The sequence below is a fragment of the Panicum virgatum genome, chromosome 2K (genome assembly GCF_016808335.1).
Source record: "Panicum virgatum strain AP13 chromosome 2K, P.virgatum_v5, whole genome shotgun sequence".
Classification (NCBI taxonomy): domain Eukaryota; kingdom Viridiplantae; phylum Streptophyta; class Magnoliopsida; order Poales; family Poaceae; genus Panicum; species Panicum virgatum.
The window spans coordinates 11,258,161-11,327,340 of NC_053137.1; the positions used below are offsets into that span (position 1 = coordinate 11,258,161).

Here is a 69,180-nt window from a genome sequence, read left to right on the forward strand (position 1 = left end):
GAGATTAAATCTCAGATTGATCCCCAATTTCTTGTGTGAACCCATCAATGTATGCTGCAGTGGTGAGAGTGGTACGTATACAACGTAACCAATCTTACGCAAATAGGAAATCTTCATGGATCTCCACGTACTAAATGCATATAGGGGATATGCAGTTAATTATAAGTTAGGAGTGTGTAAATCTACCTGACTGCAACACGAAGTTGGTAATAGTATTTTACTAATAATGGTCCTGCTATGACATAATGTCATACATCTAGATTCCAATTTATCTTTTTGGATATGTAACTAAACCTATGTTATACCAAACAATCATCATTGAAGGTACAAAAGTTTAGTAGTGTTTAGGATAATGCTCATAACAAAAGGCATTATCTCCCAAATGCATGGCTGAGTGTGTAAACTTTAGACACTCTAGATCATCTCATAGATATATCTATACAACCATGAAATGTCTGAACTGTCCATACAATCTTTGTATCGGACCCATACATATTCTTTTGAATATGATCAAGAATCTAATAGAGTCAACCTAATTTTAAGATAAGAGGATCTTATAATCCATATCCCTGTGGTACTTACAGTATCCATACTTTGGGGAAACCAGGACCAAAAGAATTACCAATAATTTTTCATGCATCCCTATGGATGGCCAGTTGATCATTCCAAATCTTGAATGGATCAACAATGTGAAAAATTCTTATACGCAACATATTGTACGGGAATGGTTGTATGCATAATACAACCAAAATGAGATCCATCTCATTACTTATATGCCATATCCAAAATTATCTTTTTGTGTTTTCCTAAACACATGTGGATATCTCTATACTTTAGTAAAATATGAGTTGAATTAGGACATAATTAAATGTCCTCAATTATTTACTCATATCCTTAGGAAGAATGATAGTGGAAAAGAGTCGACCAAACTATCATTGCATCGCATCAGCGATAGCCAAAAATATTCCCTTTTCTTGTCACAAGAACCAAGAATATTTTGCTTCCGTAATTATAGAGTTTGTGGTACAAATTATCCACTAGGCACAAATATCATTCCACATTGGAATGATTCCCGTACAATCTATATATGACAAAATTCAATGAAATTCTCATCTAATATATAGAAATCCATAAATATTGTCAAGTATCAAATTCATAATATGGTACGTACAATACTTATGCGTTGACAATAAGTATTACAACATATTTGATGTATAACGAACAACTCTAGATTGAGGTTCATGAAATTTTTCTTAGTCAATGGGATAAAACCAATGCTATTGTCCACTGTCCATGTGGGATAATGATACCATCTAGAGCGAGTTCATCAAACTCCTCTAAAGTCAATATCCACAACTAGTGACAACCCATTGATGTAATGAGTTTATACCTAAGGTAAACTCAAAATCACTATGGTGATGTTGTAAACTTCAATGCAAAATTTAGGGAATCCATATCTTCACTTTGTTTTGGATAGTTGGAGGTAATCAACAAAACTTTAAACCTCACAACAATTAGAGGTAGTTACAAGGTGTGTAGACCTCATAGACAATCATTATTAATATGGTACACACATAGCGGATAATCTCTATGTCTGAAATATAGAGTAGATCACTCAGTAGTAGGCAAATAAATTGCTGCTACAGGCACGGTCTCTGGGCTGAATAATTCAATATGAATTAAGCGCAGCCAATGCCTAGGTCTCCATTACTTGTGTTGGGATTCCAAATGTATCCAAGATATGGATATAACAATTTTGCATAAACCATCATAAATTAAGAAATTCTTAATTAAAAGAAACAATCTTTGTTAGAATACAATTTATGGAAAATTACCAGATTAACAAGATTAGCAAACTATTCTGCCATATCGATACTATTTAAGTCAGAGACAAAAATAGATAATTTTAATTAGCCTCGCTAGCGAAAATGGTTTGGCTGTCATTTTGCCTTTCTAGATTGGGCCAATACGAGTCTAAATATTCTACTGATGTAGAATAGTAAGTGCCAAAATAAAATATATAAAAAAAATAATGGCACGTGGTTAGATTGTTTGACAAAAATTTGCACAACAAATCTAGGATCGGATGATCACAAGATGCTTCAAAATAAATATAGCATCCATATTATATTTGTGCCAAATACCAAAGGTATTGTCAACAATCCAAAAACTTAAATAGAATACGCAGAATAGATATTATTCTAAATATATTCTAAACATATGATTAAAATAAAGTCTCTGGACATTTTTTATTATAAACGAAAAGAGAGGCCGGAGGCCTCAGGCTGGGGCATCGTTCTGTTGGGCCACGTGAGTGCGTGGTGGCCCATTTCGGACCGTGCTGCTCGGTCAATTGGCGGTGGGGCGACGCCTGTATCGTCGTACCTCTTCGTTCCCCCAAACACCGCCGCCGCTCGCCCCAACCGGCGTTGCCGGTCTCGCCATCCGTCGTCAGGATGCGGCGGCGCTGTGCGCTGCGCCTGCTGTGCCTGCGCCGCTTCTCCCAGGGGCCGCTGCCGCCTGCCTTAGCGCCGCCGTAACCTTGCCCCTGTGCGGGTGCGCCGCCGCCTCCGCGCAACGCCGCCGTCGTTGCCCCTACGCCTCGCCGCGAAGCGCCGCTGGAGGGCTCCGCGCCGAGCGCTTGCGATGCCGGAGGGCGCCACTGGCGCCATGGCCGGTGCAGGAGGAGGATTGGGCGCCGAGGACGCCGTCACCGTGCGCCCTTTGCCCGATGGGCCGCCGGAAGTCCGGCCGTGGAGGAGATGCAGCGAGGGCTGCCGGCGTTCGGGGGGGTCAGATGGACGGTGGCCGTGGGCCACCGCGCCGCTGACGGCGGCTGGATTGGCACGGATGCGCGTACTTCGTTCAAGAACGATGGTGCGTCTCTCCTTTGATTTGCAAAGAAATGTAGATGAACGGAGTCTAGTCTTACTCGTTGAAGTTCATGGCCTAGTTTCTGTTCTTGCCTTCGCTCTTGCCGTCGAGATGCAGAGGCCTCTTGTGTTCCTTACGTGAACTGCGGCGAGGACTCCATCGCCCCTGTTCTTTCTGTTCAAGAACTCGACGAGTTCTACTTCAAGAGAGCGAGTTCGGCCCTGTGCTTCTCGCCGAGTTCTCTCATTTTTTTCGCTCGGTGAAGAGACAAGGTGCTGATAACGTGTTAGAAGTAGAGTAGAGTAGAATGTAATGATAGATTGTATTGATTGATGGTTTAGACCACTTCTTATATATGTACAAGAGGGAAATGGTGCATATTTTCGAAGGGAATGGCCCCTTCGTGAATGGCCCCTTCGTGAATTGACACTTTCGAGAAAGGTAACCGTCTAATGACTAAACTAATTAACTATTATAGAAATTGATCACTAATACTAATTTCTTCATAACAGAGCTCATGGCAATTGGCCAAAATAGATGATGAGGATCATCTTGATAGTATTTTATATTTCTCAACCAATACAATCTGTTTGGATAGTATTTTATATTTCTCAACCAATACAATCTGTTTGGCTATTCTAAGTGGCTCATTGCAGTGGCAGATCCATAATTAAAATTCACCTACGTTGGAACTCTAAGTACGAGGTATGCAGTATATATAAGAGAAAAGTCCCGTTTGTACTCTCAAACTATCATAAAAATCTGATTTTCAATCTTTAACTATAAAACAGGATAACAAAAATCATCCAACTGTTGAAATCGGACAAATTTGACCCTTAGCTTGTTTTGAAGGTAATTTTCAATTTTGTGAGAATTAGAAGTATTTAATTTTAAAATAAAAAATGCATGAGTAATTCATTTTAAATTAGAAAAATGTGAAAATTAAAAGTTTTCTAACAATGTAACCTATCTATTAGCATGATACTATTCAATTATTCATATTCATTTTTTATTTTCATAATATTTGGTTGCTTGTAGTTATGTCTATTATTTTTAATAACCACGATTCAAATAGAGCAATAATAGATATGTTACATTTTTTAGAAAAATTTTGATACTAGTTTCAAAATTTTCTGATTTAAAATGAATTAGTTTTGATTTTTTAGATCTAATTAGAATTTCTTTAATTTTTTAAAATACAAAACCGCCTTAGAAACCACCCTAAGGCCAAATTTGCTCAGTTTATACAGTTGGATGACATATGTTATCCGGTTTTGTAGTTCAAGGTTGAAAATCGGACTTCTGCTATAATCGAGAGTGTAATTCAAACTTTTTCCTATATATAATAATACGCTAGCAAAGCAAACTAGAGTAGGTTGAAATAAAATGAGAGGCATACACCTACTAGAGAATTGGATAAAAGTATGATAATTTCTGATGGCTTGATATCCCTTTATAATTCTCATAATCTTTTGATCAAACCAAAAAATCTCCTGACATTAGATCCTTTTAAATATCTGCCGCTCCGCGTAGACTGTGGCATATTATGAAATCATTAATTACTCCACGATTTGTAGTAAAAAAATCATACAAAATCTTCTATTCTACAGCAATCACCCGCATGGAGGGGAAGGGGACAATGGCTCTGTGCTGACATGGTGTACTGGTTGGCCGTGATCGACCGCCAACTATATTATATATTAGCAAGATGTATGTGCGTTGTCACGGGTAATATAAATTTTGCTCTAAGATAATAAAACTATCACCTTTGTGCCGTGACTGCGCGACGCGAGGTATTGATTATCTGGGTTCTCATTGCAACTCCAATTGATTTGTCCACTTCCGCTTAGAATTCCGATTGTCGTGTTCCTATTAGAATTCTAATTGATGGATCAAGAAATCATTGCTTAATTTAAAAATTGTATATAATGATATTACTCATCAAGCATCAATTCTACATGATTTCGGACTTTTGGATCTTCCGGATCCACCTATCAACGACATATGATGGACCAAAGTCAATGTATCGCACAAACAACATTCTGCTCTTTATAAATAGGTAAAGATAATCACTAGGACAAAAAATAACGGTTACTTCAAAATTACAATTTACTAAGGATAAGATCAGCACTACGCCGGGTTTCGATCCGGGACGTGCACACTTGCAACGGTGGTCATGGTTTTTTTTTCCGCAGGGTGTGATTGGTACAAATATGTCCAAGGTCTTTTAATAGCAACCAAAATAGAGATTTAGGTATTTTTATCATACCAAACACGAATATAATATGTTCAATATCCATTGGTATCCAACAATTTGATAAGATGTTCAGTATCCATAGTATATCATAAAATGTAGGAAAAAGTCTACTTTTGACCCCTCAACTATTATGTTGGTCTAATTTTAATCCTAAACTGTAAAACCGTCTAGTACTGGTATCCCAACTTTCAAAACCGTTCACTTTTAGCATCTGGACGGGCGTGAGGCTGTTTTGACCGACGTTGAGCGGTTTTGACCGACGTTGAGCGGTTTTGACCACGCCATGCTGGCGTTGACTGCCATGTAGGATGCTGGCCTGCATCATGGATATGTGGGGCCCGCGTGTCACCCACTCATTCCCCCCTATCCACGGTGCCGCAGCATCCTCCGCCGGCCTTAGCTGCTGCCGCAGCTGCCCCTGCTCCTGCACGCCTCCCACGCGCCCCTAGGCTGGCCGCACGCAGCTCGCCGTGGAGCTCCTCCCCGTGCCGCCCCTTCCCCTGCTCTCTCTCACGTCCCCTGCGACACCGCACGCCAACCTGCCACTGCAGCCGCAGCTGCAGCCGCAGCCGCCCGCGCGCGGATGCGCACCTAGGCCGAGTGCGCGCCGTGCCAGCAGCTGCTGTGGATCGACCATCAGCGGCGGCGTAGCCGAACACAGAGGCGAGGCGGCCGCCGTGGAGGCCCCGTGCCTGGCTACAACGCCAACCCCGTCCCCTACTCTCCTGTTCCCCTCCCATCTCCCCGCACACCTCTCCTCCTCGTACTGCCGCCAACGCCGCGCGCGCCGCTCTGCTCCCTGCTCGGCCCGCGCGAGCCTGGAGGCTGGTGACGACGACGGCGGAGGGGGGGTTCGGATTGGGGAGCCCAGGCGCGATGGGGTTGCCCCCCTCCCCTCCCCTCACCCCCCAAGGGAGGGATCTTGCAGCGACATCCTCCCCCTTCCCTGTGCTACCGGTTCCGCGCGGGCATGCGGTAGAGGTGCAGGCCTCCTGCCTGCGGCAGAGGAGCACGAAGGCGCAGCACAGGGAGCTCCCTTGCTGGCACGCATGGCCTCGTGGGAGGGAGGCCTCGTGGCCTCCGAGCTTGCCAGCGCATCCTCTTCGACCTCCCCTTCATGGCCTCCTCCTCGTGGCCGCGAGAGGACGAGCGTCGCGCGCGGCGGCAAGCAGCGGTGCAGCACGCGGCGGCGCACACGGGCAGCAGCGGCGCCACGTGCTACCCGGCCTCTGCCCAACGCCGCCGTTTGCCAGCCGTCGTTGAGGGTGCGGGCGTCAGACGTGGCGGCGGCGGCAATGGCTCTGCTCTGCTCCCTCTTTCTCTGAGTCTCTCCCTCTCTCTGTCCCTAGCAATGATTCAAGTCCGCCACGTCAGCGCCACGTGTCCAAAACCGCCGCCACGTCAGTGGAAAACCACCAAAAATGAGCACAGATGCCAAAGTTGCATGGTATTACAACTTCGGGTGTCCACTGTGCCCGGTTTCGTAGTTGTGGGTTAAAGTTGGACAAACTCAAAAATTGAGAAGTTAAAAATGAACTTTTTCCTAAAAGGTAATAAGATGTTCAATACATGTAGGATATCACGCATTTAAAGGGATGTCAATGTCTCATCTAGGTACTTAAACTCTAAAAATGCATTGTTATCCATCCGTGCATTTTACTTATTTAATAATAAGTTCAATATCCATCGGATGTGGGACACTCTAATTAGAAAAGAGCATACATGCAAGTACTATATAAAAAATAAGTATCCCGTGTCAAATTAAAAAGAGTATCGAACTAATAGCTATTATTATATAATTACTCAAGTGTTTTCTTCTTTTGTTGCCAGCCAATTTATTTTTGTTCCGCCTTATATAATTTGTTGTTGTCCTACGTGTCATTTGTGGGCCTCTTTGTTTTTGTTAGTGTTCGGCTGAGCTTGGCCCATTAGCTTGCCCATCGTCATGATGATTTCAGACCGAACGACCAAGTTCTTTGCCCCGGCGGCGTCTCTGCCCCGGCAGCCGTTGTGGGCCTTTTTCCTTGTGGGCTGATACTTCCATGAGTGGGATACGGTTAGTGGCCCAACCAGCATGTTAACGGGCAGCTCTGCTTGTCATTGTGCGCATCTTAAGCCCTCGCATGAATAAATCGCCATCCTTGCGTCCAAAAAAAAAGGCCATCCACGAACTCAGACTCAGCTGCTAAGTTTTTTTTTTAAACCTGCCCACTAGAGTTCGAGTCCTCGACTCAGCTCCAGTGTGTTTTCTAGATTTATTCCAAGTGCGTCTGTATTGTGTTTCGCAGAAAAGAAAGGCTTTGTGGAACGATAGAGTGTTTGATGATTATAATAGGTGTGATATGTATGGATGTTGATTTTACTCAGTATCTGAAGAAATATTCATCACCGATATTCTCCACATCCGACTCGTCCCATATTTGATACACATTTATTCGTGGTTGCAACAGAGCGGTCCGCGTTCGTATCCATATATGTTCAAATCCAACTCCAAAGGAAAATATAAAAATAAATAGAATTTGTCTCTTGATCAAGTGACTTAGATATTGCATTCCTGTAAGTCATCTTTTGACTTATGAGAACAAATATTTTAACAACACGAACAAATAATTGTTTTCTATGAATAAAAAGTTAAACACGATGAACAAATAATAATGCAACGAACAAAATATTACACATTACAAACATTGGAACAAAAAATCAACATCAGGGAACAATTTAATCTATAAAAACGAACAAATGATTCGGCATTACGAACAAGTTAGTTACACACAGAAAAATGCATCTACAACGCCAAAAATAGAAAAAAGAAAAAGAAAAAAAGAAGAAAAAAAGAAAAAAAATTGGTAGACACAGCATGACAGCCCAACACTAGTGACTTACGCAAATACGACATTTAAGTCACCTTAAAAGAAATAAATCTTAAATAAATATATATATATAGTTGGTAATAAACGTCCACAGTTGATCCGTCTATAGACTCTTTACTGGCGGTTCAAAAATCGGCAGTGACAGATTCTAGAGAAGAAAAAGAAAGCAGCGCGAGCTCGCCCCTATGATCCTTAGGTGATGGGTGCTGTGCTGGTCATCATGGATTTTTTTTTTGCATGTGGTCATCATCATGGATCTTATTATGAAGGTGCTGTATTATTAAAGCTTTCATATCTAGCAAAATTGATTCTTTAGCTTGTTCAGGCCTTATTTATGCATAGTAGCCAAATGACCTGCCCATATATGTTACCATGTAATTAAATTTCTTTGTGAGTGTCTGAGTTGTACTGTGTAATCTAAAAAAACTAAGTCATTTGCAAATATAGCATATATACATCTAAAAAGAACATTAGTGCGGTGATATATCTTTTCAGCTAGAATATGTGCAGCCAACTCAAACTCAAGAAAAGAGCAATAATAGAATTTGCGTGATGAAGGTATGGGTGTAAATAAATAAACCACCACAAAACTAGTTGAGGGCTTACGTCACCTGTACGTTTACTTACTATATGATGGACACAAAAGAAAAAAAATCATAGACAAGTCCGGTTGATTAATTAGGAAAAATCTTAAGGTGCAGTGATCAGCAGTGACGCTAAGGCCCTGTTTGGAACCGTGTTTTCTGCGTTGGCGACGAAACTTTCGCGGGATAAGCGGATTAATCCCACCAAACACTCAGCGACGGACGCGCGACTGGGAGAAGCCCGCGGTGTGGAGTCCGAAAAAATCAACTGTCCGCCCGCGATTTGGAAAAGCGGCCGCGGAGCCGCGTTCGTGAAAACGCGACGCACGATTGTACGTCGCGGTTCGAAACAGGGCCTAAGAACAAAGGATCAAAAATTGTAGGACTCTATAGGGAGTCTACGTATCATCTGGCATCACATAGATCATATACCGAACAATTAACTACAAGACAGCAGTAGTACTACCCGATTGCAGTGTTTGCCGTGAAGATTCTGAAGGACCCATTGCCCATTGCGATATGTATCTAGCGTAGCAGTACTGAAAGTTACTGTACAAGGAACTTCTTGCTCAGTAGAAAATCCAAGAGTGATGGCAGGTGAACTTGTTGCATCGTCGTACGTGACAGGCAGCCCGTAACTTCAGTAATTAACCAGGCATCTTTCAGAATCTCAAAGTTGACATTTAACAAATAAATTTAACGAGTAGCAATATTTTTGAACGGAATAAGAAAGGTATAATAATAATAAACATCAAGGGACAAATTTGCATTGAATGCAATCTCTAGTTAATCAGACTGGAAGCACATTTCTGCTTCAATTATTTACCAAATTATCAAGCAGCGATTTGACTGGAAAGACGCGATGTAACACCATGGATACAAGAAGTAGAAACTACAGGCAAATATTCAATTTTTTTTCAAACTAACCTCATCATACGTACGTCCAATTTATTATTAATCAAAACTTGCCGGCCTGATCCGTCCAACTTACTGTACATTGTGAAGTTCAGTTTCGCCTATTAAAGGGAATCAAAAGGGATAAGTCAGCTCACATGTAGCAAGCAAGCCTGCATGCAAAGTGACACCATTGGAGCCGCGCCGTCGCCGTCCAAAAAGATGGCACTGCACTGCATTGACTTCTGATCAGAAATGCTTTACTGGCACAGCAATTGGGAAGTGGCACGCACAATACATGCCGCCTCTGGACTCCTGATCCTGAAAAATCTGGAATTCATGGAATGGTGGAAGCAGCCATAATATCTACAAAAAAAGGCCCTCGATTCGTTCTGACCCCATGCTAAGATACAAGATTGTGACATGTGAAGTCATTCTAAATGCATGTGTAGGAATCATAGAGGCGTTGAGTAATACCTGTAAATATATGAATTATTGAGCTCCATTCTGACTTGTCTTACCTGTAAATGCAAGTGGTTCGAGGCATCAAATGGCCTGATCACTCTCTGAAATGACACTTACATGTGACGGCTGATGTGATCACGCGATAAACCTTCTCTAGACAATGTGTGCCACCACTGTCAAAAACAGGCCGGATAGTGACTTACGAGGGAAAATTCAGTTATTAGTACTTGCTAGCAATCTCATCCATTTTGACCGTCAGGAAGCCAATTGTTCCTTGTTGGTTTCAGTGAATATGAAACCACTGCATTTGTTTCTAGGCAAAGCGACAGTGGGAAAATGTGCAAGTTAATAAAATTTCGTAGGACAGACTATGTTCAAAAGTTGCAAATATAGTTGTATGGTTTGATTGATACAGGACATATATAGCATCACATTGGAGGATTGCATTTGTCGCTGACGACCCAGAAGATCATGTACTTCAACTAGTGCGAGTAAGACTCACCCCAACAACGGCAGCCAAATGCATTTTGCCTATCCAAACGACACTGTTCACGTGAGGCATCTCCTCCAACAGACCACGCATCGTCAAGAGGCAAAGTGCATCGGAGGAGAGAGGCGATGCAATATTGCAATCCCTCTCTCCTCGATTGCAAACGCTGCTGCTCTGGGACCCGCGGCGGCGTGGGGCTGCCGCGCCGGGTGGAGGCGGAGGCGCGGCGCGGGCTGGAGGAGGAGGCGTGGCGCGGCGCGGGCTGCCGCGACGAACGGAGGCGGCCGGCGAGGAGGAAGACCGGAGAGAGAGGGCCGCCGCACCATAGCAGGAAGGGGGGGAGAGAGGGTCCGCCTGATCTCTACTCGAGCCGCCGCCGCCGACCTCCATGGCCTGAGGTTGAGCCGCCGCCGCCGGACCTCCATGGCCTGAGGCAGATCCGGCCGGGAGGGAGCTCCGGGGCTGCGGCCTCTGCTCTGCCATGGCCCCGCGTGGCCTCCACGCAGGGGCACGCGAGCGCCGCCATGCAAAGGACCGCTGGGGAGGGAGCCGCCGGGACCGACGTCCCAGGAGTCCGCCGCCGTGCAGAGGGCGGCCGGGAGGGAGCTCCGAGGCCACGGCCTCTGCTCCGCCATGGCCCCGCGCGGCCTCCACGCAGGGGCACGCGAGCGCCGCCGTGCAAAGGGCTGCCAGGACTGCCGTCCCGGGCATCCGCTGCCGGGGAGGGAGCCATCGGGGGGAGGGAACCGCCGGTGAGGAGGGAGCCGCCGTGCAGAGACCGCCGGTGTCGAGTCACCGTGGGGGGAGGGAAGCGCCGTGCAGAGACCGCCGGTGGGGAGTCGCCGTAGCCGCCGGTGGGGAGTCGCCCGCGGGCAGGCGAGCTCCGCGCCGCCTTGGTCTTGGGCGGACGAGCTCCAACGAGCTTCGGCTTCGTCGCCGGTCCGCCCCCTCTCTCCTGGCGGCTCGGTGGAGGCCGCAGCGGTGGAGGACGGCGAGCCTGGGCGTCCATGGAGGTCCCTCCTCTCTCGGCGTGGGCGGCGGCGGCGGTCAGCGGTCGGCACGGGCGCGGAGAAGAGGACCTGCGATTTGCGTCTCAGCTGTTGGAGATGACCAAACGAAGGATGCAAATGTATCTACTGTAGAGGATGCAAATGAAGGATTGCATGTCCCATTTTGGCTTCTATTGTTGGAGTCAGTCTAAGGTAACAATTCTTGGCCAGCTGTACATACAGGACCAGAGAAAACTAACCCATCACGCTTTCAACGGATCCTCCAAAATTTTTAGTAAACTATGTGTATTATCATTTTACTCATATATATAAAAATTAAATCTAGGATCTCAAAAAGCTAAGTATAGCTAAATATGATATCTCATAAACAAAAGAAGCCTTGTTATTCTAGAAATGCCATAAGAATATATCCAAAGTTCTTAAGAAAATGAAATAAATGAACTCAAAATAATATTTTTTTACTTTATAACTTGCTAGATCGCACTGTGCTTGAAGAGGGAGATGTAAGTAATAACGGTTGACATATTCAAGCCCCAATCCCAAGGACATATTAGTGACGAGTCATGTGACGACCTGTCACTATGTGGCGTGTTGTGTTTGACCGTAAGCGATTCCACATCCCCTAATGTCTGTGCCGGTCATTTATATATTTTAGAGAAAAGTACGGCTTACACCCTTGAGCTATCATAAAAGTTCCATTTTTCAATCTTCAGCTATGAAACCTGATAACAGAGCTCATCCAACTGTTGTAATCGATTTCGAAGGTAATTTTCCATTTTATGAGAATTAAAAATATTCAATTATAAATTAAAAAAAATCATAAGTAATTCATTTTAATTAAAAAATACAAAATGGGTATCAACAATTTTCTAAAAATGTAACCTATCTATTGGCACAATACTTGTCAACTATTCAAATCCAATTTTTTATATTCATAATATTTGATTGCTTGTAGTTATGCCTATTATTTTTGAATAAAAAAGATTCAAATAGAACAATAGTAGATATGTTAGATTTTAAGAAAATTTTTTGTTCTAGTTTTATATTTTTTAATTTAAAATAAATTAGTTTTGGTTTTTTAGATCTGACTAGAATTTTTTATTTTCTAAAAATAATATAAGACCACCTTTGAAATCACCCCAAGGCCAAATTTGCTCGGTTTTAAAAGTTGGATAGCTTCTATTATCTGGTTTTGTAGTTGAATATTGAAAATCAAATTTTTGCGACAGTTCGAGTGTAAATTAGACTTTTTCCTATATTTTACATGTATATTATGCTTGAAATAAACTTCGTATTAAGTTTCTTTAAGTTTATATTCCTTCTTGTGACCTTGTGACGCCACCCTGACATATAGAGCCAAGAACTCCATGCCATAGTTTTATAAGCATCTAAAAAATTGACACTTCACAATTTTGATTGGACCAACACAACTGAGAGCATGGTTCTAGTCTTCTAGAGGAACACAATTAATCCATTACAAGGAAGTCCTGAGTGCATACACGTACCTCACAGTGCATGACTCTCAAGCATGTATGCGTATGTCAGCTTGAAAATGCATTTACAGTTTTTCAAACATGTTCGAAAGAATAGTTGTCATCATCGGCAATACGCAATATATTTGATACATAGGTGACCACTAGTCCACCACGCATGTCTAGCTTTAGTTTTTCACACATACTACAGAATAAGAATTTTTATTTTGCAATGAGTCAGCCAACCAGTAAAATGGGTACACTTGTAGAGCTCTTTTACAATGTTTGTAAATACCAATGGGTACTTTCAGGTACTTTTACCTTGAATTTTTACCGTTGATCTATGGAAGATATTAATAAAAATTAAATTATTATTCAGTCCCACTTTTTTATACTTGGTCCTATATTTTGGAAGTACCAGGTACTTTATCCTAGGTACTTTGGGGTACTTCTTACCTTCACCACCGTAGGATTTTATCAGATGGACGACTTCTATTTTTTCAATCACTGTAAGCCCAACCCGACGAGATATATATGTTACTGAAATCAATAATTCACATCAACTTATTATGTCAAGCTATTTAGAAACATTAGCTTATATGATGTGGTATGTTGCACTGATGAAAAGATGCGAGATATCCCTAGCACTTTGTAGAAATTGAAAGGATATACCTGATAAGGGTTTCAACTTCAGGGGATATATTGTTATTATGGTTGGGAGGTACCGTCTGGTACCTGTTGTGCAGAATTTTTCTGACCGTTGACCTGATTGTGTAAATTTTTAAAAAAAATCTAGGCTCCTTTCGAGCCTCCATGTGAAGCCAACTCAGATCCTAAAAAAATTCTAAAAGTTCTCACAAAAATTAAAAACATCCGACTAACAATCCGACAACTCTAATCATAATAGTCATTGGATCTGTTATCTTTCATAATAAATTACCCACCTTTGCCATTATAAAAATAGACTAAAATAGCCCCCTAAATATGTATCAAAATTACCCATCTATGATATTATAAAAATATAAAGTAATACCCTATTCTTTGTGTAAATTACCTACCTATGTTATTATAACAATAATGCAAATAATCCCCTAAATTTACCTATAAATTATCTAATTATGTCATTATTAAAACTTAAAGTAACCCCTAAATCCGAATCTAAATTATATAAGTATAACAAAATATTAAAGTGCATCAATATAAACTTCTAAATTACTATTTCTATCATTATTAATATACTATTTATATTTTTGTTTATATAAAAATACGACCCACTATATGTGTCACCATGTATTCATGTATAATGGAAGAGATAAGAATACCAATTCACAAACAAATGGTTCAATTAAATAATATCAAACACACATGGAGGTGAGATACAAAATGAAATTTATTGCAACTAGATAATGATAAATATACATTTTAGAGTATGTGTTAGAATTTAATAGATGAAAGAGGACGTGAGATAGATAATTAAATTATTAGCTTTAAATCTTTTTTATATTAGTTCTAATTAGCTCGTGTAGAAGCACAGGTTGATATGCTAGTTAAATTAATATCGATACGGGTCCCATCGTTTTTGGTATTGGTCACACAAATTTGGTACCTTTTTCTAGGTACCTCTTGGTATCTCTTTGGAAAAAGTTCAATTTACTCCCCTCAACTATAGCCAAAGTCTGAATAACTCCCTAAACTATAACTTAGTTCAATTTACCCCCCTAAACTATGTCATTTAGTTTATTTTACCCAATAACATAATTTATCTTTTTTGTTTCTCCATACACAAGTTGAATTTTAATTTCAAATTTTATAGGATAGTAGTGGACATCACAATGCATATTTAGAAAAAGTTTTATAATTTTCCCTGTTAGTTTTCATATAATTTTAAACTCCAACAATTAATTTATTATTAAATATCCTAACCTATCAAAATAATGACAAAAAATTATGATTTATTTTTCTAACATTGTTTATGGTGTGTACTATTATTTTCTAAAATTTCAACAGAGAAATGAAAAAGACAAATTATAGTAGGGGGTAATTTGAACCAAATGGATAGTTTGAGGGGTAAAATGAATCAAATAATAGTTTAGGGGGGTTATCCAGACTTTGGCTATAGTTGAGGGGGAGTAATTTAGACTTTTTCCTATCTCTTATATCTTAACAAATGATTTTAGCGCAATGAATGATCCAGCTTTTAGTATCTCTATATTTTTTTGCTTATCATTATCGCGAGCAGATTTGAAAGAGCTGTCATTTTCCGGGGTTCTTGTTTTTTACAATGGCCTGTATTTGACCTACCTCTCTGATTCATACACTGACTGTGTTGGACAACAATTCAGCAAACACTACGAAAGTAAAACAATATACTGGCCAGAGAAGAAGCTGATCAAGTGATCATACGGATCTGCATCCGACTGGAGATTGAAGAACTTCTCACCGTTAACTCTGAATGAAGTGACCCTGAACGTTTCACAGGCACGATGAGTTGCTATTGGCCCACAGCAGTACAGCACGAATGGCTCTTCGAGGTTGAAGGGATAGACCTTCCAAAACCAAACCGTGCCATAAGTGCACTTGATAGCACTCTGCTAACAGCCTTCCAATGAAGATCCTCAGATCAAATTGTACGATGATGCAGCTAGGTAACAAACAGAGGTCTGTACTACAGAGGAATATGAACCTTAGGATCTGAAATGTCATTGAGAAATGATCTTGCATACTCTCCTATTCTACATGCAACAATTACTTAACATAATTTTTGCGTGATTGACTAATCAACAACTGTTTAGACTGAGGAGGGTTGTCTGCTTGTCAGACAGAAAACGTCCCTTAGGACATCAGTGGTACTATCAATGGGCAAACATGTAAGACTATAACTTTTTTTACAACGTTGCAGGAATGGCAATGTAACGAAGGCATGCGGTCAATCAATCGATGAATCGGTGTTTCGGTGCCTCTTTAGATCCTGCAGGTACACTGGTCCCTGATGGCCTGACGAGAGCCAAAGTTAAGTTCCTGTCTTGACGATTACTGCAAAGATTTAGCCAGTCGCCTTTTTATGTTTCGATTGGTACGGAGGTAGTACTTATATTGGAGGATTGCACTTGTCTCCAGGAATAATCTAGCAGATCCATATGAGCATCAATAAGGACGAATAACGTGCAAGGCCACTATCTGCTTCACCTTCCACGAGTGTCAATGAAAAAGCTCAGCATAAACAGCAGCAATAGGCTGGCTCGGGATCGAACTTCTTTTGGATTACCATCTTGGTATTGGCATTCAGATAGCACAACAAAATCCAGCCTAACTGTGAATAAATTCTAGGCTTATGAGGAATCCAGTCCAGATAGGTCCTCCCAACCAAAGATCTCCTGCAGCATATGCCACATGAATGTTGCACTCATCTAACATATGGTTGGCTGACATTCACATGTGAATGTTCAAGCCTGCGATTTTCCTTATCTAAAAAAACATGTAATAAAATGATTAGCAGTTACCATAGTGCCCCAGAGTATACAGCATTCAACTCTTTCTTTCCCTCCTAACAATAAACAATTTTAGTCCCTGTCTCAGGGAGGACAAAATTAAACAAATCAGGTGGTTTTATGAAATTGTTGTAAAGCATCAATCATACCATGTCGACACTTGACAGTAGTACAGTACTGATCGCTATAGGACGATAACTCGCTAGTAAGTTAGCAAAGAAAAAAAATGGCTGTCCATATAATTGAAGTATTATCAGTACTTACTTGACTGGCCAAGAATATTCCATAATCAATTGCATACATAATATAGACGAAGCAAGCCAGGCATCATCACTCTGCACCCAGCCGAGAGATAAAAATAAAATCCGCATCGATCAAAGAGAGACAGAATGAGCAGGATGCAGGATAGAGAGCAAGCTTGGACGGCCACGCTTTCTATTCTGAAGTATAAAAACATGGCTACCTTCCAAAGGAGAGCAATTGAAGTAGAATATCTTGGGCGGCCAGTGGTTACATCACTGGAATATTTTTGTATCTGTTCTCGGACGAGCTTTCGCAACCGTTCAGTTGATGCACCCACATCTCTTAGCTTTTTTACTTGTTCTGTCCTTCTCCTTGAGGATTGCTGATGACTCTGAAGCTTGCCTTTCCAATGTTTCAATACTGTGTTAGACCCCCCCCCCCCCCATTGGTACCAAAATGTTTTTGGAAGTTTTTTTTTTTGAAGGGGGAGGTTTTTGGAAGTTATCAGCTGGCACCTAAAGAGTTGGATGAACATTTCAAAACAAGTTCCAAATGCTAAGTGATAGTGATTTTCAGTTCAAAATTTATGACAGTAAGTTCAATCCTGATTCAAGTGGTTGTCTCGAGTACACAATGGCACTATTTTGCTACACAACTCATGGCAGGGGGAATATGATGACGGACCTGACTTAATCTAGGCATGCCTACACAGGTCTGAGGTAGCTTGGATGCTTATATGTGGCCTTGTCTTGTTCAATGATTGAGCCCAACCCCAAAGGGCACTACAAGCAGAATAACACATAGCCACTTCACTACAAAAAAAAAAAGAATCATGTATAGCACACATGCCTCAGCAGTAGGCAGGACCCATCCCTGAGCTATACAGTTCCAGATCATATGGATTCTTCAACGTTTCTGTCTATAAAATAATCTCTTTTGTCCGGATCAGATCTCTCTTCAACTGGTTGTTTCTCTATCTGGCAGAGTAGGGCAGAATTAACTGGAGATCAAGTGAGGATTTGGCAAAAGTTTACCTGACTCGAATTTTGTGCCAAACACATAATTAAAATGCTAACAATCAGCTGGTACGGGATTTAGCATATCTAATGAATAAGTTGAAGCAGTCCCTTTTCTTTCTCTAGTTCAGACTTTACTGAACTACAATGACTTCAGTACGTATCAGACCGGATGTCGCAACAATTAAGTAATACTACTCCCCCTTGTAGAAATAAAACTACAGTTTCACCTGCGCTTACACGACACGATTCTCACCCACACCACTACCACAGGTCTGCACCTACACAATGAGAACTAGTCACCAAAACGTTCACGCAGATTAGTATGATATTCAACAGATAAAGCAATGCCACCAAATTTGCACCTAAACCATCAGATCTGCTAGCACACTAAATATAGCAACCAGTGGCCCTAAAGCCCTTTCTAATTAGTAGTGTAGACAAAAAGGCATGGTTTCGGGGTCATGGCAAGCTATCACTCCCCAACATAAACCTAGGTTCCATGACCGTGACCACAAAACAAACCTGAGTACAAAAGGAAGCAGGTACATCGTGCCTTGGCCCCTCCTGTTTGACCTCGATAGGATGCCAAATGGAGCTTTCTTGTTTTTGTTTATCAGGCAAATTAAAAGATTGTCCCACAATTTTTTTAATCTCTTAGCAGCATCCATCATATGGTTGCACACTTGGATGGTGTGTGTATATAAGTTGGCCAAGGGGGCAAGAGGACGCCACTCCACAACATCTTCTCCAAGCCTTTGAGAGAGTTTGATAGGCTGTAGGCATGGAGATTGAGAGGGAAACTCTGGGCAACGAGAGAGCGAGAAGCTGGAGAGCTAATGCGCAGGAAGAGTCTAAGAAGCTCGAAGACAGTGATCGACCGATCAAGGTTACTTGTCTATCTGCATCCATGTGCATCTCTTTTTTTTTTTCGACGAACATCCATGTATCACTTCAGTCTTGAGTTTATAGAATATAATGGATGGGTGGGAGTTCTGAAGTGCCGAGTGGTATTATTGTTGACAAGACTGTTCATAACTTCTTCCTTTTTGTTCTGTGCAACCCAGGAGCCTTCATGGAAAAGGTTCCTGGCTCATGTTGGACCAGGGTTTATGGTGTCATTGGCATATTTGGATCCTGGGAACTGTGAGTCTCTCTCTCTCTCTCTCTCTCTCTCTCTCTCTCTCTCTCTCTCTCTTCTCTCTCTCTCTCTCTCTCTCTCTCTCTCTCGTTTCTCACAACCTTTTTCCAAACTGAAACAGTAGAAACGGATCTGCAAGCTGGAGCAAATCACAGATATGAGGTACATTTTCAGTGCGTTCCAAAAGCAAAGAAGATTTTGTTCCTTCCTTTTTTGATTCTGTGCTTTTCTTTTCGCCACCATTAGTCTAGCAAATCTTCTGAACTTTTATTCCAGAAGATTACAAAAAGGGAACCTAACTGAATGTCTGCCTTTTGCAATTGCCTGATTCTATTTGTGTCATCTTTAGCTTCTCTGGGTGATTCTCATTGGTCTCATCTTTGCACTGATCATACAATCACTAGCAGCTAATCTTGGAGTTGTGACAGGTAAGTAGAAGGCAACGCCTACTTTGTCATCTCTGCATATAGAAATATTAACGATTTGGAACTAATGGTATTCATTTTAAACCAGGGAGGCATCTTGCTGAGATATGCAAGAGTGAGTACCCAAAGTTTGTGAGGATCTGTCTATGGATCCTTGCAGAGGTAGCTGTGATTGCAGCAGATATTCCAGAAGGTTAGAAGAAAAAATAATAAGCCAAAACTCTAATATTCAGCAAACACAAACTTTAAATTTCTCAAGAAATAAAGGCCACATTTGACCTTGTTCTAATTTAATTTAAGCTGACTGAGAGGAACAAAAAAGTAATGTATATTACTCCCAATGTCTGGGCCCACATTCTAATTGTTAATGCACAACTAGAGCAAGTTTTTTGTTCTAGTTCTTTGTCTGCAGTCCATACTGTTCCTTACAAATAGTTTTATCACATCCCTCACAAATATTTGTGCTAAAATAATCCAGATCATCTTAGGATGATGCAAGTTACTATCATACAAAATGTAATCTTTCACTGGCGTGTTCGTTTGTCTTATCGTTGAATACTTCAATAGCATCACCGCCAGCACTGGAAGAAGTTGCAAGGACCTAGAACAATACTCTAATCAATCCTTGTTTCTTAATTACTAACGTTTGATGTCCTACGTTTTTGCAGTTATAGGGACAGCCTTCGCTTTCAACCTTTTGTTTCACATCCCCGTGTGGGTTGGGGTTCTCATCACCGGCTCCAGCACTCTCATGCTTCTAGGCCTGCAAAGATATGGGGTACGGACTCATGGATTTACCGTTCAACTGTTACATTTTTCAAATATTGACGCAAAGAAATTGTCACAAACCTTTCTTTCTTTAAGATAAAATGTTGTTAATTAATTGACTAGTTGCGTATTAGTGTGATGATATTGGGGTCCCTTTTTTTAACTAGGTGCGGAAGCTGGAGTTCCTAATCTCCATGCTGGTGTTCGTCATGGCGGCGTGCTTCTTCGGGGAGATGAGCTTCGTGAAGCCTCCGGCGGTGGAGGTCCTCAAAGGGCTCTTCATCCCTAGGCTCAAGGGCGCTGGCGCCACCGGAGACGCTATTGCCCTCCTTGGAGCTCTTATCATGCCGTAAGCAATTGTGGATTATTGCACATGCTTTTAAAAATTATTGATTTGTCCATGGCAAAAGAGGTGACCAGGTCAAGAGATTATGAAAAATGGGAGTGGTTGGCAATGAATTGAACTGCGTCAGAGCTCCACATGCACATAAGCAGTAGCTGCCACGAACATGTTTTGTATATAATAACTTGTTAGCTACTTAGCTGTTGACTAAAACCCAAAAAAGTTCTTGTTTATTTGAGTACAAAATTATTTTTTCGTTAATCAACTAATTGATTGCAGGCACAACCTGTTCTTGCACTCTGCACTGGTGCTGTCAAGGAAGACGCCCTCATCTGTTAGAGGAATCAAGGTAAGTTACCTTACATTGACTCGCCAAATGTTTATTAATTGTACATGTTCAAGGAAAAGAAAAAGAAATGGTAATCGTCATGTGCCATTCAACTCACTTCTGCACATGCATGATGCCCTCCTGGATCAAATTCAGGACGCCTGCAGGTTCTTCCTCTACGAGAGCGGGTTCGCGCTGTTCGTGGCCCTGCTGATCAACATCGCCGTCATCTCCGTCTCCGGGACCGTCTGCTTCGCCGACAACCTCTCGCCGGAGGACGCCGAGAAGTGCAGCGACCTCTCACTCGACTCCTCCTCCTTTCTCCTCAAGGCACGGCGATAGCTACTACTCGCCAGTGACCACCAACTACAGCTAGCTGCGAGAATTATTGTTAGAGATACTAAATAAGTTTTTCTTTGTTTGTTTTATCTGTGCTTCGATCAGAACGTGCTGGGCAGGTCGAGTGCTATCGTGTACGGCATAGCGCTCTTGGCGTCTGGACAGAGCTCTACCATAACAGGCACTTACTCCGGCCAATACATTATGCAGGTACCTTTCACCATTTTTAAAAAATGATTAAGTTAATTATGTAATCTGTTAAGTCCTTGTGATGTTTACAACTTGCGGTTTGACTTGTCATGGTCTGTAAGACTGAACTTATTTGATCATTAGTTCCTTTTGAGCTTTTTTTTTGTCAATAACTCAAACTTATTTGAGTTACTAGTTAAACCTTCTCCTGGTACTGTTTTTTTTCCAAGAACACCAATTTCTCTTTTTTTCAATGTAAGGTACTATTTCTAGTAAGTTACTGAACCATATGTTGCTCAAGAATTGATGGCCAGTTTTCCAAATCTAGAATCGTGTGGGCACCTTTCAAGAATCCACCCTTTCTCCGACAAACCAAAGAACCATCGCATTCTTCGTACTGTTTATATGTACAGTTCATGGAGAGTCAACTGTGGAAATCCTAGTAGGATTTCACCAAGAGCGCTGCAAGCTTTATTTTAAGCCTTGTTGCTTTGTTCCTGTTGCGTATGTGCAGGGGTTTCTGGACATCAGGATGAAGAAGTGGCTGAGGAACCTGATGACCCGCTGCATCGCCATTGCGCCGAGCCTAGTCGTCTCCATCATCGGCGGTTCCAATGGCGCCGGCCGTCTCATCATCATCGCCTCGGTGCGTCACATTCCACCTCCTATATATGGGCCGAGTGGCACGTCCACTACACCCATATATAGCACCTGGTTAATCCTAACTGTGGCTTATCATCATCAGTAATTAGCAAGTGATTATTACCTAACAAAAGGGCACCACTGAGCATGTGATCTAAAAGTGCGCAATAATGAAGTGCCCCTTCTAGACCATGTAAACAAAGCAGGCCAATGATTGGTGATTTTGCCTTGTGATGATTTTCCCTGCAGATGATACTGTCCTTTGAGCTGCCATTTGCCCTGATCCCACTTCTCAAGTTCAGCAGCAGCAGCAGCAAGATGGGGCCCCACAAGAACTCCGTCTCTGTAAGCACTCACCGCCTCTGGGAAAACTAGCTACGTCCTTGCTGCTTGCTCGTGTCTGCACTTTTATTATCTACCTTGTGATGCCTAACATGGGGTAGCCTTGCACAAGATTCTCCAGCACAACCTGCACCACCCCATGTTCTGGATCCGTATATGATATATACAAAGCTCATCACATGCCAGCACTGGCAGTGTACGTCCAAGACAAACGAAACAAACAAACTGGTTGCATGAACCGGATCTAGAATCTGCAGCAACCAGGCTCGAGGCATCATCCTTTCCCCCTGCACAGGAAAAGATGTCGATCACGAGAGCAGATTTTATTTGTTAAAACAATCTTCAAAATAATAATCCAAGAGTGGTTTTACTTTCATCACATGTTAAAAAAAAGAGAGTGTGTGTAGTAACAATATTCTTAATTTAACCATGTGTTTATGTGTTTGCAGATCATCTTGTTCTCGTGGTTGCTCGGGCTGATGATCATCGGCATCAACATGTACTTCCTGAGCACGAGCTTCGTGGGGTGGCTCATCCACAACTCGCTGCCCAAGTACGCCAACGTGCTGGTCGGCCTCCTCGTCTTCCCCCTCATGCTCATCTACATCTTCGCCGTCATCTACCTCACCTTCAGGAAGGACACCGTCGTCACCTTCGTCGCCGACTCTGCTCAAATCGACGCCGAGAAGGCCAAGGCGGTCGACGAGGACGAGGATGAGGAACCGGACCGGCCTGTGCCATTCCGGCAGGACCTTGCGGACATCCCTCTCCCGGAGTAGAAAGGCTCATATCTAGAGTCTATATATATATCTAGTATATATGTTAATTCCAGGCAATGTTCACTACTTGTAGTGTATTAAGAGTGAACTAGTACTATCGAATGTAAATGAACTAGCAAGGTGGCCCGCACAAATAGTGCGGGTAGCTAGTTTTTTATTTTTATTCTTCCATCTCCAGTTTTTAAAGTTTATTCATACATGCATTTATTTTGATTTAATGGCTGCGGTATCTTTTCTCCATCACGTGTCGTGTGCATGCTCTATAAATTTATTTTTATAGCCGGCAAGGTACAATCTACTTCTTTATGTTCACCCTCCTCTATGGTCATCATCACTCTCTCAAAATCTTAGTTGTATTAACTTTTTTCTACTCATAGTTTTTTAGTAAAATGCTATTAAATTGTACTTCTCCATGGCCATGCCAATAGGTTTTTAGTTGTTAACATGTTTTCTAAATTGCACACTAAGACCATCTCCAAAAGTACCCTAAATCTATTCCCAAAACTCATTTTTGGAAGTAACCAGCAAATTTCGGACTCCAACAGCTCCCCAAACCAGCTCCCAATCATTTTCTCCTAAAACTTCTTTAGTTTTGATTTTAAAGGTGAAACAAATTTTTTTATGGAGTTGAAACTGCTTTTTTAAATATTTAGCGAACTATCTTGTTGATGGCAATGTGGTAGTTTTGAGAACACTTTACAATTTAGTGAGTGAGAAGAAGCCGGTGAAGCTATTTTTTTTCTCCTCTTCTATATTGCAAGCTATTCTAGGATTTCATTTGGGCTTCTTGGACGAAGCTATTTTATTTTTATGCATTTGTTAGAACTTTATCACAAACTATTGGAGAAGCCCAGCAAATAAAACCCTAATAATTGTTAGGGTTACTTGTGTTACCGTCGAACGTACTGGTGTTTGAGATGTTGACATATAATGAAGGGCATGCAAGACTCAATGAATGTCATAGTCAAATCACTACTTAGCTTTCGATATATGGTGATTGATATGTAATAATTAATATTTATTTGGTTATTTATAATTTGATAAAAAGTAGAAACATGCATCTTTCTAACTTTTTCAAATTATTGGTACCATAGGAAAATTTAATGTTAGCCAATGAAAATTGCAGTTACATAGTTGTTATAATCTACAGTGCCAGACAGCTAATCAAGCAAGTTGTAGACATACGTAATTGAGACAATGGTTAATTCATTTTAAAAGAAGAAAATGAAGTTGTACCTGTAGTGGCAATAGCATGAAAATTTTAATATCTGTGCTCTTTATTTAAGTATAATTTGCTTCTAAATATCAATTGGAAATGAAATGCTATTTTTCATTTTTTATAATTTAGTTTTTTACTATTTATTTACCTAAGCTGATTTTTACCATATTGCAGCGCCATATATTCTTTTGACTTCCCATGAGGCTGCTTGTTACGTAGAACACCATGTATCTGCTCCGTGCATCACATTTCAAATATGATTGCACACTAAGTGTGAGAGTATACTTAACATAAATAAGGAACATACATGTGTTTCCGATCCGATTTCTTTGCACGCATCTCGTATCTCTCAATGGCCTTTTGCTAAACTCACCGGATGACCACGTCCCAAGTCTTCGACATCTTTAGCTTCTGTTGGAACATCCAGATGTTGGCGCCACCTCCTCTGTTCTATTTTTTTGGCATTGTCATCTAGGTCTTTTAGAGGTAGCTAGGACAGATGTTATTCCTTCTATCTAACGACAACAATGAACTACGATTTTATTATCATGCATTTTGTCTTTATAATATCATTCCTCATTTTGGACATCTAGAATTTTTAATTTATTTTTTTACTAATCATATTTGTTATGGACTCTTTGGTCATATCCTAATTTTTTCTATTTTAAAATTCTGAGATAGCTCTTTAGTAACAACAGTAAGCTACAATCTTAATATCATATGTTTTATCTTTATAATATCATTCCTCATATTAGGCATCTAGATATTTTTAATTTCGAATTTATTTTTTACTAATCGTATTTGGTATGGACTCTTTGGTCATATTCTAGTTTTTCATATTTTAAACAGAAATTAGCTCTTTAATAATAGTATTTGATATGGACTTTTGTGTTAGTTTAGTCCTAATTTTTCCTCTTTTTTAATTTCGAAATTAGCTATTATGAAGAATTTTTTATTTTGATTTTTTTTTACTACTGGTATGTGGTATGGACTCTTTGGTCATATCCAAGTTTTTCCTATTTTAAAATTCCGAAATTAGCTCTTTAGTAATAATATCTGATATGAATTGTTGAGTTAGTTTATTTCTATTTATTTCTATTTTTTAATTTCGAAATTAGCTATTTAGTAATAGTATTTGATATGGACTCTCTTGACTTAGTTTAGACCGTCAGATCTTCATAAAATCCAACGGTCTAAATTATTCTCTTTTTTAGATTAACGTGAGAATTTCTAGACCCTCTCGGTGAATGTGGTGGCTTCTTTTAACACTCCTTTAATAATATAATAGATAGTGGAGTGGTAATTCTACAATCTTGGTGCCAACCTTTTTGTCAAAAGTCGACGTCATGATGGAGCCCAATGCAAGCACTCAATCAGAATATCAGATGTGTATAGTACTGCTGCTGATAGCGATGCGGACCACCCTTCTTCATTTGTTTGGCATAGAGTAGCATGTATCATTAAAATAATTAATATATTATTGAGCATCTTATATGAATATTTTTTTCGCACATTGGTTGGGACTTATCTAGAGCCAGAGGAGGGGAAGAGTCGCAACGGAGAAGGAAGATGAAGATGACGCCACCCCCATCGCTGAGCAAGAGAGGAATTACTAGGAATTTAATTATCAATAATCTCTTATTGGAGGGCCATCATTGACGCCGAGTGCAGATTTTTTTTCACCATTTATATTTATTGATTCATTTAAATGACTCGTATGTGCAGGAGTTGCACGATGTTCATGTAATAGTATACTTTTATTATACCATTTCACACCTTAGTGAAAATATTTTGATTAACTATGTGCAATTGATTGCAAATAGATATTCTTTGTAGTTGATGACATCATTTTGTATTCCTACTGCACTGTATCAGCATCAAACGCTATCGTAGGTTTTTTTAGATAATGGAAAAGATTATCCGGCTTCACCCTCCTCATCGAGGGTGGTCAGACCAACCTTATTACATGTAGTAGCAACCACACTACGTTCTCACAATATATTTAAAGTATAAATCATGCTTATTGAAAGCTAATTCGTAAACTAAAAGACCATCCATGGGATGCGAAGAAACAAAGAGCCGCGACATCTCCAGCAAACAACATGCATGAATCATCCTCTCCTTTTGATCCTCAATCGCTGCAACTGCGCCCAATGGCGTAGCCAATACGTTCCTCTGAATAAAACCTGCAAAAAAAGTTTTTTGGTTGACACTTGTTGAAAACAACATCGTTTCTGGAGAGCCAAATCACCCAACACATAGCCGATATGCCTCTCAATAAATGTAATTTTAGTTTGTGGCCCCCTTGTTTTAATCAATGATTAAATAAATCATCAACATCCTTTGGTGGTGCTAAACCAAAAATTAAGTGAATAGCACTAACCACAATCGAAAAAAAGGTATTGGATACTTTCGTCCTGATTTCAAAAGCTGCAAACTTTACTTCCAATCCAGTTTCGCCTAGCTAAATTATCCTTTGTAAGTAACACACCCCTTTTCAAGTGTACCGCATAAAGATTTTAATATTTGAAGGTATATTTGCATGCCAAATCTCTTGTGTAACCTTTATACCACTATTAACAAGATTTTTATACATAGAGTGCACCGTGAAGCAGCCATTAGCTTGTAGGGACCAAGTGGAGGCTCCCCTCTTGTAAATTAATGTTCAACAATATAGACACTATACGGAGCCAATCATGTAGTTTATCTCCCACTAGAGCTCTTCTAAAGGAGATATTTAGTGGTGTGGTGCTAAACACTTCCACTGCCGTAGCGTGTCGTCGTCGAACAATTTTAAACCGAGATGGAAATTGAGACTTCAAGCTCTATTTGCCCAGCCATATGTTTTCCCAAAACCTTATTAGATTCTCTTAAGAGATATGATAACAAGAAACATGGTTTTCACAACACAATTCATTTATGATGAAAAATCAGTTTGTATGTGAAAATTTCTAGAATTTTCTCTATTTTTATATTAATTCTAATTAGCCGTGCGGGAGCTGATAGGATAATAACAATAAACAGGATATGCATTGTACTTTGTTGATATATATGGAATCATATACTTTACTGCTCCATAGTATATATTAAGTTAAAAAAATTGATTGAAGACATTCCATAATGATCAAATAATAAGTCAAAGATTCCAATAGAAATGAAAACTCTAGTTTCTAGATAATGTGATTTTTTTCCTGCCTCCAGCGGACACACAACCAAGAAAATTCTAGTTCAGAGACTAATCTTTTTTCTTAAAAGAAATAATATTCCAGTTAAGGGCCCCATGAAGTAACAAAAGAAACTGTGAATATCATCCATCTCTTTCATTTTCAAGGGATTACAGTACCTTGATATATGTCATGCTAACTAAAACACGTAACATTTCATTTGTACATGAGCATATATATTACTCGCTTAGGAGAGCCCACATCCAACTAATTAACTGATCATTTGTTGATGGAAGCAAGACATGCCTGTTAAAAAAAACTCGCCAATTTAACAAGATCATTTATTGATGATGGTACTATTTAGATAGATCAAGTCAGAGATACACAGCAACCCCTGAAATTTTATTTGGCTACTATACACAAGTGTAATGCAACTATACGTTTTGGTTCTTCAAAAGGTTTAGATATAATACCCCGCGCGTGCATGTATGTGTGCTGCATCTCTCAAATACTAATAACTTTAATCAATCCAATAAGTCAGAGTTAATAGTGACATCTCATTAATTAGGTTATTTATGCATGCATATATGACTCTTATTAGCGCTAATAGTTCATGAGTATGTTATGTCTATGATGGTCACATCATTGTGTATATATATTATCTCCATTCGCTTTGTTTTACCATATAATAAATACGACAGGATGTGACCTGAAAGAACCGATAGACTAATATAGCGGCCAGTTGCTGCATTTCCCATCTTCTTAATCTATCTGTTGTCGTACCGTGCAAAATGAGCTTGACTCTGATCTGTATGTAGCATATGTCATCAGCATGCCTATAAGCTTTGCTAAAAAAAAACATGCCTATAAGCAGGTTAGTTATGCAAAAGTCAATGCTGATCCAACCATGTGGAGGCTGCAGCTTACCACATGTTCTCTGGATAAATATTAGCGGATAGATGCTAAGACTCTCATCTGAATATTAGTGGATGTATAGGCAAAAACCATAACAAGTAAGCTAGCCGCCTACAAATACATAATAACTTGCCATTTTATTAAGATGGTCCTTTGTTAATGGTACAAATTAAACAATCAAGTAAGAAAGTGAAATACGGTAGCAACGTAATGTATCAAGTGCACAACAAACCATGTGCTTTCATTCTTCAACGAATTATGTGTACCCAGGTGTGCATTCTTGTGAAATTATTCTTTAAATAATTAATTAGATGAGAAGGCAGACTTAATGGTGACATCGTCTCATTGTTTGAGCTACATTATTAGGTTGTTCGTGCATATAATTGCAGCCAGTATCGTTCCAAAAGTCTTTGGGGGTACGTACCGTGTGTATTTTATCTCAGTCGTGCTACTGTTTTAATGTATGCATGCGACAGGATAGATGTGGCCTGAAAGAATTGTTATTAGGGTAATATATACCGGCCATCAGTTGGTGCATTGCCATCTTGTTTCTTGTCATCGTATTGACTAGTGGCGGACCCAGGAATTTTGTAGAGCCCGAGCCAATATCGCAAAAAATAGACCCGAACCAACAGCAAGTCTAATGCCAGCCACAATTGAACCATTTGATGTTTGATTGATCGGTTTTGTCTTCTCCATGTGCTTAACTAATGTGATGAGTGTGTGTGGGTTTATTATTTGTACTTCAAATAAATCCAAGTGAATCAATTTTAAATCAGTAAAGCATGCATATAGTTTAGATATTGACAAATATAATGTATAGTTCGATTCTCGAATTATGTTTTGCTTACAAAAGATACAGATGAGTGTGCATTTTTCTTAGATCAACAAAAGCAGTGTAGGTAAGCTTCACTAAGAATATGTTCAATAGAAACCTCACATGTCAATTCAAGAGAAGCATCTTGGGTGAAAATAGGCAGCCTGTGAGAGATCCGGATCTGGTGGTTTCACTCTATCAGGTAAAATATGGTGTTCCCTGGGGTCCTATCGGCGCCGGGTCATAATGTGAGGTTTCAGCGACTTTTTGAGAGTGAGATTGTGGGTGGGCACTGCGATAGGGCTTTCGGTCTGGTTGCTGGGTCGAGTGGAGTTGTTTTTACACATGTTAATGTCCCAATCCAACCAGACGAGTTTCAGTTGTTTTTTTTTTCTTTTTCCTGCCTATGGTCTCCCAAGACCGTAGTCTTGTATTTTTCTACTATATCAATAGAAACTAGCACTATCTTGTGCGTTTTGTTCAGTTCGTTCAAAAAAATTAATGACCAAATATTGTTGCAAATCTGTTTGGATCCAATATGTATGAACCTCAATCTAGATTTTTCTTGACAGCTTGAAACTTGTATTAGAAATAAATGAGCCAGAACTGGAATGATGTGTACTATGCAGAACATGGATGGAGTTATATGTATACAATCTAGTTCAAAGAATCCAAACAGTTGTGCTGTGGATGGGTGATGTCAAAGATAGTCACCACGACCATAAGTTGTGTCTTTGGTGCCACTACCCGCGGGCCCCAAGGTCGTGTCAACTTCAAGTGCAAAATGAGATGTGCATGTTTAATCTTGAGTCCTTGGAGACGCCAGGTATGGTGTTACGTTTTGCCTTTATAAATGCCACTTCACGCAGTGGGAAAAGGAGAATGGAGACTTATTGATAATGAGAGTACAGTGTGTGTGGTCGTGTTCTTTGAGAGCTTGGATTCTCCATGGTTGTCCTATGTTTTTGTTTGAATCTTACAAATCGAGAATAGTTATCGACTTATCGTCGCGGTTCATCCACTGGAAGATGTAGCCATCCAGCAGCATTTCTATTTCCATCTAATTTAAGATTATATCAGTCACAGGTGCCTGTCTCGACTCTCGACAAACACAAAAACAACTGCGTAAACTCTGGAGCTTAGAGACCAGTCTATTTTCTTCCACTTGATCCAACAATTCATTGTAAAAAGAGTTCCTAACTAAGGGGTATCATTCAGATATCGTTGCAGAGAGCTTCTTTGTACAATCTTTTTAGGGATTTCTTTTTTGTTTTATAATGTAAAAGAGGCCAAAGAAGATTTATGCTATCATGCATGTTCCTACCTGCTATAGGTATGCCACTCTCTAGTTTGGATGTTAGCACTAAACAGGCCATTCATTTAGTAAATGAATGAATGGCCTATTAGAAAGCGTCAACCAAAAGTTGGGTAACTTCAAGCATCGTTTTAAGAATATGTACCACTAGATTTGCTGTGGAAAAAAAAATCGGGATATGTTACTTTCACTAGTATTTTCTGTTAGCATTTATGTATATGAAGGTAGTGATCAAACTTCAAAGTTGGAGTAATTTGCCTGGTGATGGATTGAGACGCCACAAACAGGAGCACTCTGCAAGCTACTGCAAACGGACAAGAGAAAATATTCTGTCTGGAATGTCCATAGGATTTGAAGGAGACGTATCACATATATGAATGATGGGGCCAAACATCATCCGTACAATATCTGCATGATGATATTGCAACCTGATTGCAAGGTGCAGTTGGACAATTCGAACCGTTGTGTTTGTCACTGCGCGCGCCTTGTTTCTGTTTGGACGCGGATATGTCGGATTATGCGGTAGGCTGGACTTCATAATCCCAAATAAACCTCTTACTCAATTTTGGTATGAAATTGGCGTTCTTGTTTTTTTTTCACCAATTGGTGTTCTTGTTCATTGTATATTTGGAGCACTGAAATCCAATGTCAGGAAGCCCAAGTTCCCAAAGTGGATCTAATACACCTTCGAATCATAATGCGTTGTTAGTCTTTATTATTAAGGTTGGGGACATCATAGAGTGCGCTCTATCTATTATACTCCCTCCATCCTTGTTTGGCTTCTACAGGTACATAGGTTTTGTTATACAACTAAATATACACTATATCCAGATACGTAATATCTAGGAAAGACAAATAACTTAGAATTTATAAATAGGATGGATACAATGCAAAATGCAAGAGGAATGAGCATTGTGTTGGTATGACAAAATTTGTGCAGCCACACAACCGAGCAATTTGATTTCCATGTCAAATATACGAATAATTAATGGCATGACAGGCAAAAGATGCCTGCTACAAAATACTGATTAGCTTTGCCATTCGAAATAATAGAGTTTACGGAATTTCTCATTCTGCCACACTGGAGGTCCACATCATCTCATTTCACTGTGATGGGAGAACACTCCGTGTTGTTTGACATGTTTGATTCAAAATGTGAAGAAAAAAAAGAATCACAAAATGCCACCTAGAGTGTGTCATTGACATGCGGAACCCAATCGCTTGCATAGTTGCATGTTGCTCCCAGAACCAGCTGCGTCTCCTTTCCTAATTGCTCAGCTGACCAAGTCAAAATATTCATACTCTGGGTCATGCTATCAAGTTGTATCAACTGAGAGGTTTCTGTTTCGATTCGTTACCCGGACACCACTAGTGTCTGGTGATTCAGGAACTAATTGCTGTGGTTTGTTGCAATCACACTGTTCCCAGATGCTAAATTAGGTGGGCATTCCCCCATCTTCTCCTCAGAACATTGTCTTCATGCACCATTGCAAATGCAACATTGGCATAGCGACCCTTGATCTCCATCCAGCAATTGACCTCAGCAGGGCTACCAATGTTCTCTGTATTACTGTATTAGTCGATAGCAAAAGCCATTAACCATACCCTTCCTCCACTGGAAAAAGAGCAAGAGGTCTCCACTGAACTAACTTTGCTTTCTTTCTGCAGGGTACATAGCAGACGCACTCAGCTCTCATGCACTGAACGGGCCGCCGTTGTCCCAGAAATCCCTAATGGAATGCAGCATCAGCTACTGTTCTCTGCTTAGTAACAACGTGACACCTGAAGACTGTCGCTCATCCACTAAAAGTGACAGCAAAAGGCATTAACAAGAATGCTCCCAGCAAATGATACTGAAAAGTGAAAGTCAAAAATAGTAATGGCCAGGCCTAAGATAGCACTTGTGGAATAAGCCAGACGAGTAAAAGACAACTTTTTTCAAGAACATAGTGAAGTCCTGTTTTCTTCCATCAAATTTCTAGCCTTGGGTCCAAAAGAGGCTACCAAGTTGGGCAGAATTATCATGAGTTGTTGGTATGAACCCTGCGCAGTATGGAATCTTCAAACCCACAAAATTCAGAACACTTGGACTCCATTGAGATTACTAGCAACAGTTCAGAGGAATTTTGAAACTAACTCAAATTACAATACAATAAACTTTTACCACCATAACAGTTCTTGGTACTTCAGCATGCCTTCAAAATAATTCAAATCCTCTATAGGAAGGTCACTAACACGGAGCACTAACACAGAACTAGCATTAGGGATCATGCATTGTAGTCAAATGCGATGCCACAAGCCCACAACCTACAGATCATTTACAGATGAACTAAGGACATACACCATGCTGCACATGGCAATCTAGTCTGGAAGGTAAAAGAGAAAACAGTTTTGGAATATGGTACTTCGTTCCATGATACAGAAAGCTGCACAAATTTTGAAGATGAGTTGAGCTGATCTAACTTCAGTAGTTCATAACTGATGGGTTGTCCCGAATTTGTGCAGTTTTCTTTCAGCTGGAGAATATGAGAACTGATAACCTAAGAATATTAAGATGCGACCTTTCCTGAAGTCTAGGATTCCCTACAACTATAATCCCTACCATGAAACAGATGGTATTGTCCATCACAAAGTCAGTGGTTTCAAACCAGATTCAGAGAAATGGCTGCCATCATGGAGGAATACACCCCCACTGTGAGGAAGCAAGATTTGTGGATTCTTGGCTTTTGCATCAATGTTTTGGGATGGTGAAACTTCCTTCAATTTCTTCACAAAACCAAAGAATTTAGCAACCTGCAACGCATACCTTCATTAACAGGGAAAACTGAATTAGTGTTGTTTGTGCAAATCAAAATTGCTGTTAGGAATTATGGAACCATAATTCTGTCAGCAAGCACTACAACATGATAATTTTTGTACGACTACCAGCCGTCACGGTTAAGATTTCTCCGATGGTCGTACAACTCACAGCATGGCAATCTTTTGTAAGCAAAACAGTATGATTCAAATATTCTTAAAAAAATCGTTTGTCTTTGATAGTCAAGCAGAACCTCAGAAAACAAGAATAACATATTTAAAAAAAGTTGCAACAAAGTCAGTAGACAAGAGCAATTGGTGTTTGTATAACAGAACCCCCCCCCCCCCCCCCCCCGCATCGCCCTCCCTGGCGACTCAGGGGGCGACACCGCGCCGCCGCCTCCCGTCCCCGCAGTAGCTGCCTCCGGTGGCCGCTGCCGCCGCCGGCGACCGGCAGGGCGGCGGCGGCGGCCCGCAGCCGAGCCGAAGCCGGTTCGCCCGCCTCCTCCCTCCCTCCGTTCCCTCTCTCCCTCCTCTCAGCCTTCAAACCTTGCTCCGTTGTCCCGCTCCGCCCCTCGCCGCCGCCGGCCTCTGGGGGGCGGACCTGGCCTTCCCTTCGCCGGATCTACGCCTCCAAGGGGCGGATCTGCTCGTCCTCGGCGGGCGTCGTGGGGGCCGGCCCTCCGTCTCCGGCGCGGCGTCCCTGGCGCGGTCGCCCTGGCCGTGCCGCGGCGGCTGGGTGGGCTTGCTCGCGTGCCGCGTGGGGGCCGGCCCTTCGTCCCCGTCGCGGCTGCCCTGGTTGGGGCTCGCCTAGGGTGGTCGCTCCATCCCCGGCGTCCGGTGCTGCGGTGGTTTCGTCCTCCTCGACTATGCTGCCGGCGGGGTGGGCTCGCCGCGTCCTGGGATGTCGGTGTCTGCCCCCACTGGCCTTGGCATGGAGATTTTTGCTCCTGGTGAAAATCATGTCCGTGCTGCGGACTGGCGACGATGGTGCCTGGTGCGTCATGTCCCTGTTGGGGGCGTTGTCATGGGGCACCTCCATGCCTCCACTGCTGGTCTTGGCCTCCGCGTCTCCGCCACCGCCTTCGGGTCTGCCTCGGGCTATCTGCGCCATTGCGTCAGCCGCTGTCGCGGCGATCCGCCCTGGCATGGAGGTTGGTTCCCTGGTGAAAACCATGTCCGGTGCTCGGACTGGCGACGTTGGCGCCTGGCGCGTCATGATCCCTCTTGAGGGCGTCGTCTTGGGACTTCTTCACGCCTAGGGTGGTCGGCCTCTTGGGTGTTACCTACCTGTGCTCCATTGACGCTTCATCACCATGGTTTGCTTGTTCTGCGACTACCTTGACGGTTGCTTTGCCGTCATTGTGCTGGCGGATGCTTTGCCGCCCCTGATTCGCTCGGTTTGGCGGATACTTTGCCGCCCTTGCTACTCCTACTCTGGCGGATGCTTTTGCCGCCTTGTTTGCGCTGCTTATTGGTCGTCTCCGGCGGATGCTTCGCCGTTGTGGAGCTGCTTCTTCTGGTGGATACTTGGCCACCCTCTGGTTGTTTTCGTGGTCTCAGTCGGCGGCCTCGGTGATGTTGATCTTCATGTAGGTTCATCTGTGTTAGGTCGCTTGGTGGGTCTTGGCGGGTTGGTGAGGTTTTCACTTCTATTCTGTGGTTGTTGTTCTGCTAGTTCTTTGGCCGTTTGTTTTCGTTGGCCTTTCTTCAGTTTTTTCTCTGTTGTTAGTCCTTTGTGTGCTTGTGCAGGTCAACTCCTGTTTGGCCAGCATCAAGTTATGTCTGTAATCTGCTTCCCTCTTAACGAAATACGTGCTAAGGCACGTTCGCGAAAAAAAAGTCAGTAGACAAATGAGTATTGGGTGACTGTTAAAGTGTTAAACTTACTTTCTTTTAGCTTCGATATCCCAGCTAAAATCAATATTTGGTTCGCAGTCCAGTACAAGAGCAGGAACCTAAGTGGCATATATGTATCAGTTTTCAAGGATCAATAACATCTTTTCACAAGAAAATAAACACATGATGCTTACTTTCTGGATACTAGAGTGCACACGACTCCCTTCTAGATAAAACACTCTGTCTTTAATATCTGGGTGCAAGGAGTGATCCATGCTATATGGCAATTGACTTGCTGACAATAGTCTGTGATCCCCATGTTGAGAAGGCAGTAACCAGCATTCATGTTTCTCATGCAAATCTTGCAGATACTGCAGTGTGACACTTCCTTCTTCAGATCTACTTCGAAGCATCATTCTCTTGTGACAAGTATCAGGGGTAGCTCTAAGATAGATAAATCCATCAGGGATAAGGCCAGGAAGAGATGACAGCACAGGGTCAAACCAAGAGTCATAAATGCTAAGCTCCATCCCATTCAACCAGTTAGCTTCATGAACAGCACGAACAAACACCTGCAGAAAGGCGTGCACAAAAAAGTAACTCCATTTGCACAAGATAGAACAGGAAATGAGTAAAGACAAATAGCAAGATTTGTTACAGAACTAATCACCCAAGAGGACAGCATTATGCATCTCCATTTCTTTTGAAACATTGATTTTAAGTAATAAAAGATACACATGACTTTTGAGCTACTCTGAAAGGTTGCTGGTTATAAGTCTACAGCACATTTAAGGAACTAAAAGAAAAAGACACACCATTCGATCACTGAAGATGCTCCGTTCCACCAATCTGAGCGGCTTCATTCCTCCACAGGACTCCTTTTCTTGCATGAGCCTTGTTACAAACACATAGTTTTGAAATGTGTAGGCATACCTCTGAGGTTCAGCATAAAAGGCGCCCAAAATATTGAAATGGTTGGGACCAACATCCTGCCATTTTGAGACTGGCTCAGGTACAATCTCCACAAGATCACGCAGCTCAACTGTCTCATTAGCAATCTTCTGTAAGAAGGTAGACTTCCCCACACTGATGTTTCCCTCAACACAAAAGGTTATCCTCCTGTCCTTGGCCGGTTGCATGACAGGCACCTCACTCTCCTCTTTCAGTTCCCGAACAACATTGTCTTTCACGAAGGATGCTATGCTCTCTGCATGGCTCTTATGAATTATTCCAACAGAACTTTGCAAAAACTGAACCATCTTCTCAGTAGACCCACCCACGCTGCAACAATAAAGAAAATCTGTTGGAGCTCTCAGGACACAAGCAGAACAAGGAACTTTTCAAAAGGTATCTATTCAGCCAAACATTTATGTGACCAAAACATGATATAACAGACAGGACATACCGAACCCATCATTCATACAGTTTGGTCGTGTAACAGTCTGGAGCCAACTCCTGAATATTCCTAGCTTCCTAATTAAGTGAACGAATGGGACCTTGAATTAACTCTGTGATCAACCTCGGCAATGCCAGCCAATGAAGTGGCAGGATTACACAATGCAACAAATGATCTTTACGCCTTATAGTTGAGATTTTAGTTTGCATCTCGGGACAGAGAACAGGCACCAAAACCTGATAGGAGAGAGCAACTCCTGATGTTGGGCACTGAGCACCTAAAAGCTCTTATAACTAACCTTCAAGTGCTGAGCTCTCCATGGGGATTTACTAAAAGAAGCACTAGGCATCATACCAAGGCAAGGCAATCTGAACTTCCCAGTGCAACATGCCTAAATAAAAGACAAACTCCACGAATAAAAGGGGATCAATTTTGGATTTCAGTGTATTACACGCTGCGACCACTGATTCGACTATTTACCACACTACTGAACATGAACGACAGGAGATAAAAAGGCAAGTTCCACCTGACCACGCATGTTTTCCTCATTCCCAAATCAACACCTCCAGCATAAGGACCCCAATCGCAACCTCACATTGTGCGGTTCTTCCTCTTCCCAAGAAACCCGTTCAATGACCCACGTATATCTCAACAAGGAACCAGAAATTTCGCACGGATGCATATACCTTATCCGTGTACAGCTGCTTGAGCCGCGCGAGATCCGTGAACCCGCCGTCGACGAGCTTCCTTAGGTTCCGCGGCCCGACCCCGGGGATCCCCAGCAGCTCCACGCTCTCCCTAGCCGGAAACCGCGCCTCCCTCCCGCCGCCGGCCGCCGAAGACGAGAACCGCCGCCCCCCGAACCGCAGGGACCCCGCGGCGGCGGGGAAAAGGAGGGGCGCGGACGGGGCGGTGGAGGTGGAGGGGAGGACCGGGCGGGGGGCGGGGGACATCGCGGACGGGTGGGAGGAGCTACGGGCGGGTCGGCAGCGGCGGGGAGGGAGGAGGCGGCGCATGGCCGGCGGCGGCGGGGGGCATGGGGGTTTAGGGTTGTTGATTTTTGGCGGGAAGGGGGGTGCGGAGGTCGAGGAGACAGAGCTGCGTGCTGGCTGGCTGCGGCCGGAGCAGAGCAGGGACTTCGCCTCTGTACTAGAAAACCAGGGTTTGTTTTTCTCTTTTTGCACAAAAACCAACCAAAAATGGTTTTCACTTTACACGTCTGTTATTTTTTCTTAAAGATTAAAGATACTTTCACGTCTGTAGGACGCCATCATTTAACAGGTTTACCGAATATATCGAAAAAATGTTAACACTTCTTTTATATAAGAGATTACTTATCGATGAGGAACAGAGGTTTTATGTTTCTTTATTATAAAATTATCCTTAAAATCCTTTTACTCTGTAGGCAGAATATTTCGCGTTAGAGTAAAAGAACCATGTCGTCTTTAATTAACATGAGACTCTAATGTAGAAGCAAATTGAGGCAGATCCAAAATGCAAGCATTTAAAAACGAGGGAGACATGACATGCTATTTTCTTAGTGAAAGCTGAAAAGTATTCAAATTCTTTCAAAATTCGAAGTTCAAAGTTTGGACCGAGAGCTGACTCCATGTAAAAAGTGTAACGGCCCTCCAATGGTTTTAGACCCGGCGAGATTTTAGTGGGCTTGAAACCCAAGCCAGATCCGGCCCAATGAACTCGCACCATTTTCACGGGGGCCCCACCGCCCTGGAATTCCGAAATTTGAAATTCCCACCTCCCCACCGCCTTTCCGGCTTTTCGCTCCACCCCTCCTCCCTGCCCCCAGCGATGCCGCCGGCGACGACTCCCCGCGGCGGTGGAGGGCGGGTGCCCCCCGCCGGCGACACTCGGAGCCCGGCTAAGCGGCCCCGCGACTCAGACGACTCCGGCTCCGACGGCGACTCCGATTCGGACTGCGACGGGGGCCTCGTCAGGTACCGCCTCGGGCCTCCCCTCTCCCATGCACATCCTCGCGTTCTGGGATGTTCCTCCTCTCGATTCGGCCCGTTGGGTGACGAGCGGCCTTGATCCCTTCACTCCATGGCCTGATTTTCGATATTTCGTGTCATGCGCGCGGCGGCAGCGACTTGAGGGAGATCGTGTGCCTGCTGCGGCTCATCAAGGGCGGGGCCAACAGGGACGGGCAGAAGATGTGCGAGCAGATCATCGCCAGGTGAGTCTCCACCCGGGAGGGCTTCGGATTTCCTCGACTTGGTGATATTGCAGTGCCGCATAGTTTGTGGTCTGATTCTTCTTCCTAGTACTGGTCTTGTGATGGCCTGCTGGATTTTGCTGTTATGAGTTTTCCTGTTCCTTCTATGGAAATCAAGATAGCTATCCTTTTATGCATTCGCAACACTTCAAAATACTTGTAGACAACAGAGGTACGAGATAAGATGCTTGTAGAGTCTCAGTCGTAAGATTGAGTTTATATATGGGATTGATCATATTTTTCCTCATTCTACTGGGTACGCTAACTGCACGAACTGTTCAGATTTGATAATATGCCTTTCATCTGTATGACTAGAGTTTTGTTGTTAATTCGTTTTCTTAATGTGTAGTGTCGCAGCGGATATTCAGACTATGCTAGAAGAAACCCAGCTGAAATTTGAGATGGAAAGGTATTTTGCTCGTGAGAAAATTTGTGTTCCATAAACTCTACTCTTCTTGGAGTGTAAAAAGGTGTCTAATCTTGGCAGTTAGTTGGAGCACTGAAACCTGTTGCAGAGAGCTAAATAAAAATATTCACCTTCACTGAACACACTAATCTGTGTTCCTATTTACACATGCAGGCAGAATTTGTTGAAAGTACTGTCGAACACTTCCAAAGAGGTATTCATACATAATTGTCTGTGTGGGTATTATTTTGTATTAAAATGACATGAGGTTTGTACTTCAGCAGTGTGAGAATTCACTGAATGAAGAGTACAGCAAGTTTCAAGAAACATATGATATGTTTTGTAGAGAAAAGGATGCACACATGCAAACTTTCAGAGGTAGGTCAAATAAGAGCTAGCTGCCGTTTGTGATGGTTGCTTCTCACTGATTTCTTCATTAATGTATCAAGTGAGCCTCTTTTTTCCTTTCTAAGAAACTAGTATGGAGTAGTATCTACGTCTACTCCAGGATGCTCATTTTGTCATTGTATATTGAATTTAGAGGACACTTTTGAATGAACCTGTGTGCTTGGTTGCTACTTATCTGGATGAATTAATTCTGTGCCTATAGAGAGCATGATTTGGCTAAAAGATCAGCCTATCAACTGAAATCTGTATATGTTATGTGCAGCCCTGTTCTCAGAAGTTGAAGTTGAGAAGAAGAAATTGCTTGAGCAGTACGAACATCATAGTAAGTAATTGGACCATTTGGCAATTTTGTGCATGGACTGTTATTTACCTGACTAGCATTCTTTCAAACAGAGAAGACGGAGACCACCATGTTATCAGAACTTGACAAAACATTCTCAGAGAAGATAACATATGCAGAACAATCTGTCAGAAGGATGAAGAAGGTAATATCTTGCTCATTATGTACATCTGCGTGCTCCTATTACGCCATATCTTCCCTTGGCAATCCAAATTTCCTGAGTCTGGATTCCAGTAGTGACTGCACATTTCAATTTCATGGCTTTGTTACGCAGGATGACAAGTCTTTTATCATCTTTCGCAAGTCTATTGGCTCATTTCTTGAGTGTGGCTCGGATGATGATTTTGACCTTGACGACGAGTGAAGCCACTACTAGAATAGACAGTAAATGGAACATAATTTCTTCGTTACTTCTTGGCCTTTGATTCTTTTTCTGTGCAGATTTATTATACTTCAGTAGTATGCAGTTTGTAATCCCATTGTATTAGCTTGCCCAGATGAGTTTGTTGCATCAACCTGATCGTTGAGATTCAGTAATCAAAGAATAAATCGCAATTCTGGATTTGGTCTGGACTCTGGAGCTTGTTGCATATGTACAGACGGGAAATGCAATCGTGTCATTTTTCCACTTTGAAAGCAGAGGGGCTGCCCAACAATGACTGGGAAACGCTCTGGATTTTTAGGACTTGACAGTTGACACCATATTATCACACTTATATCTAGCCTACCCCAACTTGCTTGGGATTAAAAGGCTTTGTTGTTGTATATGTGCCCCCCCCCCCCCCCCCCCCCCCCCAAAATCCTGAATCGTCACTGCCACCGGATAAAATGCAAATGCTTAATACTGGTGTGAACAACCTAACCTTTGATTGGAACATAGCAAAGTATGATGTTCCAATGCAAAAACAAAATTATTATTCAACACAAACAAAACTGACATAGATGTTGAATCAGCCCAGTGAAAACATATAATACTCAATGTATGTATTCGGTAATTTGAGCAATCATGTTTTCCTTTACATCTAAGCATCATCAACAGGTTATTCAATGCTAAATGTAGAGAAAAAGGCAAGGCAGCTATATCTCCTGCATGTAGTCCACACCGTGAATATGTAGCAAACTATGTAAGATCGACACCAGCAGCTCTACAAACATTAAACGGACTTCAACCAGATCCTAAAATTGCATTCCAAGGTTTGAAAAATCCTCCAAACAAATACGCTCCAAGGTCAAAACAGGTCCATGTACACCCACCGCCTTCAATACACTTCATCAAAATTGAGGTTATAAATGCGAGTAAGATGATTAAGCCAGCCAGTCATAATGACGCCATCTATACTTTCAAGCTTCCTGTAATGAAAATTCAGGTTGTCCTGCTGATGCTTTGCAAGCAATGCTTCCTCATGCAGTTGATTCTACAAGGATTCAACAAAATAAATAACATAACCACAATGCATAAAGAAAGGAACTAAAAGATACATCACATGCAAGGACTGATGCAACTGACATAACAGTCTTTTATTCAAATCTTACTTCTGTAAAATTCTGAAGTATGAATTTTAGGGAGATGTTCATATTTATATTCTTCTTTGAGACAGAATTATAGCTATTCAAGTTCATAGAATTTGGAAGTAAGGGTCATAGAATTACTGCCAACAAGACCAAGATTTTACCTTGATTAATGCTAAATTTTCCACCTCATGTCTCTTGGACATCAACTTAAACCTTCTGACATCATGAAAATCAGGATCTGTGGGGCCCACCCAACAGAATTCTAACTTTCTACCAGGTTTCTGTGGACGGTCATTGAACATTACTGCTGTGGCTCGCTTCACCCTCACAGGCCTTGGCATCCCGGACATCATGAACGGGAACTCATCTAGCATGTTGACCACATATTCAGCATCCTTCTCAGTTTCCATTTCTACTAATGCAGATTGAGGAATATCAAATGGAACAGTGTAGTTGGTCAGAAAATTGACATTTTTTACATTCCCAAATTGGTTCAAAGCCATCTTTATGACTGCATCTGTAGCCAGGAGAGACAAGTTATCAAGGTATACAGTTCTCTTAACCTTCTCCTCAAACTCTTTATACTCTTTTGTGGCCTCCAAGAATGCAGCACTGGTACTTTGTTCCACATCCGGGCTAGCAGAGGTAGAAAGTTTCATTCTAGAAGGGTTGTGGCTGGTGCCAGTAGCATGTACCGCAGATGTGCGCAGCTTTTTGCTAGATTTCTTGTCATTAGCTGGATCAGCTGGTCTTCTGCTTGGGGCACAGTTTATAGCCTCAGTAGACAGCTTCGCAGTGGCAGTGTTCTTTCTAGCTTCTTCGAATAGGTTATTCCCCAGAGTGTTGCCATTTGCCTCCTCACCCTTCACTGCAGATGTTGTCACATTTTTCCTTGAGTTGTTGATCTTAGCCTCTATAGTTACCCCCTTGCTCGAAGAATTGCTGTTTGTCTCACAGAGCAACCTCTTGCTCGGGATGATGCAGCTGCAGTTGTTCTTTTCCACTTTGCTAATGATTGATTTGTTCTTGCTTGGGGTATTGCTGATAGCTCCTATGTATGATTCCTTCCTTGGCATATTGCTGCTGTCCTCAAGAGGCAGCCCCTTGTTTATGATGAATTTGTTTCCCTCTTCACACAGCTCCTTTCTTTCAGGGTAACTGAATTCCTCTTTAACCTGCACTTCAGTGGCAGTTGTCAGGTTCAGACTCGAGACAATCAAATTAGGCTCTTCAGGTAGTGTGCTGTTTGACATAGTTGTGATCAGACAGTTGCTGTTTGCCTCTTGACACTGTCCTTCTCCTATGTCTTTGCTGCATACCTCCTCAGCCTTCACTTTATTGTCCACAAAGGTCGTGCTTGGGGTGTTTTCATCAGTATGTTCAGATACTTTTTTAGCCGGGTGGATTTTAGTATCCTCAGGTACTACTGTGCTCATGGTCTGAACACCCTCAGCTAACCTCTTTCTCGGTGGCAGGCGTATACGAATTTTGTTCCCAGGTGGGGCAATTTTCCTGGCACTGGTGTCCTTGCTGGCTTCAGCAGCCAGGTTTTTGGATGTGGCTATTTCCTTGGCACACAACATCCTCCTGCAGTTTGTGAATTGAAATGATATAAATGTAAAATAATGCAAATAACAACAATATTTTTCAGGCTAGATGCAGAAGCCAAGAAGGTCCCTTTTGACTTATCAAATATGACAGGAAGTCTGACAACCTAAACAGCTAGCACAGAATGCACTCTAAGCTAGTCATCACGCACCAGCAAGATATCATCTTCAAACAAAATAACAATAAGCATCAACAAGGAAGCACATATGATTTTTCGATGATACCAACCAGATTCATACAAAACAAACGTGATGGTAGCAGCACCAGGCTGGTCAAACATGTCAGCCAGTCCTATTCTGAACAAATAACCTATTGGACGATGTGTATCTATATCAGTATCAATTGCCAACATGGTTGGGAGGGCATCCTTTCTGGTTCTGTGCAATTAAATAACAAGATACTAGGATTTGGATTGATTAGCTGCCACCCTAAAGTACTGAGATAAAACCGTTTTGTGCAACAAATCAGGCTAGGCCTGGTAAAATATTCAGCATAAGCAACCTGAAATACTCCAATTTAATAACTAAATCAACAGGGTTTCATAGTGTTAGCAAGGAAAAGTAAAATAATGACTGTTCGGTTAGTTAAACATCACTTGTAATCATAATACAGATGAACATTGCAGGAACTGAATTTTCTAAAGCTGCACAAACACTTCCTAACTTGGTGGAACCATCATGTGATGGGACCTAATGTGTCCTGCAGAAATTTTTCTAAAGCAAAAAACTATCCAGTCACCTACTCCTACGGATGAATAAAGCAGTGATGATGAGACATCAGAGGCCCGCGCCACTTTCACAGCAACAAGTATGTTTGCCACACAAATTCAGCAGCTACCCTTTTTGTTCATTTCGCAAAATCGAATCCAAATTTCACAAGCTATCGCCCGCTAGAAGTACACCGATCCCCGACATCCGATTCCGCGAAACCCCCGCCAGGCCCGCAGGAGCCCATGGGCTCCGAGGTTTTGACGAGCCACCGCTCCCGGGACAGAAATGCAGATTATCTCAGCGGAGGCAAAACCCTAAACCCCAATCGGCGCACGGACCGGGAACCGCGCCCCGCCCCCGCGCGGAAGCGTCCGTGGAGCCCCCGGAGCAGCAACCCTACCCCCGATCGTCGCCGCGGCGCACGGAATTGGACGCGGATTGAATGCGCGGCAGGTAGGGGGATGTGCGGGGACGAGGGCTTACCCTGGAATCGCCGCGGTGGGGGAGGAGGAGGGGAAGTGGTCGCTGCGGGAACGAGACATCTCGGGAGCCGCGTCGGGGGCGGCCAAGGGCAGCGGCGGAGGCGGAGCCGCGGAGGGAGGCAGCCCATGCTTCCGCCCGGCCGCCAATGCTGTGAGCTGCTGCTGCTTGCCCGATAGCGATAGGAGGAAGTGGGCGGAGGCTGCAGACAGGTGGGGCCGGGGCCCACAGCGCAGTGACCTGAGGGAGGTGAACGGGAGAGGGAGGCCGCTCGTTCGCGGACACGATCCATTTGTTTCTTTCTTTCTTTTTCCGACGGAAATCCAGCTGTAAAATCTCCTCGAATTCAGGTCCGTTCAAATTATAACTCACTTAACTTTTGTAACCTCAAATTTGATTACTCATCTGATTCAAAATAGTTATATAAACATAATCAAATTTAAGTCATTTTTGAAAAACTTTTATTAATAAAGAAGGCCACATCAAAAGAAGAGATATTTTGCATAAATTTTTTAATACAATAAATAGTCAAATTTGGATAAAAAAAGGTAAAAGAACTATAATTCAGAATGGAGTGAGTAGCATATATATGATTCAGACAAGTTCGTCATAATTAGATTCTTTTTTGCGAAACATTAAAATTAGATAATATGTCACGATACGAATGCGAAATAAAACACACTTTCAACCAAATTTAAAACCTTGTAATGAGTCTAATGACATGACATGGCAACCCAAAATTTACCATACCACATCACAAACAAGCCCCTCATCAAGCTTTTGTACGTGAAAAGCCAAAAATTTGAAACTTCACTCTAGGGGCCAGTACTATTACTTCACACTCGCACGCACATTCTGTCCCTCCCTCCAGACACGATACATTGCATTTGCGCGTCCAACGTTTCATGGCAGAAGAGCCACGGCAAGGATCGCTCCGACAAGCCCCCAAGCCACCGGAGAAGAAGAGTGCCCAAGGCCGGCCCTGCTCGCCGCGGCGCTGCGGTGGTGGCTCCTGGCGTTGAGGTTCCGGGGGTCTACGGCCCCCGCGCCGCCCTGCTCCGGCGTGCCGCCGCTCGTGTGCCCGCCGCTGTGGCTGCTGTACCCGTGCCCATGGCCTGCTGAGCTCCTCACCGTGACCCGCTCGGCGCCGCCTGCTGCTGCTGCTGCACACGTCAGAGCTCACCACTGAGTTTCAGGCTTTCAGCTCACGGATAATGAAACTGGATTCCTTTCTTAAAAAAAAACAAATTGGATTCTTTTTTAAGCAATTTTCGCTATTTTTTTGTGTTGGCTGATCAGATCATCAGGTATCAAAGTACTATATCTTATCCGCGTGAATAGTACAACGATGCCGTAAAGAATTGGTGCGCGATCGCTTTCTGATGAGATGATGAGGCGCCAGGAACGAATATGAGTATCCTTAACGTGATGTGTGTGCATCCTGTCGAAATGCAGGGAATCATATCTTTTTCCCCTACACATGGACAGGGCGGACCGACAGAGCCTATGTGACAGAGAAAGGGGAGGGGGCTTCCGATCTGCGTTTGAACACCTCACTGTCCTCACATCAGCCGCAGCGTCCAAGAAATGTTTCATTTGTTCTCTTCTTCGTCCGGTTGCTATCTGGAGTTGCACAAAGCCCCATTATTCAGAGCCACAGTTTTTTTTAGGATGTTATTTGCTATTTCCTTTGGTGTATAAAGTTGTGAAATCTTTCCTCTCTTCAGAAACAACGAGGTGTTTTCTGAAGTAATCAGTATCAGGTGTTGTCTCAACTTCTTTGATGTATTGTTATCGCTGTCCTTAAGATTGAGCTCTTTTAGCTTGATATGCAGACATCATTTAACCGGGATTCTAGCATAGGGTGAAACGAAAACAGTGGGTCACATATGTAGCAAAATCCACATGTTTAACTTCCATGGTATGACTAATACTACACAGATACTTTGGGGTTAAAATTTCAGCACCATATCACTGAAATTATCTATGATGCAACAGTTACCCGTCCACAGGACTACAACAGCACTTCATATTAATTACTTGTGTTATTCCATAGAGCAGACCACTTCACTGTAGTACTTGTTAAACAAAGCATATGTGTTTTTAGAAGGTGGAATAAAACAAAACCCAGCCTCTGCATAAACAAAGCACATGCATGCAGTTGTTCACATGCTTCACTAGTTGCAAGCAATTGGCCAAAGTTGTGGTGTACTGCTGTATAATAGCGTCCCAGTTTACAGTTCAGCTGGAGGTATTTTATTAGCAAAACATAAGTGCGTTAATTTTCTATATTATGATGCAAGGCCAGCCATGCTTTGGGCACAGTCCTGAATAACTGGGGGGAAAAGCATATTTAAAGCTTCAGGAGTGAGCAAAGGCATTGTCTCTTTTGAACTGTCTACTTATGTTTCTACTAAACCACCTTTGTCAGGTTCAACTGAAGTTTTTTTTTTACTTAAATTCAAACCCAAAAACACTGGTACTGTAAAAACACAAGGAAGACAAACTAGAATTCAGTTCAAATTCTTAGTCTGAGATAAGCCGAACCGCGTACCTGTTGTGTCCCCAGCATCTGCAGGCTGAGCTCCATGGACAACTGAAACAACGAGCAAGAGGAGGAGCAGGGAGATGAAGAGGGAGGGTTTCTTGGAGCTCGCCATGGCTGTGCTGCAAGGACGACCAACAGACCAAGACCACGAACTGCAGCTAACTCTCTGCACCGCTCACTTATATCCGTCCTGAGAGGGTGGTAGAATAAGTTCCTCAGGGAGCTTTCCACGTGGTCCTTCCAAAGCTGGTCACACCCACGCTATTGTTTATCCCCTTGTTTGTTTGATTACCTTTTGTAACAGCCAGCACTAACAAATGTCTTCCTTGATTTTATATTGGTTAGTGTTATCATTAGCTCTTCTAATTCAGCAACAAAACAACCAAAGTGGGTATTCAATGGTTTTGTTGTTGTCTGTACCATATAGTTTAGTTTTTGTATGATGCACATTACAAATGTGGCATGTAGGCCCAGTTGTTAGTTTATGCATGCAGAGGAGTAAAATTAGGGCCGTAGGCAAGTAAGGCCCTCCATATAGAGTGTGTATCTTAAGTGATGTCAGAAGACGAGAGAGAGAGGATTAAAGCACCACTCTCTACGTTGTGGCTAGTGATGCCGATGCCAGAAATTTTGGGAGCGATCCACCTACTTGTGCCAATGCCCGCGGACTAAACAAATGGGAAAAGCAACAGCTGGGCTTCCGATTGGTCCTTTTACCATAGTAGCTTGCATGCAGATCATAGCTAGAATTTTTTTATTTCACTCATGGGGATCATGAGTGGTGGGTGCTTGTACACTGCCAGGTATGATGCTAGTTTCCAACCAATCTACGTGGGCCTCAAAAAATTTCAAGCACTACTGCTGCAGTGCGGAGGGCCTAGGTGCTTTGAAAAAACGGGGGGGGGGGGGGGGTTGAAGGTTTTCACAAGGAAATGTTTTTTTTCCATGTTTCCCTTGAGCCCTTGGATGTACTTCGCATTTTTTTTCCTTTGGATAAGTAACACTTTCTTTTCTTGGTTGACCTTTTGTCAAGCCACTGATTCACAAAGGATTATTTAGGGTTAATTATCAAAGGATGACAAATAAAAACAGATATTGTCATCTTACTATTACTAATTGGAGGCTCCTTTTGGGCCTCCTAGTAAAACCACCTAGGATCCTAGGTGTACACGCTAAAGAAATAGAGAATTTCTAGGATCATAGGTGTACACTCTAAAGAAATAGAGAATTTCTAAGATCATAGGTGTACACTCTAAACAAATGCATACATGCCATTTAACTCATTTTGACTTTTTTGCCAAGAAATAGTTAAGAAAAGTACTCCTAACTTTTGCTAAAGTTTCAACCCTTGTCTATACTATAAAAGTTGAAAGAATTGAAACTCTTTCTCACCAAGGTCAGGCCCACCGTACCCCTCACGGAGGTCCCACTTGTCAGCGCGGGAGGTTTGACGAAAGAGGGTGGAGTCCCAGTTTTTGATAGAAGGAAAATGTTTCCACCCAAAAGCTAGAACTTTTTTCACCAAAGCCTTCTACATACCCTGATACCCACCCGATGTACCCACCATTTTACCACGCCATCACGCATGTTTGGAAGGAATTAACGTACCAGCACGTATTACTTTCCAATGTTAGTATGCACGCATGCTGTGCAATGCGTGCGTGGGGCCAGGCGTGCAGTGCTTGTTTCCTTTTGTTTGCGTGGCTTCATTGACACGTGATTGCCTTCCTTGCAAAGCTAGGAAACACGTGATTCGCACATGTTTATCTTGTGTTTGGAATGAATTTGGAAGGAAGTAATATTCACGGTTAGGTATTAATTTCTGCCTCCGTTGTCCCCTGCCACTGTCACCCCTGCCCACTAGCGTCCACGTCGGCCTTCCCACCGGCGCCCCTCTACATCGGCGTTCAAGCCTCTCCACGGGCGCCCCAGGCCGCCGGTGCCCCTACCCACCGGCATCGAGGCCGGCCTTCCACCGGTGCCCGTTTTTGTTCTGACTACTAGCGTCCGTCGATCTGGTCACCACCGGCGTCCCCATTGTTTTGTCTCTGTTGAAGCTAATATTCTTCCTTCCATTCAATGTCTGTGTTAACAAAAATCCATGATCCATGATCAGTTGAATATTTTTCTTAGCAATGTAGTATGTCCATCGACCATTTGGAGATATAACAAACACATCGAATCGTCATAAGCGATAATCACATGAGGAGCTTGATACCCATGATGTGCATGCAGGTATTTTTTTCATGTCTTCTTTTAATAAATGTAATTATAAACTTTATGCTTCACGGTTGTAATGAATAAATAAATAATCTATTCATGAATAAACAAATGTTCGTGTCGGTCGTCAAGTCGAGGCTCATCTGCGGCGATGGCATCTTGTCGCTGCCGTTCTCCATCCTATCGCTGCTCAACATCAACCCGCCCATGTACCTCGGGTTGTTCTCCGCTGAGACAAACTACCAGGTCGAGGAGTTCCTCTAGACGCTGCACAACCCGGCAGCAACATAGCCACGCTACCGAGTTCACTCTCACTATTACATAGTGCTTGGCTGGCCTAATTTTCCAAATCCTCATCAGCTTTAATTCAAGCTGCCAGATGATTGAATGCGTAGCTTTAGTTTAGTGCATGCTAATTATAAGCTTTGGTGCTTCATGGTTGTGATGAATAAATAAATGATCTATTCTCATGATTGTTTTACAATTGCAGGTGATTCCACTGATCAAAGGGAAGCTAAGCGGCAAAGGGCAAGAGAGATCAAAGGGCTAAGCATGCCAACTAATAAAAAAGCGGAGTTGAATGCAAAGAGGCGAGAAAGTTACTTGCGGAAAAAGGCTGAGAGAGAAGCTATTCAAAATAATATAGAGAGCCTCAGTATTATTGTTTTTAAACCTAACCGATCAGTGTGCGCGTGCGCCGAAAACAAAGAAAGATGCAGCAAAAGGTACTATAATATGACAGATGATCAGAAGGCTGTGAGAAATGCCAAAAGGCGAGAAAAAGGACTGTCAATTTATTTGATGTTGAGGCCAGCATTGCATCCGACGAAGGTTATCACATTTCTTGTAGCATCATTATTTTTAGTTCAACCTATAAGGTGTATTTCTTAAATTAATATAATTGCATAAATATTTATGTGTCAGTGGGCCCCCTGTAACGACCCAGCCCAAGATAACGGCTAAGATCTACTCTACACGTTGAGTAGACCACACCTGCTAAATAACTCTCTTGCGTTTTCGTCCTCGCTTCGCGCCAAAGGTTCGAACCGGAGTTATTAGCTTCCCAGGGACCGGCTATTTAAGTCAGTCCAACTCCCTTTCCGTTTCCAGTCTGGGACTAAAGGAATACTGTGCCGCATGCTACAATAGCCGTGCGCTACAGTAACCACGCGGCCCAGTCGGCCCGTGGGCCGTGACAATCTCCCCCCGTTAGGGTTCGACGTCCTCGTCGAACCAACTTACCCATACAGGACAAGGGAGCAGGATCACCTCTCTTGGGCCACGTCCCATACGTCTAGTGCTAACGATCCAATGCGCCACGCCCATGGGTTCAATGCCAGCAGCCCATGTGTGTCCGCCCACATGCTGTTGGCATCTGTGTTTCCACGCGCCGACGTGCTCACGTACGCGCACTTTTGCCCGTACGTGGTGTGAACCGCGAGAGTATGGCCCAGTGGGCCAGTGGACCTCATGGTTACTGTAGCGATGCTACTGTAGCACCGCGGGCAGTGTCCTCTAGTCCCAAACTGAGAAACGAGAGGGAGTTGAACCAGATTAAATATCCGGTCTCTGGGAAGCTACTAACTCTGGTTGCAACATTTTGCGCGAAGCGAGGACGAAAGCACAAGAGAGTTATTTAGCAGGTGTAGTTTACTCAACGTGCAGAGTAGATCTTAGCCGTTATCCCGGGCCGGGTCGTTACATTGGTATTAGAGCCGACTCTCGCGATTTCACGGGTAGGTGTGGGTCACGGGCCCAGCATGTACACGGGCGTGTGCGGGTCAGTGCGCGGGCATCTGGGATGCGCCGTTAGCACTGGACGCATGGACGTGTACATGTGTTGATTGGCACTAGGACATACAGTCGTGAGCCAAGAGGGGAGATCCTGGCCCTGTGTCCCGTATGGGTAAGCTGGTTCGATGATTCGACGGGAGTGTCGAATCCTAAAGAGTGGGTGATTGTAACAGAACGGCCCAGTGGGCCTCGCGGTTACTGTAGCGATGCTACTGTAGCACCGCGGGCAGTGCCCTTTAGTCCCAAACTAAGAAACGAGAGGGAGTTGAACCAGCTTAAATACCCGGTCTCTGAGAAGCTAGTAACTCCGGTTGCAACCTTTTGCGCGAAGCGAGGACGAAAGCGCAAGAGAGTTATTTAGCAGGTGTGGTTTACTCAACGTGCAGAGTAGATCTTAGCCGTTATCCCGGGCCGGGTCGTTACATGATACCTCTATCATGCCATTTTGTACCGGAAAATTAGGAGTTGAGGATGAGATTACCTCGGAGGAGCTGAAAAAGAAGTATGCTATGAGAAGATATCTTGAAACGACAGATTTATAAAAGCTAATGAATGCCGAAAGGTAAAAATATACTCAATCAAGGTAATATAATCTATAATCGAGCATGAAAATAACTGTCGTATTTTTTATGTGGACCATAATATTTAGCCTACAATTTCATGTGAACAGACAAAAACTAATATTACTGGGATATTACAATCTGCATTAACACAACAACAGTCTCCTCCATTAACTAGGGTGCACACTAGAAATGTGGATCGAGAGGATCAATTTGACTCGGGATTATGGAACCTGGTGATCCGAGATGCACGGAGTTGAAGGTAATGACTATTGCTTTAGCATGCCTATCTATTCTTATTTGATAATTAACGAACAATGAAATGATTTGGTATTTGTATTTAATAGAAAATGATTTAGATCAAATGAACCCAGAGGATTGTGGACCTGCTGATATAGAGGATGATGAAGCACGCGTATTTCATCACTAGGGTTAGTTACTAATCTGATTGAACTAACTAATATTAATATATATCTGTTGATAAATAAATAATTCCCTTATTTCACTATACACAAAGATTTCCGGTACGAGTATGATTTGGATCCTGATATTGGATATAAAGGTTGCATAATGCAGCCAGTTATTCCTAAAAATCTAATGTAACATATGATTTTATTTGAGCATAAGCTAGATGGGGTTTAGCAAAAAAAATCATAGACAGCGTTAATCAAGAAACCCTAGAGAAAAACAATGCAGAACATATTAAGCATCTAGGCAAAGAAAGGATATGAACATGTAAAAAAATATAGACAAGAATGAAAATGGGCTTAACAGATTACAATATGTGGGATGAATATAAGGATCTTTCGAAGAAACACCATGTTATGAAAAAGGCAAAAGCCTGGGAATTATGCCATGCAAAGAGGTTCCTAGGTGAAGGGCCTACCTTCTGTTGCAGAAAAGGAAAGTTAATATATATGTTCTAGAGATACCATCAGAGCTACGCCGCTTGTTTGCCAGTCAGACTGACAGGAATGCAAAATATTTTCAGAAGCACATTCGGTATTTTAATAGTCACTTCTCGTTCACAAGCTTTGGAGTTTCCATTGATCATAATCTCCATATGCAAGAGGTACTTGTGTGTATTATTTTAAAGCACACGGTCAGATGTATTATTGGTTGGATCAGCCTGTTCCTGGTGGGAGATGGCCTCGCCATATGCAACTATACTTTTATAATACTAATGAGACCATTGCACATAGGGTCAAAAGATCACCTAATCTTGATACTTCAATGATCCGGTTGATTTTGGGAATTCTGCAGGACAACCCATATGTGCTTCAATTCAAGAATCTTGGTTCGGTGTCTAACATTGCAAAGTACAACATTGAACTTAATACAAGCATATCCGTTGTTGATCAGAGGAGATATATGGGTGGATCAAGTCGCAGCTATATGGGTGAGCGGTAATGACCCTCGGCAAAGATTTTCTTGCAGCATAATAATATATTGAATTGCTATGATCTACTAATAAATAAATTAAAAAATTTAGTAGTCTTGATGCAACCAAATTATTTTTAAGTATAATTATTCTTTAAACACGTGCCAGGCACGTACATCTCCTACTAGTAACACAAGTAATTTAAAAGTTTCTCCTAAAAAAAGTAATTTAAAAGTTTTAACTGTCGCTGAAATCTGAGTAGAACAACCATCGACGGCTATAGGTGCTAGTCTTACACTTCACTGTAAACTAAGTCCGAACCAGCCATCCAACACGGCGACTGCAACGAGCACGACGCCGGTGGCCGCCGTGAACCCCGGCCGCGGCGGCGCCCCTGCGCTGGAAGCCGGCGGCCCGGGAGAGACGACCCAAGGGTTGGAGGCGGCCGGCGGCCCCCAAGCGTGCCGCCCGTCGTGGTGGCCGCCGCCTTCGCCGTGGTGGCCGTGGCTGTGGCGCCCGTGGCAGTCTCCGCCGCCCCCGCTGGCGCCGCGCGTCGTCTCGTTAGTTCCTGCGCGCATACGCATCCAGGCAGCGATGTCAGAAACTCGGGAGCAATCTGGAGCTAGCAGCAGGGAACGAGATGACACTTGCCTTCTCCATTGCTGGCATCTGCAGGGGCATGGGCCCCTGCGTCGGCGCCTGAGAAGGCAACGGAGAGGAGGAAGACGACGAGAGAGACGAGGAGCAGAGGAAGCCATGGCTTCTTCCGTCGTCGTTGCTCCATGGCGACGGTGAGGATCGTCGTCTCGGCGAGTAATAATGATATGAATATGATGTCTGTCGGTGGCGTGATGCAGGGTAACAGAGCAACTCCGACATGATTGGGTACGGGTTCAGATCTTTCCATAAACACGAAAGGATTACCCTTTTTTTTTCATTCCATGCATGATGCATCGCGTGTCAGAACGAGATTGTTCCGTGCTTGCTTTCCATCATCCTCGCGTGCGTGAGCAGAATAGCAGATCGAACCACGCACGGAAGCGTTCGGCATCCATCGCCGATCTCACCAAAAACTAGAATGGAAACATGCGACCGATCGAGTGAACAATGCAAGCACTGCAGGTGACCCGTCGAGGTCAGAGACGAAGCAGCAGCACGGCCGCCACCGCAGCGAGCGCGACCAGCAGCGGCCGGGCAGGGCCCGTCGCCGCGGCGCCACTGCGGCCGTGGTGGTAGTTGGCGCTGCCGGCGACCGTGCGGGGGTAGTACATGGCCGGCGTCTCCGGCGCGCCGTGCCCGCGGCCGCGTCCGTGTCCGCGGCCGTGTCCGTGGCCGCCGCCTTTCCTGACGGTCGCCGACCACCGCCCGGCGGCCACCGCACCGCGCGCCCGCCGCTCGACCACCCCTGCAGCGCATCCGATCCGCGGGTGGGAACGTGTTACGGCAAACAAAACAAAGCTCATCGATCAACTGAAGCGCCGCGCGCCGACGAAGACGAATTCAAGTGCAGCTAGCTGCTGCATGCATCGCCCGGAAACAAATAGCAGGCGGAGAGATCGAGTGAGGCGCGAGCGGAGGTTACCTAGTAGGCGGCGGTGCTCGCTGCCGACGCCGTCCGCGACGGCGAGGTGGCGACGGGCTCCATGGACGACTCCGGAGACCGGAGCCGCCGGCAGCAAGGCGGAGACGAGCGCAGCAAGGAGCAGGAGGTGGATGCGTCGCGCCATTGCTTGGACGTCAAGCGGGCCATCCACTGACGCCGCCGCTCCGACTCCGACGATTAGCCGCGGCTAATGACTTGGCAAAACAGTAATCGCGCGCGTTTAGCGTCGACGCCGTGGCCTCTCATCCCTTTGCTTTATTCGCCTTCTCCGGCGTGGATTGGAATGTGGAGGAGGAGCCAACGGGAAGAGAAGAATACGTGCGGAGGCGGGGATGGGATCGGAAATATTACAGGTCACGTTTAAGTTCAAAAAAAAATATTACAGGTCACGCTCGAGTGCGTGTGTTGATATATCGCGAGGCCCAACACAGATCTGATGTATGCATGCCAGTGGTCCACAAGGTTGATTCGGCCCAACAAAGAACGCTTGCGCGTACATGCAGCAGCGCTGCCGGCGCGCATCACATAACACCACGTAACTATCTTTTTTCCGGAACAATTTTTTTCTATTCCCGAATGAATTTTTTGTATTGTTGGAACAATAAAAAATTGTTTTAGAATAAATTTGACTGGATTACACATGTAGACCAGTTTGTTAAAACTATTTAGGCCCAAAACATTAAATCTGAAGTGGAAAAAGCTTAGTGTGACACTGACAAGTCTGTTGCGCCCCGGCCGGCGCACATGCAGACGACATCAAGTTGCATGCAATCGTAGATTTAGACAAAAAAAAAGTAATATTTCAAAAAGTAATATTTCGCACGCTTTCTCATTTAATTCGCGAGGAGCTAGATGAGAAGAAACTCTCATGTCCAGTTTTGCAGTAGAGATGGAACTAAGAAAGAACCATCGACTATAACCCCAAATGAACTAGATTTCGTAAACAACATAGAGGAAGAATGAAGGGAAAAGCCTGCCGAGGCAATCGTATTTGTTTTGGTAGATATGCTCTTCAAGTACTTGAACCCGCTTGGATCACCCCAAGACAGGTAGAAGCAGGACGAAGAGCAATGACACGATATGCAAGTCGTGGTGGAAAAATCTGGGTGCGTATCTTTCCCGACAAACCGGTTACAATAAGACCCACAGAAACATGTATGGGCTCGAGAGGGAAAGGGATCCCCCGAATATTGGGTAACCGTTGTTAAACCAGGTCGTATACTTTATGAAATGAGCGGAGTATCCGAAACATCTTCAAAATTAGACCATGTTGATTATATTCAGATGAACTTTATTTCTGAAACATTTTTTTGAAGCCGGAAATTTGCAGCTTCTGAATAAAATTGTTCGGTTTAGAAAAAAATAATCCAGCTTCTTAATAAGATTGTTCGCTTTAGAAAAGAAATATTCGACGTGAACAATTGCTCCAGCTTCTACGATTGTCTGCTGAAAGTCAAACGTGTGACTGCTATTCTGCTTTTTTTTTTTTGAGAGGAAGGTAGGCTCTTACTCAATAATGTTTTGAGGTTAATGTATCATTTCTGGACACTCTAGGAGCCAAACATATCTTCCAGGTGCCATATTACAAACACTTTTAGCAAAAACATGAGCCTCACTATTAGAGCTTCTACCTTCATGCTTGAAAATTACTTCTTGAAGTAGCCCACTCCTAGCCTTAATCTCCTTTAGAATCGCAGAGTATGCACACAAATTCTGCTTATGAATGTTGACAATTACTTCCAAGCAGTCTGAAGCTATGACACATTTATGCACATCCATATCAAGTGACAAAGAAATTGCTTCATTACAAGCCATGGCTTCTAGAGAAGGTGGATCAACTAAGCCATTAATGACAATGGCACTGGCAGCAACATAATTTCCAAAGCTATCCCGACACATAACACCCACCGTACCTTTATCTCCTGATCGCGCCACAGCAGCATCAACATTAAATTTGAGAAAGCCATCAGGAGGAGCAATCCATTTGGGAGCAAATTGTATATTTTTCCTTGATGGTGTCATTTCTTTTCCTTCACAAAAACCAGCTAGGTCCATATCATTTAGGAAACTTCTGCCTCTCTAAAACACTCCATTAGATAATCTTCTCTTGGATTTGGGCCCAAGTTCTCTTGGGTGCAAAATTTCGTTGAAATCTCCCATACATATCCAGGGCAAAGGACTGTGGCTTTTGATAAATTTTAATAAGTACCATGTCTTCTCTCTTTCAGCACGATTTGCTTCACCATAAATAAAAGTAAGCCTCCATGGTTCCTTATCCCTTTCACATATCTCTGTGTCGATATGATACTGTGAATATTTGATGACCTTTAGGGAAATATCATTTTTCCAAAACACCCCTAAACCACCACTCCTTCCATTACTATTAACCACAAAGCTATTATCATAGCCCAGTGAATATCTCAAATTTTCCACCCGAGTCCTTGCAATCTGTGTTTCTAGAATACACAATACCGAGGGGGCATAATCCTTCGCAAGATCGCGAAGTTCTCTAACTGTCACGGAGTTGCCAATTCCGCGACAGTTCCAACATAGGGCTCTCATTTCTCCCGGCGGTACTCCTGAAAGGAGCCCGCCGATCGCATTTCAATGTCATTAGTAGTCACATTCTCAACTGCCACCCTCAATCTTTTTGAACCTCGACCAATAAAATTTCCATTATTCTCTAATTCACTGCCATCTACACTTGGTTGCTTCAACAGGCCTTCACTTTCCTTGTTGTTGTCTTCTAACTGTTCCATGGGACTAAAAATAGGAACGAGTGACATGGCATTCTGAACGTCATGCTGCACTTCTCCGTTTCCTGGTGTAAGCCTTTTACAAGCTCCACTTCCATCAAACTTTGGTTGCTGGTCTCTACCTTTTCTCATGGTGCTTCTCGCATCATCTTGCAGGTCAGCATCATCAGCAATTAGGTCTTTCTGGTTGTTTTCTCTGCTTCTAGTTTCACCACATCTCAAAGGAATAAGACCCTTTGTTGACTCTCTAGAATCTGAACCTTTTGTATCTGCCGAACCAAATGATTTGTTCTCTTTCACCTTCCATTTCTTTTCAGGGCTGGCAATCAACCATTCACCATACTGAATAGACTTATTTTCATGCACACCATCACCACATTCAGATTCAACATGCCCCAACAGCCCACAAACTGCACAAAACTTAGGCAGCTTCTCATATTTGACACGAAAAACATCACGCCCTTCACATTTCCCCTTTGAAATATAGACAACTCTGGTTAGTGGTTTTTCAATGTCCAAATTTATCCTGATGCGCAAGTAATCCCGCCACCCCTTTGTGTCATCATCAGGCTCCACCCATAATGTTTCACCAATTTTATTTCCTAGTTGGCGACCAATATTCTCAGTCCTAAAAGCTGTCGGTAGATCATAAATGCGAACCCACATTACCAATTTTTTGAAATTTACTGTTGAAGGTTTTGTAATTCCATCATATTCTTTTAACATGACAACATTCCCTCTAAAAAACCAAGGCCCTTCATTCATTACCTTTTGCCAATCCCCTAAGCAGGTGAACTGGAACACGAATAAGTTCTCCTCTATGGCTTTAAAGCTCACATCATTTGCTAAACTCCAGGCATACTTCATATTAGCTAGGAATGCAGAGTGACTAAAAGTTTTGAGGGAATGAACCTTTGCCAATGCTGTCCATCGAGCTCCTCCTTTCAAATCCTCAAGGTCTTCTTCCAAAACAATTTCTTGGTCTTCATCTTCTCGTATCTCCAAATGCTGAAGCAGAGCATCCAATTCCTGCTCTATCTTCAGTCCAGATTGCAAAGGCGAGTTGGATTTGGCCATCTCCTATGCCTATTCAGACCAACATCGAAAAACACCACTGGTACCCCAAATTGCAACCAAGGCCGAGAAACAAACCCAATGTTTGTCCTTTTACCAGCCGGAATTGCAGTAGGAATACTAGCAGCTATGCGAATCTGATTAGGCACGGGAAAATTGAAGAATCTCACGCTAGAATTAGCGGGAGTAGAAGAACCCTAGGAGCACTGTAGCGCACCTAGGGGAATCGGCTCTAATAGCGTCCGGATGGAATGGCCGCTCCGCTGGCAGCTCGAGGATGAGCACTTTTCGTGGCAGCCCAAGCTGGAGAACTGGACCAGACACTGCAGAGAATGTCGGGCCAGATGGGCCTCTTCTCCGCCTCGGCCTTGACCCATCCTGTTTTTGCCGGCTGGCTGGCGGCGTCCCCGCCGCCCGCGCGGCGACCCGATAATTTGCAGTGGCTCTGTGGCTGGATGGCGCGCAACCCGCTGGTCCCCCCGGTCCAGCCGAGTTCGCGGCCGCTGCTGCAGCAGCAGCCTCCTGGTGCCCCGCCGTCCCCGTGACTCCGCTGCACCCTGCCTGCGACGGCCACGGCCACGTCCTGCCGCCGCGGGAACCAGAGGCGCCTTTTCACGTGCACGGCGGCGCACGCCAGGCCAGGCCAGCAAAACGCGGCTGCTTTCGGCGCCGCGCCCTGGCTGCTCGAGTGGCCACCGGTCTCGCTTGGCGGCTTGGTCGGTTCGCGGCGCTGGCGCCCATGCCATGCCGGCTGCCGCCCTCCCTTGTCGGTGGCTACCAGCACGCACCAGCTGCCTGCCGCCGGCCACCCGGCCCCCCCTCTAGTCCACTGTCCACATGCCCCCGTACTCCACTTCAGAAACCAGTCAACGAGCACAGCCCACAGACAGCCACCCACCGCAAACAGGGCAAATTCATCACGGAGCACAACAGCCAGCGGACACATTTCCAATCTTTCCTTCTTTCAAAAACGTCAAGAATCAGCAGCAAAAGGGGGAGGTTTCTATACGATTCCACAGAAGCAAAAACACACCTAAGTAATCTGTTCTTACAACACAGGAGGCGGATCACATTTTCCGCTAACAAAGAATCAACCCCTAAGTAACCAATCATCTGTTCTTTGCTAATGTACCAACTGACTGTGGGGGCATGGAATGTGCATGATATATGTAACTTAAACTTTAATTTACGCAACAAACAATCGCCGCCATCCTCCTGCTCCGGCGGCCGCCAGCGGATCAATCCGGTGCGGGTTCCTCGGATGAATGAATGGGGAATGTTGAAGAAGAGCTGCACAGGGATATCACGGCCTCGCCGCCATGGAACAGAAGGAGCGCCGGAAGGAGGGGAGGATCTGTGTTTCTATCTACAGGAAAGAATTCCAAAAAATTCAGGGCGTAATTCGCCTGCGCCAGGAGGGGTCTTCCTCTTTCTTCCTCAGTTGCAGTCCAGGCCGCACTCCTCCAGGAGGGGGCCGTCGCTCTTGGCGAGGAACGGGTCGATGCGCACCCACAGGAGCGAGAAGATGGAGGCCAGCAGGATGGACCAGACGATGACGATCGTCGGCGTCCGGTTCTGCCTCCCCACCAGACCCTTGAGGAACGGGTACAGGTGGACGATCACCCAGAACGCGAAGAAGAGCTTCCCGAACAGGGGGCCCCACGACTCGTACCCGTTGTTGATCGCGTTGGAGATCCCGGCCACGACCCCGATGAAGTTCAGCAGGAGAAGCGTCGTCGGCGGGATCAGCAGGGTCGTCCATTTGAAGGTGTACAGCTCCGAGAACTCCTCGTCGTCCCCGCCCTTCGATGTCACGGTGAAGCTGGTGTCGATACCGGCGAGGACCTTCAGGAGGCCTTGGAACACGGCGAAGAGATGTGAGGAAACACCTCCAATGACCCAGAATTGCTCGTTTCTCCACCAGTCGTCGATGGCCACACCACTCCATCTCATTTCAAGTATGCCGGTGATAAAGATGCAGATGAAAAGCGCCATGAACCAGATACTGGCAGCATTGGTAAGCTGCAATTCGAAATAATAACGACGGTAAGATTCATGAATAAATCCATAATATTTCATTGTTTTTGTCAGTAAATAGTTTTTCTTACCTCTGGTGTGATAAATTTCCCCGTGAGCAAGCATATGGCAGGCAATGTGCAGTAAGCCAACAGCGGAATGGATGTCCAGGGGTATACGATAGAGTTAATATAAGAGAACCTCTCCAAAAATTTTAGCCCACCACCATACCCATACCAAAGTGGGCAGTGCTTGCTGAAGAAAATTTCAACAGATCCAAGAGCCCACCGAAGGACCTGGTGAAGACGATCAGAAAGATTCAGAGGTGCAGAACCTTTGAATGCAGGCCTCTTTGGGATGCAGTAAATAGACCGCCAACCATGGCAGTGCATCTTAAATCCAGTCAAGATATCTTCTGTAATTGATCCATAAATCCAGCCAATCTGCAAGAGACCATGATCAAGTTAGCAAAATATATCTTCGGTAGAGCAGTCACAGGCCTTTGAATCAGGTTATCTGTAATATACCTCTTTCCCCCAGTCAGTCTTGTCTTCATAACCGCAGCTGATAACATGTATAGCTTCCTTCAGTAGAGAAGCTGGACTTGCATCCTTCAAGGTCCCACCATTCTCAAGAAGTGTTGATGCAACAAATACAGAAGATTGCCCAAACTTCTTTTCGAGCTTCTGATGATTTACAATTCCAGCCTTCTCAACGTCAGCACCTGGTGAACAGTGAAATATTATTCCCAAGTGTCGAACAAAAATACAAATGCTTTCGTCCTTTAAAACAACAGTTAGCCAAGGTATGAAGGTAATATGAAATGGTTGTACAAAAAGCACTATCCTGGTTTTCAAAAATCTAAGGACACACATTTGGACTTTAACAGTGCTGTCAACAGTTATGTTCGAAAGGTTGGCAATACCTGGAACACCTTCCTCAATTTCACCCAGGGCGTATGCAGGAGATGGATTTTCTGCTTTCTTGAAAAATAATCTTTTCTTCTTCTCCGTTTTTGGTTTTGTAGTCTTCTTCTTACTCTTGTTTCTGCAGCAGAAGCAAGAGAGGCACCACTTGGGCCAGCAATTGCAAGTTCTTGATGGTGGCTTCTTGGTTTTCGGAGCATCATAACCATACAGTGCCTGCCGTCTAAAGACACATCCAGTACCCACATAGATGGGTCCTTGAATACCATCCAGACCTTTCATGTTGATCTGTATGATGCAAATGTTAGAAAACCTATGTGGTGATAATGACAACATGGATAGCTTAACAAGTTCGGGAAACTGAATCTTACATCAAAGAAGACAACGTTCCTGTTAGCGTATCGATCATGCCGGTCAATACCATCAAACCTCTGAGGGAACTGCACGTAGCACACTTTCTTCCCCACCAAAGGATCCATCATGAAACACATAGCCTCTTTTATGGCCTTGCTATTGTTGATGTAGTGATCACAGTCCAAGTTCAATAGGTATGGAGCATTTGATAAGACAGCAGAGACACGAACCTATTGGTTAACAAAATAGAAAGACAACATCAATCATGTGCTGCTATTAGGTTACAAGAAGAATCACAGAAGACATCAAGTTGAGAGCTTTTACCAGTGCATTCATGGCACCAGCCTTCTTATGATGGTTATAGCCTGGCCTCTTTTCTCTCGAGACATAAACGAGGCGAGGCAGCTCATTTCCTTCCACATCATGACCACCGCTTTGGCCAAGGAATACCTATTGACACATAATTTTGAGCATTTTGAAGTGAAGTAAGTAGAGCGATTTTCGGTTCAAAAAGAAAAACAAAGAGAGAAGTAGGACGATGACAATGACAAAATGCACCAGCGTTTAGTATAAAACCAAGGACTATAAAGGCCTACCTGAATCATTCCAGGATGATCGCGTACATTGTTTCCAGGCCAGGGGCTTCCATCCTGCATTGTCCATCCTTCCTCGGGAACCTTTTGGGCTTTCGCAACCAAGGCATTGATTCTTACCTTGAATTCCTCATATTCCCTCTGAATGAAAAATTAAGGTCGTGTAACTAACCTACTCATACAAATTAAGAAATTGCACAGAAAAGCAAAACGACACAGGCTAAACACTGTACCTTCATTGCCCTCCTGTCCCTAACAAAGGATGCGGCAACCTTGTCTTTCAGGTAGTCTATCTTCTGTTGGAAGTACCACTCAGGAGCACGAGGCTCAATATTAAACTTTTTGCAGAAAGGAACCCATTTCTTTGCAAATTCGGATGTTTCAGACAGTGCTTCAAATGTAAGCATTGCAGCACCATCATCAGAAACATAGCAGGAGACCTTCTCAACTGGATAATCAACAGCAAGGATGGAAAGGACAGTGTTTGCTGTGACCAAGGGAGGCTCCTTTGAGGGATCAACCGTACTGACAAAGAAGTCAACTGGAGCAAGTTGAGAGGGTCGGCCTTCCTTGTCAAATCTGTACAGACAAGCAATGGACCTCTTAGCTTTAGAACTTCAGAAAGAAGATAGGGCAAGCATTTATTTGATTCACCATGTAACCAACCTTAGTGACAAACGGTCCAGGTAAGTCTCTCTTTCAATTGGAAGCCACTTTGGGAACTGATCAAGAATCCAGGACATGGCAAACCAGATTTCACAGATTACAGATATGAGCCATAAAGCAAATGCATCATTCACCGGATGCATCACACGGTAGTGGAAGAAGAACCCCAAAACCACCAACCGGATAACGATAATCATCCTGTAGGGGTTAATTCGGCTTGACGGTATCGGAACTTTTCTGGACAATGGCTGTCTTGCTTCATCCATTCTGGTCAAGAAATTTACAGAACACTTTAGGGACATGGGCTAGTAACGCTCAATGAAAAGAAAGAGCAAAGATTTCGTTAACAAATACTACATTGCATATTATATGTTGAAAGATTTGAGACCTTAGGATATAACGTGAAATTATCTACACCAGCATGTAGGTTTCTATGAATATACAGCTACCAGAATGATAGAATGGAGCAAAGAATACATCGCATGAATAATTCCATATAGGTGCTCTACCATCTTATTCTACAAGCATTCCGGATTCTCTCCAGCTATCTGGCTGTGCAGCATCTACCAAGTAAATAACAAAGCTACAAACTTGCCTGCAGATTTTCAGAAATGTTGTGATTAAAAGCCCTTTACTGCATTATGAAAATGGATATCACGTTTATGCGTGTTTAGCTGGAGATTTGCTGTTTAATAATGACTGGCGTTGTGCAGTTAAGTAGGACACATTTAGTGCAAGCAGCTACCATCCGCTAACTTCTGTACTACTAGTAATAATACCAATTATAGTGCACCGTCAGCGCCGAAAGAAGAGTAATCAAAGCAGCAGGAAGCTAGCGGTCAACAGGCAAGCGTGGACGAGCACAGCACATACAGCGGCAGATCTGCATCGTCGCCGTCCCAATCACCGCCGCCGTCGCTCCTGGCGTGCTGCAGGCTCTCCTGGTTCTTCTTCCAGCGCTCCATCCGGTCGCTCCAGGCCACGCTGCCGTAGCCGTAGGCGGCCAGATCCTTGGACGGGTCCATGGATCTCGGTTGCACTGCGCAAGCAGCCAAGCAATTACTCTGGTGTTGGCATTGCCAGATTCCAGCAATGGATTTGGATTGGGGGGGGGGGGGGGGGGGTCACGCACCTGGAAGGCTCGGATCTGCGAAGGGGAGCGGGTGGATCCTCTTGCCCCCGCCGCCGCCGCCGCCCATGTAGGACGGCACGAGCGCGTGCTGCTCCGGCGGGATGTCGTCGACCTGTCACGCATGGCGAGCACAACCGGATTCAATTTCGGCCGATGATCCAAAGCAAAGCAATGCGCGCAGCAGAAGCAGCAGCAGCAGCAGGAGGAGCCGAATCCACCGTACCATCTGGCCGTTGGTGAGGAGCGGGACGCCGGGGGCGGCGCCGAAGCCGGCGGCCGGGTGGTGCGCGTCGCCGCGGCCGTAGCTCATGTGCGCCCGCAGCATGGACGCGGCGATGTCCCGGGGGTCGCCGCCGCCGTCCCCGCCCTCCTCCCCGCCGTGGCGCAGGCCGAACTCGCCCTCGAGGTCGTCGACGCCGTCCTCGTCCTCGTCGCCGGCGACGCGGGGGCACCCTTTCAGGCGCCTGTACCGCGTCCGGCACTGCGGGCACGCCTGCGAGCCCTCGCGGCGCTCGTACTCGTAGCAGGCGCGGCAGACCGGGAAGGCGCACTCGTTGCAGGCCACGAAGGGCTCCCCGTCGAAGCCCACCCCGACGTCGTCCCCGCATATCTGGCACGGCGCCTCCGCCGCCAGCCGCGCCGCCGCCCCGGGGCCCCCGCCGCCGGGCTCGCGGCGGATCACCACCAGCTCGTTCCGGTTGTGCGAGCCGGCCACCAGCCCCGCGCTCGCCTCCATCGCCGCCGGACCTCGTTTCCCGGCGGAGAAAGAATGCGTGTGCCCCTCGCGGCGCCGGCCCGCTCACATGCGCCGGCTGTGCGCTGCGCTGCTGCTCGGGTGTGAGCTGCCGAGCTGTGGCCTGTGGGGAGGGAGGTGGTGGGTGGCGTGGAGGTATAATAATGGGCGCGCCGCGCCGCGTTGGTGTGGTGCCGGTGCGTTGCTTGCCGGGCGAGCAGAGCAGCGCAGCGCAACCACCGCGTCGGTCGCTCGCTCGCTGCTACCAGCTAGCTCGGGCCTGCCTGATTAGCGTGGTGGTGGTCCTGTGCTACGTCACTGAATCTCAATCCGTGGTGCCCGCCGGGGTTTCTTTGCTTCTTCTTTACTATTTTTTTTCTTTTTGTGTATAGAGTAGAAAAGGATGGGGTTAGTGAGAGGAGAGAGAAAGTGTCGGTGTCGGTGCAGAACCAAAACGGCAACTGACCAACTGTTTGACTGCCAGTGGTATGCATGCAAGCTCGGTCTAGAGAGAGAGAGCATGACAGAAATGGTTGGTGGAATGTCTGATCTGAGCTACTAGTAACTGTGCTTTGCTGGGCTGGACAGCTATTAAGAGAGGGGATTAATGGGAGAATGGTAGCAGTGATAGGCACTCCCTCCGTCCCTTTTTAATCGATTGATCTCACCAAGCGACAGTTACAAAGGATGGAGGGAGTATGTTAAATTGTATGTTGAGTTTAAACTCCAACGGCTATGAAATTCAGCTGAAGTGGTTACGCGGTCAAGCTTCTCAAATTATACCTCAACAGAAGAAACTCCGATGTGTTTCTGATATGATTTTCGCCAACGCGGTTTTGGACTCGGGTAACTCGAATAACGGGATCTGAGCTCGGATAGCGGGAGAGGCCCGCGTAATAATCCAATTATTTGTACTGCCATCTCACCGGCGCCACTCGCCACTAACCAATCCTTTGTATGGCATGCGGCTGCAAACACGTACACCTACCTCCCCTTCTACCAAAACCCGAATCTCTAAGCTCAGCAAAAAAAATTTCAAGACAAACCATTAAGCTCATGCTGCTAGCTGCTGATAATTAACGCCACATGCTGCCTAGCCTTGTTGGGGTGCCAAGTAGTCGTGAAAATATAATCAAGACAAATAAAAATGTTTCCTAAAAAACTGAAGATAGAACTAGAATGCACACATACATGGCATTCATTCTAGACCGGACATGCTGGAGTTTTTATGTAGAAGCAGGTCTCCTCTTGATGAAAAACTCGCCCAGGCACAGTCTCTAAAACAAAATTCACAGAAGGAGGCTCATCATTTTCCTTTTTTGCAATCAGGCGGCCAATTCTAAGGTAAAGGCTCCTTGTGTTAGTGGTGTTGGGAAAAAAAAGTAATGGGAAGCCGCCTTGCAGTGGGTGGGTGACCTTCATACTACAAGACTCGAGAGTGTCGGTCGAGGCGAGGCATGTCACAAACTGGTGGTGATAGCGATAGTGGGCCGCCGCTGCTGCTCGCGCCAAGTTGAAAAAAAAATTCAAGGAATGCGAGGGGTGTCTCGAGGTACCTCGTGCTTTTGCTTTTAGGATCAGCCCCCACCGTGTTTAGAAAAAGAATCACCCACCTTGTTAGGGTTCGACTTGCGAAACACGAAGCGGCAGGCAGGCAGTTAACCCGTCGGGCTCGGTCGCCGGAGAGCAGACTGCTCTGGTCGGTGACAGTGAGGCGCTAGCAGGAGCAGGAATGGAATGGAATGGACACATGCATGCTGCACAACTAGTGTAGTAGGAGGAGTAACATGGAAACCGATTGATTTGATTGGCTGAGGTGTTTAGAGAAACCCAAGTGATGACGGGAATCAAGGCGTGGGGGATGCGGTTGGTCGAGTGTCATGAGGTGCGGCGCATGTGGGGCGCGGAGAGGCGCTAGTTTATTTATTGGACGCGGAACCAGTCTCTCACGTGGGCTCCGGAGGTGGTGCCAGCGTGGCCAAGAGCGAAGCGCAAGGGGGACACCGGGACCGACACGATGACAAGGGGTCGGTCGGACCATGTTAATTCTTCCCTGGTGGAACAGTGTAAAAACGGGGGCCGGATCTGCACAGGAACTATAGCACGTTGATTGGGGGCGACGCTACGTACGTGAATACGTGATGATATGACACGCTGAATACGTGAATACGGGGCAGAGTGTTTGAATCTGAATACTAATAGGTACTTAAAGTTTAGTACTCAAGTTTAATCCATTTAAATAGATCCGTACTCCTTACTTAGGGAGGATGGACGCCGAAACTACACGTCCTGGCCAGAATTCCGCGCGAAGGTTTGGCTTTTTCGAATGGCTGCGAGCGAGAGCTTGTTGCTTCGAGCTGGATACCGCGGGCATGTTTGGGACGGTTTCGCCGTCTCCGGCTCCAGCTACTGTAGCATATTGTAGCGGTATTGTAGCACGAAGTCGATAAAACTACGTTTTTCCAACTCCACCGGCTCCTCCCCTCCCGCAGTTGATTGTAACGTGGGGCCGGCGGTTTCAGCTCCACGCTACAGTGCCACACAGTGCGGTTTACGAAGCCCAAGCGCCTCACGACGGAGCCGTCCCAAACACGCCCTGCATGATGATACAGCAGAGAAAAATATCCGGGGCAGAAATACGCAGCAGGCGTAGCAGCAGCAGCGAGCACGAGGGTCCTGTGTGCCCGCGCGACGCACACGGCGTGACGAAGCGCCACCGGCCGTCCGATGACACGTCCCTGTCCGCAGGAGGAGGGCCCACCGGCCAGTAGTCTATAGCCTCCCTCCACTCCACGCGGTTTCATTTCCTTTTGGGCCCTCCCTTTTCGCGGCCCGCGCGCGCGCGCATGTGTGGCGTTTTCGAGTGGCCATTTCGGTCAGCAGGCGAGAGCGAGAGAGCCCGAGAGGCAGCCAGCAGCCAAGGCCGCCGACACTTCTGTCCTCTCTCTCTATCTGTGGGGCCATGTGCCTAGGCCCGAGGCTATGCCAACAACCGAAGCATCGCGCTACGGGTCGGTGGCTGATGCTAATTTGTTGTGAAAGAAAATTATTGCTAATTGGCTGGTACTGATTTATTGTGAGAGAAAAATACTATTAGTTGGTTGGAAAAGCAGCCATAACAGATTGTTGAGGCTAGTTTTATAATGAAATTTCATGAAAAATTTTATTATATTAAATATTATCAATTTTATTGACATGACAAAAAAGGTAATGTAAAAACTCTTCAAGTTTTTATTGAGCCTGCAAGAGGCTCCGGCGATATATTTGTAGATGCTCTTCCCTTATTATCCTTAAAAAATATAGTTCTCAATCTAAATAATTGTGCCTATAAAATTTTCACTGAGATGGGCCTTACACGGCAGGCTGGGTTAGCTCAGTACTCCCTTCATCCTAAAATACAACGTATTTTGTTTTGTTCTTAATTAAAATAGTCTAAATATGATTAAATTTATACAAACAATATTAGCATCTAAAAAATCAATTAAGTAAATTGTAAAAATATATTTCATTATAAATCTAGTTATTCTCATTTGATATTTAAAATATTGTCACTATTATTCATAAATTTGATCAAATTTAGAACGGTTTGATTTAGAAAAAATTAAAATGATATACAGGGTTGAGGGAGCACGTATACTAAACTGATTGATTAGGAAGCTGCTGGCCTAATAAGTAAATCCTACTACGAGTAGAGTAATAAACAACTGGTGGCAGCAAGCACATGCTGTTGATGCACAACCACCGCGCGGGCTCAGTCTCTGCTGCGAAGTTTCTCTTCTTCTAATTAATCCCCCTGCTGTCAAGCTTCACATGCCACACACCATCTTAGCTAATTGTTTTCTCCGACACGTTTCTTTTCTACCCCAGGGAGCCAGCTACACACATTACAGGCAGACATGGATGCTCAAGAGGAATAAGAAGAATTTGACCCACCCACCACAACTATTTATAGGTCCGTTAACATAACACACTCCTAGCTACAGTAAAACTAACTCACTGTTTTAGCTCTTTCTCACTGTTTAGTTTCCAAAAAAATTTCTACATTACCCGTCACATCAAATGTTCGGACACATGCATGGAGCATTAAATGCAGTTGAAAAAATTAACTAATTATACAGTCTAACTGATTAGCACGAAATGAATCTTTTAAACTTAATTAGTCCATAATTAGACATTATTTGTTAAGTAACAACGAAATGTACTATAGTACCAAAACCCAAACTTTTTCGCGAACTAAACGGGACCTCATTTTTTGTTTACTCCATTAGGCCAACCCTACCTATAATGTGTATAGGTGATGTCTAAAGGGGAAAAAATAGAAACTACTTATAAACACTACTTTTTCAATGTACAGTTTGTATGATAAATAAACATCATCCCCACTTATAGTGTCTATAGGTGATGTCTAAAGTTAAAAAAAACTACTTATAGACACTACTTTCTCAATGTACAGTTCTCTGAGAAATAAACAAAATAAATCCTATCCAGTTCTATAAATTCTTTCTCCTTGTCTCATCTTATCACTCTTGTCACTTTCTTGATTATTACGTAGATATGATGTCTTGTATGAGAGCATCACCAGCAGACTACCTATTTCTCTCCCCAATATCAAAAATCTGCCCTTTAGATAATGGAAGGTGCACCAGCAGACTACCAATCTCATCGCCAATACCAAAAATTTTTTGGCAATCGTCAAAACACACCTCC

General features: G+C 43.9%; 7 protein-coding genes across 11 annotated transcripts; 2 read left to right on the forward strand and 5 right to left on the reverse strand.

Annotated features, from left to right (window-relative positions):
* Positions 1-10,795: 10,795 nt before the first annotated feature.
* On the reverse strand, positions 10,796-11,443 carry LOC120695080 (formin-like protein 20). Its single transcript, XM_039978399.1, has one exon. It carries the CDS (start codon positions 11,441-11,443, stop codon positions 10,796-10,798), a length of 648 nt encoding a protein of 215 aa, XP_039834333.1.
* A 6,797-nt stretch (positions 11,444-18,240) lies between these two features.
* LOC120666223 (metal transporter Nramp5-like) lies at positions 18,241-25,562 on the forward strand. Its single transcript, XM_039946014.1, has 14 exons — positions 18,241-18,552; positions 18,731-18,809; positions 18,926-18,966; positions 19,154-19,232; positions 19,318-19,422; positions 19,898-20,007; positions 20,165-20,346; positions 20,620-20,689; positions 20,825-20,998; positions 21,113-21,217; positions 21,711-21,842; positions 22,088-22,183; positions 22,630-23,070; positions 25,467-25,562. The coding sequence occupies exons 1-13, from the start codon at positions 18,448-18,450 to the stop codon at positions 22,957-22,959; spliced, it is 1,608 nt and encodes a 535-aa protein (XP_039801948.1). The 5' UTR covers positions 18,241-18,447; the 3' UTR covers positions 22,960-23,070; positions 25,467-25,562.
* Positions 25,563-31,405: 5,843 nt separating this feature from the next.
* LOC120666235 (deoxycytidine kinase-like) lies at positions 31,406-37,528 on the reverse strand. 3 transcript variants are annotated; one of them, XM_039946039.1, is made up of 5 exons: positions 37,107-37,527; positions 35,840-36,305; positions 35,219-35,596; positions 35,076-35,143; positions 31,406-32,192 (listed from the first exon to the last, which is right to left on the reverse strand). In XM_039946039.1, exons 2-5 carry the CDS (start codon positions 36,281-36,283, stop codon positions 32,186-32,188), a joined length of 897 nt encoding a protein of 298 aa, XP_039801973.1. In that variant the 5' UTR covers positions 36,284-36,305; positions 37,107-37,527; the 3' UTR covers positions 31,406-32,185. The 3 variants fall into 3 exon arrangements, with proteins under 3 accessions (XP_039801973.1, XP_039801956.1, XP_039801965.1); XM_039946022.1 differs by lacking the exon at positions 31,406-32,192 and adding an exon at positions 32,465-33,195; XM_039946031.1 differs by lacking the exon at positions 31,406-32,192 and adding an exon at positions 33,048-33,182 and having other exon boundaries at positions 37,107-37,528.
* Positions 37,529-38,197: 669 nt separating this feature from the next.
* LOC120695904 (centrosomal protein of 152 kDa-like) lies at positions 38,198-40,376 on the forward strand. Of its 3 annotated transcripts, none has more exons than XM_039979110.1 (8): positions 38,198-38,375; positions 38,525-38,614; positions 39,003-39,062; positions 39,234-39,273; positions 39,341-39,437; positions 39,730-39,789; positions 39,861-39,952; positions 40,082-40,376. In XM_039979110.1, the coding sequence occupies exons 1-8, from the start codon at positions 38,230-38,232 to the stop codon at positions 40,169-40,171; spliced, it is 675 nt and encodes a 224-aa protein (XP_039835044.1). In that variant the 5' UTR covers positions 38,198-38,229; the 3' UTR covers positions 40,172-40,376. The 3 variants fall into 3 exon arrangements, with proteins under 3 accessions (XP_039835044.1, XP_039835045.1, XP_039835043.1); XM_039979111.1 differs by having other exon boundaries at positions 39,344-39,437; XM_039979109.1 differs by having other exon boundaries at positions 39,861-40,376.
* Positions 40,377-40,752: 376 nt separating this feature from the next.
* On the reverse strand, positions 40,753-44,286 carry LOC120666251. Its single transcript, XM_039946052.1, has 3 exons — positions 44,121-44,286; positions 41,481-42,906; positions 40,753-41,222 (listed from the first exon to the last, which is right to left on the reverse strand). The coding sequence occupies exons 1-3, from the start codon at positions 44,177-44,179 to the stop codon at positions 41,067-41,069; spliced, it is 1,641 nt and encodes a 546-aa protein (XP_039801986.1). The 5' UTR covers positions 44,180-44,286; the 3' UTR covers positions 40,753-41,066.
* Positions 44,287-44,720: 434 nt separating this feature from the next.
* LOC120666258 lies at positions 44,721-46,839 on the reverse strand. Its single transcript, XM_039946063.1, has 2 exons — positions 46,672-46,839; positions 44,721-45,280 (listed from the first exon to the last, which is right to left on the reverse strand). The coding sequence occupies exons 1-2, from the start codon at positions 46,775-46,777 to the stop codon at positions 45,021-45,023; spliced, it is 366 nt and encodes a 121-aa protein (XP_039801997.1). The 5' UTR covers positions 46,778-46,839; the 3' UTR covers positions 44,721-45,020.
* A 12,194-nt stretch (positions 46,840-59,033) lies between these two features.
* LOC120666267 (probable cellulose synthase A catalytic subunit 6 [UDP-forming]) lies at positions 59,034-64,598 on the reverse strand. The gene is made up of 12 exons (XM_039946075.1): positions 63,964-64,598; positions 63,741-63,852; positions 63,482-63,647; positions 62,609-62,875; positions 62,176-62,521; positions 61,946-62,083; positions 61,674-61,799; positions 61,367-61,579; positions 60,995-61,283; positions 60,597-60,793; positions 60,162-60,512; positions 59,034-60,075 (listed from the first exon to the last, which is right to left on the reverse strand). Exons 1-12 carry the CDS (start codon positions 64,474-64,476, stop codon positions 59,491-59,493), a joined length of 3,303 nt encoding a protein of 1,100 aa, XP_039802009.1. The 5' UTR covers positions 64,477-64,598; the 3' UTR covers positions 59,034-59,490.
* Positions 64,599-69,180: the final 4,582 nt, after the last annotated feature.

Excerpts from the sequence above, each read along its gene's own strand:
- LOC120695080 (XM_039978399.1), bottom strand. The coding sequence starts at position 11,443 with ATGGACGCCCAGGCTCGCCGTCCTCCACCGCTGCGGCCTCCACCGAGC.
- LOC120666223 (XM_039946014.1), top strand. The coding sequence starts at position 18,448 with ATGGAGATTGAGAGGGAAACTCTGGGCAACGAGAGAGCGAGAAGCTGG. Across the intron at positions 20,008-20,164 it reads TAGGCCTGCAAAGATATGGG|GTGCGGAAGCTGGAGTTCCT; the intron begins GTACGGACTCAT and ends TTTTTTAACTAG. Across the intron at positions 20,347-20,619 it reads CTTGGAGCTCTTATCATGCC|GCACAACCTGTTCTTGCACT; the intron begins GTAAGCAATTGT and ends AATTGATTGCAG.
- LOC120666235 (XM_039946022.1), bottom strand. The coding sequence starts at position 36,283 with ATGGTTCAGTTTTTGCAAAGTTCTGTTGGAATAATTCATAAGAGCCAT. Across the intron at positions 35,597-35,839 it reads GCATCTTCAGTGATCGAATG|GTGTTTGTTCGTGCTGTTCA; the intron begins GTGTGTCTTTTT and ends GCCTTTCTGCAG. Across the intron at positions 35,144-35,218 it reads TGCACTCTAGTATCCAGAAA|GTTCCTGCTCTTGTACTGGA; the intron begins GTAAGCATCATG and ends TATGCCACTTAG.
- LOC120695904 (XM_039979109.1), top strand. The coding sequence starts at position 38,230 with ATGCCGCCGGCGACGACTCCCCGCGGCGGTGGAGGGCGGGTGCCCCCC. Across the intron at positions 38,615-39,002 it reads TGCGAGCAGATCATCGCCAG|TGTCGCAGCGGATATTCAGA; the intron begins GTGAGTCTCCAC and ends CTTAATGTGTAG. Across the intron at positions 39,274-39,340 it reads TGTCGAACACTTCCAAAGAG|CAGTGTGAGAATTCACTGAA; the intron begins GTATTCATACAT and ends TTTGTACTTCAG.
- LOC120666251 (XM_039946052.1), bottom strand. The coding sequence starts at position 44,179 with ATGTCTCGTTCCCGCAGCGACCACTTCCCCTCCTCCTCCCCCACCGCG. Across the intron at positions 42,907-44,120 it reads CCCACCGCGGCGATTCCAGG|GAGGATGTTGTGTGCCAAGG; the intron begins GTAAGCCCTCGT and ends CACAAACTGCAG. Across the intron at positions 41,223-41,480 it reads AAAATTTAGCATTAATCAAG|AATCAACTGCATGAGGAAGC; the intron begins GTAAAATCTTGG and ends GAATCCTTGTAG.
- LOC120666258 (XM_039946063.1), bottom strand. The coding sequence starts at position 46,777 with ATGGCGAGCTCCAAGAAACCCTCCCTCTTCATCTCCCTGCTCCTCCTC. Across the intron at positions 45,281-46,671 it reads AGATGCTGGGGACACAACAG|CAGCAGCAGCAGGCGGCGCC; the intron begins GTACGCGGTTCG and ends TGACGTGTGCAG.
- LOC120666267 (XM_039946075.1), bottom strand. The coding sequence starts at position 64,476 with ATGGAGGCGAGCGCGGGGCTGGTGGCCGGCTCGCACAACCGGAACGAG. Across the intron at positions 63,853-63,963 it reads TCCTCACCAACGGCCAGATG|GTCGACGACATCCCGCCGGA; the intron begins GTACGGTGGATT and ends CATGCGTGACAG. Across the intron at positions 61,580-61,673 it reads CTGGTGCCATGAATGCACTG|GTTCGTGTCTCTGCTGTCTT; the intron begins GTAAAAGCTCTC and ends GTTAACCAATAG.